Genomic DNA, 72,089 nt, shown 5'->3' with positions numbered 1-72,089 from the left:
GACTTGAAGATTGCATCACTAGCTACATCAGCTTCTATGCGGACATTGCAATACCATCAACAACTGTTCACTGCTTCCCTAACACCAAACTATGTGTCACCAATGATCTAACAACTCTTCTCAACCACAAAAAGAGAGCCTTTAGGTCAGGAAACAGAGAAATTGAATGATGTGTAGAGGGAGCTAAAGGAGAAGATCAAGGTGGCTATAGAGGAACAGAGGGGAGAGCTGAAGAACAAGCTTAGACAGAGTAGCATATAGGAGGTGTGGAGAGGCATGAAGAACATTGCTGGTTTTATTCAGCCTAGCTGTAGAGCCTCGAAGTGCAGCCGTGAATGGGCTAACAAGTTAAACCAATTCTTCAATAGGTTTGACAATTGCCCTCCTGTTCACAAACACAACAGTCCAGGTGCTGAGCCAGCCAATGCTCCCTCAGCACCAATGCCTCCCCTCCTCCCCCCTCCAGTTCAACACGTGGATGAACAACATAGGCTATTGCTATCTACATCCCCTCCTTGCTCTCCACCTACCATCCACCCCTCCACATCCCAACTGCTATCGTCCCAATCTTCATCTCCCCTAGTCCCCACCTTCCACCAACTCCCCAGTCATCATGGACTCACCTTCACTACTGAGCAGGTGAGAAGGGCTCTGGGGGAACTCAGACACGGCAAAGCATTGGGACCGGAAGGTGTGAACCCCAAGATCCTGAAAGAGTGTGCTGAGCAGCTGTGTGGAGTTCTCCAGCGCATTTTCAATACGAGTCTCAGCCTGGAAAGGGTCCTGACTGTATGGAATACATCATGTGTGGTCCCAGTACCCAAGAAGGGCCAACTGAAAGTCTTGAATGAATACCATCCAGTGACCCTGACTGCACACATCATGAAGACCCCAGGGAGGCTGGTATTGCCTCACCTCTGACCCCTGATTACATCAGCCCTCGATCCCCTGCAGTTTGCCTACCAGGAGCACATTGATGCTGTCATCTACCTGCTGAATGGAGCCTACTCCCATTTGGATAAGCAGGGCAGCACTGTGAGGATCATGTTTTTTGATTTCTCAAGTGCCTTCAATACCAGACAGCCCTCATTGCTGGGGTAAAATCTCCATTTGATGCAGGTTGGCATGCTTCAGAGCTGTGTGTCAGACGTAGCTATAAGCAGCACTGGGCCCCACAGGGACTGCACTGGTTCTCTTCCTGTTTACCCTGTATACCTCAGACTTTAGATACAACACTGAGTCATGTCATCTGCAGAAATTCTCTGATGACTCAGCAATAGTTGGGTGTATAAAGGGAGGACAGGAGGATGAATACAGGCCCTGGTGAGGACTTGGTCAAATGGTGCAAGCTGAATCATCTGCAGCTCAACATCAGTAAGACAAAGGAGATGGTGATGGACTTTAGGAAGACCAAGCCTGCACGGCTCCCTGTTACTATTGATGGTGAGGACGTGGATGTGGTGAGGACCGACAAGTACCTGGGGGTGAAACTGAATGATAGATCTGAATGGAGCACCAACCCAGTGGCTGTGTACATGAAGGACCAGAGTCACTTCTACTTCCTGAGGAGACTGAGGTACTTTGGAGTATGCAGGACTCTCCAACAGGTTCAATAAATTGATTAGAAAGGCTGGCTCTGTTATAGGAATCAAACTGGCCACACTGATGGCTCTGGTGGAACAAAGGACCCTCTAGAAAATCCTGGCAATTCTGGACAATGTTTCTCACCCTCTGCATGCCTCCTTAGTTGAACAGAGGAGCACTTTTAGTATTAGACTAAGGCAATTGTGCTGCTCCAAAGAGCACTATATGAGGCCATTCTTACCCTTGGCCATTAAGCTCTATAATGAATCAATCTATAGCTGGGGAAGTGATAACCCCTCCTGTTAGACTGTTGAAGGAAACTTATTATTTTATTCTTTCTACCTCTCTTCTAATATTTATATCTGTGCACGTGTAATGCTATTGTGACACCGTCATTTCCTTTGGGATCAATAAAGTATCTATCTGTCTATAATATGACTGAATTCAAAAGTCCAATGTACTATTGCAACAAACATTGGAACTACTTTCCTCTCTCTCTAATTGTTCTTTCTTATCAGTCTTAAATGCTTGCAATGCCATTCATTACAATATAATGAAGGTATAGAGCTGCCATATCAAGTAAGTTTTTGTATGGTTTCTACACAAGATCTGCTTAGTGACGTCTGTAAAAATGGAACCTATTCACAACCTGAGCATGATCTGTACTGGTTGAATTAAATTTATAAAACCCATCTGCCATGCTTAGTTGGAGAGCACTGATCTGAAATACAGAGAGGAGTTGAGGTTTGCAGTGAGATTTGTAGGAGAATTGGGCAAAGTAGAAAGGTCACCCCATTCACCTCCACATGTCACAAATTCAAGCGCTACCTATATTACTTTCAAACAGGCTTTAATTAAAACCTCACCTAAAATAAGAGTAACAAGGATACTGTCAGGAAAATCTTTCTTGAAGTGTTGTTCCATAGGGTCCCCCATGTGGGAGAATGGTGAGGGGGAGGGTCACCCTCCTGGTGCAGAGTTTTGTCCCAAAACATCAACAATCACTTTCACTCAGAGACACAGCAAGGTTAACACCTGTAAATGAACAAAATGTCTTGCTAAGTCACCTGTAGCCCAAACAGGAGAAGGAGGACTTAATTCCTTCTTTGAACGTCATTATAGAATTAGTTAGCAGAGGACAGGTATAATGATGAGATTTAAAAGACAAGCACAGGTACATGGATAAAGAAGTTTTAAAGCATTCCAGTATGTGCCAAACATGAGCAAATTGGACTAGTATAGATGGACATCTTGGCCAGTATGGGAAGATTGGGCCAAAGGGCCTGTTTCTGGGCAGTGTAACTCCATGATTCCATGACTTTAAGATGAGTTAATCTCCTGGTCACCATTACTGATAGTGGAAAATTTAAATAACTCCAGTTTTCATTCCACATCGCTGCATTCATCCTATGTAATGGTGTTGCTGATGCAGAATTCAGAACCATTATTGGGTCCATTGTCCAGGACCCTGGTTACTTCCCCAGTAACTGCATCACAAGGGTGCAGTAAATGCAAACAGCAGCAGAACTCCAGGCTGATTTTTTTTTTGTCTGGCAAAATCTATGACAGAAATTAATTCCTCCTCTATAATGCATGGCCTGCAAACCAGCAAGCTGTATAGCCAGCTTCAGTAAGGAAACAGACCCTTCGGCCCACCTAGTCTGTACTACAGCCCCAATCCTATTTCTTCTTCCCACATCAACAAGCCCAGATTCTATTGTTTACTTGCCCACTAGGAGCAATTTATAGAGGCAAAATACATTTACCAAACGACGTGCCTCGGGACATGGGAAGAAACTGAAGCATTTGAACGTAGCCCACACAGTCACAGATCAAGCAAACCACACACACAGACAGCACCCAGGCTTGGGATTGAACCCAAATCACTAGCAGGAGCTCTACTAGCTACCCCTCTGTGCCTCCCAAAGACTAGTGGAGTTCCTGCCACACTTAGCCAGGCCCTCGCCCACTGGCACGCTCCTCTCCCAGGGTCTGAGCTTTATTTCTGTGCCAGCTTTCCTGGTGGGATGCTCAACTCACATTCGAAGGGAATGAATCTCAACTGGACTGCTACAAAGCTGCCTTCATTTCATCAAACATACAAGATCCAACAGTACTTAAATAATTTAGCAGCAGCTGTCTTGCTCCTATAGGGTTTGAAAAGCTCAAGGGAGAAAGAGAGGTCAATTAAACAACTCTTTCTTCACCTCTAACAGTAGGGGGTTGCAATCATAGTTATTGGATTCCTTCACCAATCTAGGGATGTAACCGGCAGCTGTTTCATTATGATATCCAGTCAGGCAAAATTAGCTCTGTAGCCATCTCAGCATCAAGCTTCAAAGCAAGTTATTCTTTATTCATCTGCTGTTTTCTTTTGGCTACCCCAGCTTGAATTTTCAAAAAATTTTTATTGCCTAATTAATTTGAGTCCTTTATAAGACTTCTTATAAAGTGGCTGTTCTTTGATGCCAGGTCCTTTTCAGTTTGCTGGCTCTCCATTACATCTTGCATCATTTTGGTAGATTATTTCTCCGTTGCACTTGCCACCTGCTCAGCAGAACCTGGTTCAATATGAAGTGTGGTCTGTCCCTTAAGAGTTTCTCCACAGGCAGCCCCAGTTAAGGATAAGTGGTTGAATTCCTCCAACCCTTGTTTCCCTTTAATTTCACCCTGGCAGCCAACATGGATCAGTCTGCTCTAACAGGGAAAATGGGATGGGAGGGAGACTGAAATTTAGAACGACAAACAAAACTGTGGCCTCCGTCGGTCATGGTCGACAATGGGTACTGCGCCTCTGGTAGTCACTGGGAGTGGCTTCTCCAGGGCGCAAGCCAGGGCAGAGTTGATATGGAGATCCATGCAGTGGATCTCCATGCTGATGACAGGTCCAAAGGAACGACAAAAGTTAATACGGTTTGGTGCCAGCAGCATCTCAGGAGTTGCTGTGCCGGTGCTGGGTACAGCAGTCAGCCGCCTTCGGGCGTCTGACTCCAGATTTTTCCTCGGGGTTTACTCCCAAAGCCTTGCCCATGAGCGGGTATAGCTGCAAGGTAGCGGAGGTTCGAAATCGGTTTTCCCTCTCCTAGATGAGCTACTATCCATGGTTAATGAGCCCCATCTGCCCGGCGCAACTGGTTTTAAGGCGCCGGTGGCCTGCCTTTGCCCCTTCTCCTGTTGGTGAGAACAGCTCTGCCAGGTATAAGAACTGTGCCACACGTGAATGCCAGGAGTTGGACTTGGTTGTCAGAGGCTGTTTGAGATGCACACCATGAAGAGCATTTGTTTAGCAGTGGGAGCTCAACCCCACTACCACCCTTTGGCTATGACTACTTTTGGAGCCTACGACGAACAAACTACTAGAGGAACTCAGCAGGTCAGGAAGCATTGGTGGAGGGAAATGGATGGTCAACGTTATCTGAGAATAAGGGATTGGTGAGGACTTTCTGAAGGACAAGTATCATGTTTAAAGGATTCAGAGTACATTTATTGTCACAGTATGCTTGTAGTATTCAACCCTGAGATTTGTCTTCTCACAGACAGGCACGAAACAAAGAAAACCATAGAACTTGTTCAAAGAAAAAAAACACATCAAACACCCCCCCCCCCATTGCCAAAAGAAAACAAATCAGGCGAACAGTAACAAGAGCGTCAACTCCCCTGTTGTGGCATGAACAAAGTCACTGAAGCTAGTGGACACAGAAGTGTTTTATTCAACAAGAACAAGCAACAAGCACCATATTGAGACACTTCCGGAAGAAGTGGCTTCCCGACTCAATATTAAATAACATCTTTATATACTGAAGATCAAAGGTAACTGCAGGACAATTCTATACTTACAATGTATCTACAGTGCTTCCTATTAATTACATTTAGCTTTCATACAGCTCGTTTTTCGCACCCACACTCCAGACACCCATAATGAATATTAATCGGCATTATCTGATTTGCAATCAACTCCAGTGCACAGCTCCAGGAAAACTATTGTTCTGAGTTGCATTTTGAATTCAATCTACAATCCATGTTCATGGCTGAAGATTGGTTGCTGGTGAAGTTATTATTTGCTATATACCCTAACACGCCCTAACACCCCCTTTGCAAAAAAACAAATCTCGCAAATGGCAACAAGAACATCAACCCCCACCCCAAGCAAAAAACAAACAAATTGTGCAAATGGCAATAAAAACATTAAACCCCACGCAAAAAACAAATCAAGCAAATGGCAACAAGAAAGAATGTGCGAAAGCACAGACAATAAAACACTAAATCAAAGAGACCATATTCAATTTGGCTCAAACTTCATTATCTGCAGGCTGTTATCTGTTAGACTGCTAGCAGAGGAAATGGCAAATGTAATCTGCTGCTTTCCATCCACCCTATTAGGGTGTTCAATCAGCTACAGAAAAATTGCATAATGTGCGGTGAATCCAGCTTCTGTCCCAACAGATTCAGATTTATTAGCACTAACATCTGATGAGAAACTTGTTGTTTTGGGGTAGCAGTACAGTGCAAAGAAATAAAACTCTATAAATTAAAATAATAAATAAATAGGAATAATGGGGTGGTGTTCGCGGTTTCAAGGACCATTCAGAAACCTGCAGAAATCTGATGGCAAAGGGGCCCTCCCTAAATCATTGAGAGTGGGTCTTTGGGTTCCAGTACCTCCTCCCCATTGGTAGTAATAAGAAGAGGGCATATCCCGGAGGGTAAGGATCCTTAGATGGATCTTATTGAGGCGCCATCTCTTAAAGATGTCCTTGATGGTGGGGAAGATGGTACTTGTGATAAAGCTGCCTGAATTTACAATCCTCTGCAGCCTTTTGTGATATTGTGCTTTGCAGCCTCAATAACAGGCTGTGAGGCAGCCGTACACCTGTAGAAATTTATAAGTCTTTGGTGTCGTATCAAATCTCAAACACCTAACAATATTTGTTCATATGCCTCCTTTGTGATCGCATTAATGTGTTGGCCTAGGTTAGATCTTCTGAGATGTTGACACCCAGGAACCTGAAGGTGCTAACGATACCTTGAAGGGTAGCAGCATGTTAGAGCCATTTTTGGATTTAGGACCTATCGCAAATAACTTTAGCCACCAATCTTCAAATCTGAATATAGATTGATTACATTTAAAACACAGCTCTGAACAATAGGTTCCTAAAAGCCTTGAATCACAAACCAGACAATGCTGATTAAAATTAATTTAGATGTCTGTGGTGTGAATGCATATCAGGAGGTGTGAAGTTTGTATATAGTTTCAAAAAAAGCATTGTGGATGCATTGTAACTATGGAATTGTCTTTTGATGTTTAACACATAAAATGTCAGGTAGAGTAGAGCCACCCAGACTTTTTTCCCCCAACCAAAAGGACCTCTATATGATGTCTGCTGTATCGAATAAAGAGGCTGCTTCACAACTACCAATACTTTTCTCCAGTGACTCCATTCAGACAACAACACAGCCCCTCTCTGACTGAGTGGGTTCATTGCTGAATCAATCGTGCTGCTGTCACAATTCACACTGCTCTTTTTAAAGCCACAGTCAGGTTGTTAAACATTCTGGCCCCATTCCAAACCTGCTATTGACTAGCTCTCAGTTTTTAATACAGTGTCCCAAAATGGAGCCAATGCTATACTTAAATATACTGATACAGGACAAATCAAAGTTAGACATAATTGGTGATTATACAAACCCAAAAATTATTCTAAAAGCTTGAAAGTAGAATTTGGGGTAGAAGAAATTATTTGTACAGAGTGTTTTTTATTCCTGTCTCAATTTCCTTTGCCATCCAACCCTGGCTCACCCCACATTCATTTTCTCATTGACCTAAAAAGTTAACCCAGATTCTTTCTTCATAGATGCTGTCCGTTCTACTGAGTTATTTCCAAAACTTTCTGCTTTTATTTTAAATATCTGCAGAATTTTGCTCTTTTATTTAATCTGTCTAATTTGCATAGATGATCCTATTAAAAAGAAATGATTTAATTATAGAACACACATATTAAAATCATATCTAACAGAAAAGTCAGAAGCCCAATTAGTTTGTTGTTCTGCAGTTCCTAAATTAATCCTTTGAAGATTCTTGCATATTGTGACTTTCACTTTTCATGTAAAATTGAATTCTCAAGGGAAAATTCCATGTCCAAATATTAAAACATGTTCCACTTTATGTTCTTGTGAATGTGTGAATGATAATTAACTCTCGTCTCTTCTCTTAAATTCAATGGAAAATCTTTTTAAAAAAATTTTTCCCTGCCTGGAATTATTCATGTTACACTTAAACATATTTAAAAACAGTCAACTTACAAGATGACTTAACTGCCTTACTTAAGAAAAGGGTCATAAAACGTTGAGCCAGAATGGCAATGGTTAGGGTGATGCATCTTGGATCATAATGTCCAAATCCTACTTATTGTCACATGTACAACTGCATGCATGCATAGGTTGTAACAAAAAAACACTCCCTGCGGTAGCATCACAGATGCATAACATTAGAGACAAAACATTCACAAGGAAAATATAAATTAACCATAAATTATACTGAGTTTTTAACAAGAAAGAACACAATTTAAGCAGTTAAAACATTTTGTAAAGTGGCTTCTTTGGTACAAGAAGATGGCATGGCTCAGTTGGTGGGGAGCTTTGACAACAGTGCCTCATTTATGTACTACCAATAGTGGGAAGGATGTGTCCATGATATATTGGGCTGAGTCTACTTTTCTCCACACCTTCTTATGAAATGATCATGATATAACCAGTCAGGATACAGTCCACGGTATATCAGTAAAAGTTTGTTGGAGTGTTCAGTGACTTGCCAAACTTCCTCAACTTTTTAAAAAATTAAAGATGGTGTCACTCCTTCCTTGTGATCACATCTTATCGAAATATATTTTCCACCAATGTTTTTTATGCCCAAAATCTCTAAATCAACAACTAAATTGCAAGATGGCGGCGTGACACAGTTTGCAATGGCCTCTCTGGAGCTGATTATCTGTTATTTGTGAAGTGGGGTGCCATGCACAATCATAATCGGTTGAAAAACGAATGTGGGAGCATAGAGGAACATCTGGAAATCTCCAGGAACACCTTCTTCATTGCTGCTGCTGCTGTGAGGTCCGGGACTCTGCTGGGAAGAACAGGCCCCCAGTCCTCGGGGTCACGTTGCCGATGGCCATTGGCCATCTTAATATGGTCAGCAGAGGATGGTGCTCTGAGAAGCTGTGCCGGAGGGGATGGTCGGAGGCTCGGAGGTTCGATGGGCTCGGAGTCCGTTGTGATCAGGTCGCTTTCACTGTGTGCTGTGTCCGCGAGGCTGGGTTCGACGGAGCTTTCATTGTGTGCTGCGTCTGCGAGGCTGAGTCCAGCGCCGTGTATTCCCTTCTGCCACCTGCGTGGGATGGCGAGTCAATCGGGACCCTGAGGACTTGTGGAAACTGCATGGTGGTTTCTTTTAAAGTTATGGTCTTTTAACATCTTTGGACTATTTCTACTGTGCCCATGGTCTGTTTTTTTTTATCAATTATGCTATTGTTTGCACTGTTGTAACTAAATGTTGTAACTATGTGGTTTTGTGCAGGTCTTGTAGCTTTAGTTTTTGGTCTTGTTTTGTCTGGTGGAATTGGAGTTCCTTTCCGGGGAACGCGCTAAGACGGTAGCGTGATATTAATACGCAGCAGCCTCTCCGGGCTTTGAATTGGGGATTGCCAAACGTTCTGTGGATTTTCTGATGTAGTCCGTTATTGTCATGAGCTTTGTTGATATCATTCTGGAGGAACGTTGTCTAATTTTTTAACTGCATTGCATTTGTGGTTTTTAAATGACAATAAACTGAATCTGAATCTGAAATCTTAAACAAACTTTTACCTACAAAACTAGGGGGGCCATAAATGTTGAGGTGACATGCAATATGTTTTGGCATATAACAACTGATAATTAAAAAACTTCCCACCTCCTTAGATGCGTTCTGTATGAGGTGTGAGGAAGGAAGATAAATAAACGTAAAGACCATCAGACCATAAGACAGAGGAGCAGAATTAGGCCATTTAGCCCATCAAATCTGCTCTGCCATTTCATTATAGCTGATCCATTTTCTCCTCTCAGCCCAATCTCCTGCTTACTCCATGTATCCCCTTATACCCCAACCAATTAAGAATCTATCGAACTCTGCCTTAAATATACCCAATTGGCCTCCACAGCCATCTGTGGCAACAAATTCCACAGATTCACCACTCTCTGGCGAAAGAAATCCTCCTCACTTCTGTTCTAAAAGAATGCCCCTCTATTCTGTGTGCTTAGCCCACTGCTCTACTCTCTCTATACCCATGACTGTGTGGCTAGGCACAGCTCAAATGCCACCTATAAATTTGCTGATGATACAGCCATTATTGGCAGAATTTCAGATGGTGACAAAAGGATGTACAGGAGCAAGATATACCAGTTAGTTGAGTGCTGTCGTGGCAACAACCTTGCACTAACGAGACTAAGACCAAAGAGCTGATTGGGGACTTCAGAAAAGGTAAGGAGAGGGAACATAAACCAATCCTCATAGAGGGATCAGCAGTGGAGAGAGTGAACAATTTCTCTGAACAAGGCAAGACAGCGGCTATATTTCATTAAGAACTTGAAGAGGTTTGGTTTGGCTGCATCACAGTCTGGTATTGGGGTGGTGGGGGGGGGGGCACAAGATCACAGGAAGTTGCAGAAACTTGTACCATTAGTCAGCTCCGTCGTGGGCACTAGCCTCCATTGTATCCAAGACATCTTCAAGGAGCAGTGCCTTAGGAAGGCAGCGTCCATTACTAAGTTCCCCCATAACCCAGCATGTGCCCTCTTCTCATTGTTACCTCGGGAAGGAGGTACAGAAGTCTGAAGGCACGCTCTCAGTGATTCAGGAACAGCTTCTTCCCCTCTGCCGTAAAATTCCTAAATGGACATTGAACCAAGACGAGATAACAGAAGGGTATGAAATATATCCAACAACTTGATTCGGAGCAAGAAGGCTGTGACTGAATGGATGATTTTTCAGAGCGAAGGGAGTTTTTTGCTACTCAGGGTAAAAGAGAGGCGAGACTGCGCAGGCACGTGACATCAGCCAGTAGCGCGCGAAAGTTTTAAAAAGAAGACCACCGTATCAGCGGGGAGCATCGGAGTGGGCAGTGGAGTGAGAGACAGCAGAGAGTTAGGGCTTTGGCTCAAAGGGCTTAGGCGGTAACGGGATGAGGTGAGGTAGGTTTAACTGTGTTACTTGCGGAAAGGAGGTAGTATGTGTGTGAGGCCAGTTTTCTGTGCTCGGTGTCAGATGTTGGGGGGCTTGGAGTCTCTCAGCCTCCTGGACGGCCATACCTGCACCAGGTGCATCGAGCTGCAGCTCCTGATGGACTGAGTTAAGGAACTGGAGATGCAGCTGGATGACCTTTGCCTGGTCAGAGAGAGCGAGGAGGTGATAGAGAGGAGTTATAGGCAGGTGGTCACACTGGGGCCACGGGAGACGGACAAGTGAGTCACAGTCAGAAGGGGGAGGGGGAAGAGTCAGGTACTGGAGGGTACCCCTGTGGCTGTACCCCTTGACAATAAGTACTCTTGTTTGAGTACTGTTGGGGGGGAACAGCCTACCTGGGGGAAGCGACAGTGGCCGTGCCTCTGGCACAGAGTCTGGCCCTGTGGCTCAGAAAGGTAGGGAAGGGAAGAGGAAGGCTGCAGTGATAGGGGACTCTATAGTTAGGGGTCAGACAGGTGATTCTGTGGATGCAGGAAAGAAACTCGGATGATAGTTTGCCTCCCAGGTGCCAGGGTCTGGGATGTTTCAGATTGTGTCCACGATATCCTACGGTGGGAGGGAGAACAGCCAGAGGTACACATTGGTACCAATGACATAGGTAGGAAAAGGGAAGAGGTCCTGAAAAAAGACTACAGGGAGTTAGGAAGGAAGTTGAGAAGAAGGACCACAAAGGTAGTCATTTCAGGATTACTGCCTGTGCCACGTGACAGTGAGTATAGGAATAGGATGAGGTGGAGGATAAATGCGTGGCTGAGGGATTGGAGCAGGGGGCAGTGATTCAGATTTCTGGATCATTGGGACCTCTTTTGGGGCAGGTGTGACCTGTACAAAAAGGATGGGTTACATTTGAATTTGAGGGGGACCAATATCCTGGCGGGGAGGTTTGCTAAGGCTATTGGGGAGAATTTAAACTAGAACTGTTGGGGGTGGGAACCGAACTGAAGGGATGGGGGAAGAGGCAGTTGGCTCACAAAAAGCTTGTAGACAGTGCAAGAGGGAGGATAGGCAGGTGATAGAGAAGGGATGCACTCAGACCGACGGTTTGAGATGTGTCTATTTTAACGCAAGGAGTGTTGTGAACAAAGCGGATGAGCTTAGAGCGTGGATCAGTACTTGGAGATACGATGTGCTGGCCATTACAGAGACTTGGATGGCTCAGGGACAGGAATGGTTACTTCAAGTGCCGGGGTTTAGATGTTTCAGAAAGGACAGGGAGGGAGGCAAAAGAAGTGGGAGCATGATTCTGTTGATCAGAGACAGTGTCACAGCTGCAGAAAAGGTGGACATCATGGAGGGAATTGTCTATGGAGTGTCTGTGGGTGGAGGTTAGGAACAGGAAGGGGTCAATAACTTTACTAGGTGTTTTTTATAGGCCGCCCAATAGTAACAGGGATATCAAGGAGCACACAGATCCTGGAAAGGTGTAATAATAACAGAGTTGTTGTAATGGGAGATTTTAATTTCCCAAATATCGACGGGCCTCTCCCTAGAGCAAGGGGTTTAGAGTTTGTTAGGTTTCTTGACACAATATGTAGATAAGCCTACAAGAGGAGAGGCTGTACTTCATCTGGTACTTTAATAGGAATTGAAACTGGTCAGGTATCAGATCTCTCAGTGGGAGAGCATTTTGGAGATAGTGATCATAATTCTGTCTCCTTTACAACAGCATTGGAGAGAGATAGGAACAGACAAGTTATGGAAATGTTTAATTGGAGTAAGGGGAATTATAAGGCTATCAGGTAGGAAATTGGAGGCTTAAATTGGAAACGGATATTCTCTGGGAAAAGTACAGAAGAAATGTGGCAAATATTCAGGGGATATTTGTGTGGAGTTCTGTATAGGTACGTTCCAATGAGACAGGGAAGTTATGGTAGGGTACAGAAACTGTGGCGTACAAAGGTTGTAGTAAATTTAGTCAAGAAGAAAAGCTTAGAAAAGGTTCAGAGAGCTAGGTAATGTTAGAGATCTAGAAGATTATAAGGCTAATAGGAAGGAGCTTAAGAAGGAAATTAGGAGAGCCAGAAGGGACCGTGAGAAGGCCTTGATGGGCAGAATTAAGGAAAACCCCAAGGCATTCTACAAGTATGTGAAGAGCAAGAGGATAAGACATGAAAGAATAGGACCTACCAAGTGTGACAGTGGGAAAGTGTGTTTGGAACTGGAGGAAATAGCAGAAGTACTTAATAAATACTTCACTTCAGTATTCACTATGGAAAAGGATCTTGGTGATTGTAGTGATGACTTGCTGCGGACTGAAAAGCTTGAGCATGTAGATATTAAGGAACAGGATGTGCTGGAGCTTTTGGAAAGCATCAAGTTGGATAAGTCACCGGGACCAGATGCAATGTACCCCAGGCTACTGTGGGAGGCAAGGGAGGAGATTGCTGAGCCTCTGGTGATGATCTCTGCATCATCAATGGGGACGAGAGAGATTCTGGAGGATTGGAGAGCCGTGGGTGTTGTTCCTTTATTCAAGAAAGGGAATAGAGATAGCCCAGGAAATTATAGACCAGTGAGTCTTACCTCAGTGGTTGGTAAGTTGATGGAGAAGATCCTGAGAGGCAGGATTTATGAACATTTGGAGAGGTTTAATATGATTAGGAGTAGTCAGCATGACTTTGTCAAGGCCAGGTCATGCCTTGCGAGTCTGATTGAATTTTTTGAGGATGTGATGAAGGTAAAGCTGAAGATGTAGTGTATATGGATTTCAGCAAGGCATTTGATAAGGTACCCCATGCAAGGCTTATTGAGAAAGTAAAAAGGCATGGGATCCAAGGGGACATTGCTTTGTGGATCCAGAACTGGCTTGCCCACAGAAGGCAAAGACTGACTGTAGACGGGTCATATTCTGTATGGAGGTCCGTGACCAGTGGTGTGCCTCAGGGATCTGTTCTGGGACCCTTACTCTACGTGACTTTTATAAATGACCTGCATCAGGAATTGGGAAGATGGGTTAGTAAGTTTGCTGATGACTCAAACATTATAAGGTTGTGAATATGTGGAGGGTTGTCAGAGGTTACAGGGGGACATTGATAGGATGCAAAACTGGGTGGAGAAGTGGCAGATGGAGTTCAATCCAGATAAGTGTGAAGTGGTTCATTTTGGTAGGTCAAATATGATGGCAGAATATAGTATTAACGGTAAGACTCTTGGGAGTGGAGGATCAGAGAGATCTTGGGGTCCACGTCCATAGAACGCTCAAAGCAGCTGTGCAGGTTGACTCTGTGGTTAAGAAGGCGTATAGCGTATGATGTATTGGTCTTCATTAATCGTGGAATTGAATTTAGGAGCCGAGAGGTAATGTTACAACTATATAGGACCCTGGTCAGACCCCACTTGGAGTACTGTGCTCAGTTCTGGTTGCCTCACTACAGGAAGGATGATGAAGCCATAGAAAGGGTGCGGAGGAGATTTACAAAGATGTTGCCAGGATTGGGGAGCATGCCTTATGAGAATAGGTTAAGTGAACTCGGCCTTTTCTCCTTGGAGCTACAGAGGATGAGATGTGACCTGATAGAGGTGTATAAGATGATGAGAGGCATTGATCCTGTGGATAGTCAGAGACTTTTTCCCAGGGCTGAAATGGTTGCCACAAGAGGACACAGGTTTACAGTGCTGGGGAGTAGCTACAGAGGAGATGTCAGGGGTAAGTTTTTTACTCAGAGAGTGGTGAGTGCGTGGAATGGGCTGCAGGCAACGGTGGTGGAGGCGGATACGATATGGTCTTTTAAGAGACTTTTAGATAGGTACACGGAGCTTAGTAAAATAGAGGGCTATAGGTAAGCCTAGTAATTTCTAAGGCAGGGACATGTTCGGCACGTTTGTGGGCCAAAGGGCCTGTATTGTGCTGTAGGTTTTCTATGCTTCTAGCTAAAGGCTGATTTATACTTGTGCATACAGCCTACGCCACAACCCTGATTTTTACTTCTGCGTTGCTCTACGCCATAGCAAGCATGCGTTGGTGTGCGCCAAAACACTAGTTGGCGGTGGGGTTTCTATGCCACTGCGTTGAGGTTCTTGGTGAGAGATATGGACAAGGAAATGCATTTCAAACATTTTCGCATGTCAGCAGATAGATTTGACAATTTGGTGCATCTATTTCGCATTGGTGTACGCACTGCCTCCAGATATGGCGGAGAAGAAGCAACCGGAAATGCCATGCTACCAAGCAGATCAATCACAGTTGTTGTGGTCTGCATTGCCACGACGCGTGAGTAACTTTTCTGGAGAGGTGCACGTCACCCTACAGCATAGGGTACGGCATAGGTATGGCGTACGGTACACATTACACATGGCATCGATGCGACACACAAGTATAAATCAGTCCTCAGGCTCCATTGTCTTTACTAACTTCAAAATATCTTCAGCTGCCTGCTTGAAGTTTCGATTGTCTTTAGCACCTCTTTTGTGAATGTCGATTGACTTTGCAAGTGAAGATTTCAAACGTATACAATTGAGAAGTATTAATGGCCGTAATTCATAAGCCAATTCTGTTTAAAAATAGCAGTTTTCTATTCAGACTTCAGGACAGGGTCCATGCGGTTCTTCTTGTACACAAGTAAGAGAAAAAGAATGCTTGAGTCGTAAGAGTGTGCATGTGTTCTGGGCCTGGTTATTTCAGTTATCTTATTTTATTACCAGCAATGATTGTTACTTCGACACCTTAGAATAAGTGTTGGTCAAGTTAAGGAGAATAGAGAACATAAAGCATAGAACAGTACTCCACAGGAGCAGAGATTTCTGCCCACAATGTGTTCCAAACCAGCTAAAAAGCAAATCAAAAACATGCAAACACAAATTCCTCCTACCTACACCATACCTGTATTCCTCCATCTTTCTTGCATCCATGTACCTATCCAAACATCTCTTAAAAGCCTCCAATGTATTTGACTCTACCACCATACCAGGCAGTGCATTCCAGGCATTCATGATTGAGTAAAAAAACTTCACATCCCCCTTGAATCTACCCCCTCTCATCTTCAATGCATGCCCTCTGGTATTAGACATTTCAACCCCGGGAAAAGGATACTCTCTGTTCACTATCAATGTCTATCAACGCCTCTCATAATCTTGTGAACCTCTATCAGATCTCTCCTTTGTCTCCGATGCTCGAGAAAGCACCCAAATTTATCCAACCTCTCTTGATAGCACATACCCTCTAAAACAGAGAGCGTCCTAGTGATCCTCTTCTGCACTCTCTCCAAACCCTTAATATCCTTCCTTTCATGGGGCAACTACACTTGTACGCAATACTCCAGATGTGGCCTAACCAGAGTTTTATAAAGTTGCAACATAATCTCCCGACTTTTGAACTCAATGCCTTGATTAATACAAACAAGCATTCTATAAGCCTTCTTAACCAAATAATTGACTTGGGTAGTTACTTTCAAGGAGCCATGAACTTGGATCCTACGATCTCTCTGTTCAGCAACACTGTTAAGGACCTTATCCTTGACAGTGCACTGTCTCCTTGAATTTGCCCTACAGAGATGCAACACCTCACATTTATCTGGGTTAAACTCCATCTGCCATTTCTCAGCCCGTATGTACAACTGCTCGATATCATGCTGTATTCTTTGCCAGTCTTCTGCACCATCCACAACTCCACCAATCTTGGTATCATCTGCAGACTTACTAACCCACCCATCTACATTTTCATCCAGGTCACTTATATACATTACAAACAGCAGCAGTCCCAGCACAGATTCCTGCCACTAATTACAGACCTCCAGCTCGAATGTCCCTTCAACCACTACCCTCTGTCTTCCATGCGCATTGCTCATTTTAAAACTTTACAATTCTTCACCTCAGTGAGCTGTCAATGCTCATTGACGTTTTTAGACACAGAGAGAATTAGATATGAAGACCGCACAGAATAATCGAGCTGAGATGATCCCATTACATTTCAGAGCTGGCATGAGGTAACGGAACACTGCTGCCTCCATCTCTGACATTCTAACCATGATATAAATAAATAAACTCATTGTTATGAAATATGCATTTCCTGTTCAACCGGTTTCTGAACTGCATATTAGCAATCTGGAGGGGTCGACTGTGATTGGGAGAATATCTGAATTCAGTCTAATGACTTACAACATGGAACAAGAATGTAAACCTGTGCAGCAGAGAAACTGACCATAATGTCTCTGCAGGCCATGACGCCAGGTTAAACTAAACCTCTCTGCCCTACATGATCCATATCCCTCTATTCCATCAGGTGCCTCTTAAACACCCCTATTGGGAACCCCCTATTGGTGTTTCAAAGGGAAACACAGCAATGCAGCCAATATCGCTGCTCTCTCACAGACGAGTTAAATCGCTTTTATGCTTGTTTCAAAGTCATTAACACCGAACCCCCGAAGCGACCTATAACCTGGTCATTTCCAAGGCTAAGATACGTAGGTCATCAATAGCCACAAGGGATTGGGGCCAGACGGCATCCCAGGGCAAGTACTCCAAGTCTGCGTGGTACAGCTGGCTGGTGTGTTCACAGCCATTTTTAATCTTTCCCTCTCCCAGTGTGTAGTGCCCTCCTGCTTCAAAACATCCATCATTGTCCCTGTACCACAATAAACCAAGCTAGCATGTCAGAATGACTGGCGTCTTGTCACGCTCACCTCAAACATAAGCAAATGCTTTGAGAGGCTGGTCAGTGACTACATCTGCAGCTTGCTACCACCCACACGGGACCCCCTACAATTCACCTACCGACACAACCGATGGACAGATGAAGCCACAGCCACAGCTCTTCACACCATCCTCACCCACCTGGAGAAGAGGGATGCATATGTTAGAGTGCTGTTCTTGGACTACGGTTCAGCATTCAATGCTATAATTCCCCTCAGGCTCGACAAGAAGCTCAAACAGCTCAGCCTGCACCCTGCCTTGTGCAGCTGGATCCTGGACTTCCTGTCAGTTCGCCGGCAGGTGATGAGGATGGACACCCTCTGACCCTCAACACAGAAGCCCCCCTGGGCTGTGTCCTGAGCCCCCTCTTCTACTCCCTACACACCCACGACTGCGTTGCCACATACAGCTCCAATCTGCTGATCAAATTTGCAGATGACATGACATTGATAGGCCTTATTTCCAAGAATGATGAGACAGCCTACTGAAGAGGCCAACACCCTGACACAGTGGTGCCGATAAAACAACCTCTCCTTCGATGTTGAATAAACAAAGGAGTTGATCATGGATTACAGGAGGAACAGAGACAGCCTATTCCAGATTGACACCAACGGGACTGTACTTGAGAGGGTGAGCAATTTCCTGTATGTACATCACCAAAGATCTCACCAGGACTGTACATACCGGCTGTGTGATAAACAAAGCATAGCCACTCTCATACCAAACTCCCCAAGCCGTCTGAGGTGAATGAGGCACTGTTGTGCTTTAGTTACCACACAGCCGGTATGTACAGTCCAGCTGAGCTCTTTCTACAGGGGCACCATCGAGAGCATCCTGAATGGCTGTGTCACCACCTAGCATGGGAACTGTACTACCCTTAATAGCAGGGCACTGCAGAGAGTGGTGCAAACAGCCCAGCATATCTGTGGCCGCGAACTGTCCTTTATTCAGGACATTTACAGTGACAGATGCATAAAGGGGACTCAGCAGATCATCAGGCACTCCAGCCGCCCCAACCACAAACTGCTTCTGTCTGTCAAACAGTATCGCAGCATTATGGCCAGGACCAGCAGGCTCGGGGACTGCTTCCTTCACCAGGCCATCAGATTGATTAATACACATTGATCTGATTGAATATCGGATTGGACTGTACATACACGGATACAAAACAATTATGTATACAATCTTCGTGTTTGGGCAATATCCTCCCACATTTCCCTTCCTTATTGCTTCTACATAGCAACGGAGCTGCAACAGAAAGATTATTACTCCATCATGTTGTGAGATAGATGTAAGAAATAAAATCCTACATCTATATCTAAGTTGTAACTGCTTCCACTGCCAGCTCTGGCAGAATGTTCCAGACACCTATCGTTCTCCATATCAAATATTTTATCCCACACATCCACTTTAAACTTCATACTTCTCAACTGAAAGCTCATCAAGGGTTGCAGCAACACCCTCCAGTGTTCCAAAAGAAGTAAAACGACAAGGAATCGAGGAAGAATTGTTCAAAATGGTCCCTCAAACTAACTATTTTATTTATTTTAAACATCACCTCTCCTCTTACCCTCTATTGCCCCACATTTGTCAATCCCCATCTCCAAGAGTGCTGGTACCATCAGGGGTTAGGTAAAGTGTGGCCTGAGATTTATATTCAAGGTGCTTTGCAGAATAAATCACCACCAGAAATATTCACTCCATCCTCCAGCAGAAATAACCACTCCATCCACCAAAAATATCCAACCCATCCTCCAGAGATATCCACTCTATCCTCCAGAGATATCCACTCTATCCTCTAGAGATATCCACTCCATCCTCCAGAGATATCCACTCTATCCTCCAGAGATATCCACTCCGTCCTCCACCAGAAATATCAACTCCGTCCTCCACCAGAAATATTCACTCCGTCCTCCAGAAATATCCACTCCATCCACCAAAAATATCCACCCCATCCTCCAGAGATATCCACTCTATCCTCCAGAGATATCCACTCTATCCTCCAGAGATATCCACTCTATCCTCCAGAGATATCCACTCCATCCTCCAGAGATATCCACTCCATTCTCCACCAGAAATATCCACTCCATCCTCCAGAAATATCCACTCCATCCTCCAGAAATATCCACCCCATCCTTCAGAAATATCCACTCCACCCTCCAGAAATATCCACTCCACCCTCCAGAAATATACTCCATCCTCCACTAGAAATATCCACTCCATCCTCCAGAAATATCCACTCCATCCTTCAGAAATATCCACTCCATCTTCCAGAGATATCCACTCTATCCTCCAGAGATATCCACTCCATCCTCCACCAGAAATATTCACTCCGTCCTCCAGAAATATCCACTCCATCCTCCACCAGAAATATCCACTCCATCCTCCAGAAATATCCACTCCATCCTCCAGAAATATCCACCCCATCCTTCAGAAATATCCACTCCACCCTCCAGAAATATCCACTCCACCCTCCAGAAATATACTCCATCCTCCACCAGAAATATCCACTGCATCCTCCACCAGAAATATCCACTGCATCCTCCACCAGAAATATCCACTGCATCCTCCAGAAATATCCACTCCATCCTTCAGAAATATCCACTCCATCTTCCAGAAATATCCACTCCATCTTCCAGAAATATCCACTCCATCCTCCAGAAATATCCTCCATTCACCACTAGAAATATCCACTCCATCCTCCAGAAATATCCACTCCATCCTCCAGAAATATCCACTCCAGAAATATCCACTCCATCTTCCAGAAATATCCACTCCATCCTCCAGAAATATCCACTCCATCCTCCACCAGAAATATCCACTCCATCCTCCACCAGAAATATCTACTCCAACCTCCACCAGAAATATCCACTCCATCCTCCAGAAATATCCACTCCATCCTCCAGAAATATCCACTCCATCCTTCAGAAATATCCACTCCATCCTCCAGAAATATCCACTCCATCCTCCACCAGAAATATCCACTCCATCCTCCAGAAATATCTACTCCATCCTCCACCAGAAATATCTACTCCATCCTCCACCAGAAATATCTACTCCATCCTCCATCAGAAATATCTACTCCATCCTCCACCAGAAATATCCACGGCATCCTCAACCAGAAATATCCACTGCATCCTCCAGAAATATCCACTCCAACCACCACCAGAAATATCCACTCCATCTTCCAGAAATATCTACCCACCCATCAGAAATATCCACTCCATCCTCCACCAGAAATATCCACTCCATCCTCCACCAGAAATATCCACTCCATCCTCCACCAGAAATATCCACCATCCTCCACCAGAAATATCCACTCCATCCTCCAGATATATCCACTCCAACCACCACCAGAAATATCCACTCCATCTTCCAGAAATATCTACCCACCCATCAGAAATATCTACTCCATCCTCCACCAGAAATATCCACGGCATCCTCAACCAGAAATATCCACTGCATCCTCCACCAGAAATATCCACTGCATCCTCCAGAAATATCCACTCCAACCACCACCAGAAATATCCACTCCATCTTCCAGAAATATCTACCCACCCATCAGAAATATCCACTCCATCCTCCACCAGAAATATCCACTCCATCTTCCTGAAATATCCACTCTATCCTTCAGAAATATCCACTCCATCTTCCAGAAATATCCACTCCATCCTCCACCAGAAATATCCACTCCATCTTCCTGAAATATCCACTCTATCCTTCAGAAATATCCACTCCATCTTCCAGAAATATCCACTCCATCCTTCAAAAATATCCACTCCATCCTCCACCAGAAATATCCACTCCATCTTCCAGAAATATCTACCCACCCATCAGAAATATCCACTCCATCCTCCATCAGAAATATCTACTCCATCCTCCACCAGAAATATCCACGGCATCCTCAACCAGAAATATCCACTGCATCCTCCAGAAATATCCACTCTATCCACCAGAAATATCCACTCCATCTTCCTGAAATATCCACTCCATCTTCCTGAAATATCCACTCTATCCTTCAGAAATATCCACTCCATCTTCCAGAAATATCCACTCCATCCTTCAAAATATTCACTCCATCCTCCAGAAATATCCACTCCATCCTCCACCAGTAATATCCACTCCATCCTCCACCAGTAATATCCACTCTATCCTCCACCAGAAATATCCACTCTATCCTCCACCAGAAATATCCACTCTATCCTCCACCAGAAAAATCCACTGCATCCTCCACCAGAAATATCGACTGCATCCTCCAGAAATATCCACTCCATCTTCCAGAAATATCTACCCACACATCAGAAAAATCTACCCACCCATCAGAAATACCCACTCCATCTTCCAGAAATATCCACTCCATCCTTCAGAAATATACACTCCATCCTTCAGAAATATACACTCCGTCCTCCACCAGAAATATCCACTCCGTCCTCCACCAGAAATATCCACTGCATCCTCCACCAGAAATATCCACTGCATCCTCCAGAAATATCCACTCCATCCTTCAGAAATATCCACTCCATCTTCCAGAAATATCCAGTCCATCTTCCAGAAATATCCAGTCCATCTTCCAGAAATATCCACTCCATCCTCCAGAAATATCCTCCATTCTCCACTAGAAATATCCACTCCATCCTCCAGAAATATCCACTCCATCCTCCAGAAATATCCACTCCATCCTTCAGAAATATCCACTCCATCTTCCAGAAATATCCACTCCACCCTCCAGAAATATCCACTCCATCTTCCAGAAATATCCACTCCACCCTCCAGAAATATCCACTCCATCCTCCATCAGAAATATCCACTCCATCCTCCACCAGAAATATCCACTCCATCCTCCACCAGAAATATCTACTCCATCCTCCACCAGAAATATCGACTGCATCCTCCAGAAATATCCACTCCAACCACCACCAGAAGTATCCACTCCATCTTCCAGAAGTATCCACTCCGTCCTTCACCAGAAATATCCACTCCATCCTCCAGAAATATCCACTCTGTCCTCCAGAAATATCTACCCACCCATCAGAAATATCCACTCCATCCTCCAGAAATATCCACTCCAGCCACCACCAAAAATATCCACTCCATCTTCCTGAAATATCCACTCTATCCTTCAGAAATATCCACTCCGTCCTCCACCAGAAATATCCACTCCATCCTCCAGATATATCCCTTTGTACTCCCACAATATACTTATGTTTGGACTCTAAATGTCGAGATGAAAGTGGTAGACCGGTTTTCTTGATTTAGAAAGACAGCGCAAATCAGCCCTTCCCTCCCCCTGAGCCAGTAACCCCTGATTTAAGCCTAGCCTAATCGTGCGACAATTTACAGTGACCAACGAACCGACTAACCCATAGGTCTGTGGACTGGGAGGAGGAGAGAGCACTGGGAGGGAACCACACATTGCACGTGAGGATGTGCAAACGGAGAATGCCGGCATTGAGCTCCGATTACGCCCGAGCTGTAACACTACACTACCATGCCACAGGTTATCGAGATAGTGAGGTACTTTGTTTTGCATGCCATCCGCCGATCATTTCATTACAACAGTATATTGAGGAAGTACACGGGAAAACAATTACAGAATAATGTGTTACAATTACGGGGAAAGTGCAGTACAGGCAACAATAAGGTGCAGGGACATCACCAGGTCAAGAGTAGATCTTATTATAAGCTTAAGTACACGTGTACACAGTGACATAAAAACTGAACAATTAAAGTTTTCACATATTTTAGTTCAGTAAATATAAATCTGAATCTGTCTTGCAGAATCACAGATTTACTTTAGAGAAGTAGCGTTCACAAGAAAAATCATGAATGAAGTATACACATTTTACAGGGAAGAACACAATTAGAGCAAAAATTACAAGGTCCGTTTCGGTACAGAATGATCAGTGTTCGGATGCTTTAGTGTTTTCCGGAACCTCAGTGCATGTGACAATGATAAGCCGATTAGCACGCACCGCCGACACTTCTGTGTGCATTCAGTTTAGTTGACCGCGGAAAATCCTCATTGGAATGAGCGGCTTCTTGTCCACATTGCACTGTTTCGTGCTTTAAACTGATGGAGTTTCCCACGGTTCCAGCGCACAGGACCGAAGCCTCTCCGTTTAACCCCGCTCAGCCCGCACGTCACGTCCGGTTCTTGGCTCCATTTGACCTTCCACCCCGAGCGGCTTCCTCCTTCCTTTTCCGGTGACGCCGGCTGCAGGTATGGTTCTGGTGAAGCGGCGCCCTGCCTGCGAATGTTCTTGCGACAATCCGGTGCCATCGGCGGCCGCGGTCCGATGGATCGATGGAGCCTCTGCCGAGTGGTGTTACCCCGAGCGGGAGAGTTCCTCCGGGATGTATATTGTCAACGTCTCCGTCTCTGATGCCCGCCGGCCGGAGCGAAAGCCCAGCGCCGGGGAAGTCAGCACTAACCACCCTCTCGGCTTTGGGCCTGGGCGTAATAGTTAGCTGGTTGTGGGATTGGGGGCCGGACTGTGGCGTATCCGTCTGGGCTAGGGCTGTCGGTACTTAGGGACGGTGGTTTAATTGGTTCATTAATTAAGTTTTATGAATTATTTACAAACGTTGAGTTGTAGCACAGCAGGATCCGAAGAGGAAGGACTAATCTGACCAGTGATTCAATTTCCTTATTGATAATCTTGGTACACCCTCATAGGCGATGGGTTCCCAGTCAGATACCATCTAAAAAGTTTTTCCACGCTCCCACATTATTGTTATATTACCCTTTTTTTTATGCCTGAGCCTTTAACCTGGGCTCCGAATGCTTTTATTATCACACATGAGCAACCTTGTTTTGCATGGTTGCAGTACAGATAACTTTACAATTGAAGTAGTGCAAGGGAAATGTAATGACTGTGCAGAATATCATGCAGCTGTTACTGAGAAAGCAGTCAAGCAGAGGGGTTGCATGTACCTTTACATTGTGAAGTTAAGTCATCTATAAATAAAGAACTCTTCAAATGTATAATGTCAGGGTAGAAGCTGTGCTTTAGTGGTGCATGTTGTCAAGCTTCTGTAAAGTATAATGGAAAGGAAGAGGAGAGAATGTCGGGGTGAGGGGGATTTTCATTGTGTTGGCTGTTTTGAGATATAGCGCAGAATAGGCCCTTCGAGTCAAACCCTGACTATCCTAATTTAACCCTAACTTATTCATGGGACAAATTACAATGACCAATTAGCCAACCTGATACATCTTTAGAGAAAATCCACGCATTCTGTGAGGAGGGTGTACAGAGTCCTTACAGGGGACACTGGGATTGACCTTTGAACTCCACCCCAAGCTATAATAGCATTGTGCTAAGCACTACACGACTGCAACGCCCTTGTGTGGCAGGGCAATGTAGAAAAGTCCACGGAAGGAAGGCTGGCTTTCATGATGGACTGAGCTGTGTCTACAACTCTGGGCAATCACCATATCAAGTTGTGAAGCATCCAAGTAGATGTACAGATGGTGTTGGGAGAGGAGACAGGACGATGGGGTACTTGAAAATCAAGAAAACCAGCAGATACATCAAAATAAAGAAGATGCTACGTGAACTCAGTGTCATCTGTAGAGGGAAATGGACAGTTTGTAGCGGTGTGCTACACGCAGCGCTAAAATTATGACACGGAGTCGGTAACTGCAGTCGAAGGAAAAAACTTTATTCGAAAACTTCAGCCTCACTTTTAAGCCTCCCTCAACCGGCCCCCCATGGCGCAGAGGCTCCAAAGCTCTGTGCTCGCAAACCCCCGTAGGCTATCTAATTGTGAGTCGGTTCGGATGCGCCAGGAAATGGATCGCCACAAGTTGACATTTCTAATCAACACCTTTCATCTGGTTCAGAGGAAGGGTCTTTACCCAAAAATTCCATTTTGCTCTGCAAGTTCTCCTAGCCCTCCCACTGAGTTCTTCCTGCTCCTTTTTTGTTGCTCCAGAGTCCAGCATCTGCGGTCTCTTATGTCACAATAGAGTGAAAGATTTCTGGAAACACGGAGGGGTTAGGCATTATCCGTGGAGAGGTGGTTAAATGTCTAAGTTATTTCTCTTTCCACAGATACAGTCTGATCTGTCGAGTTTCCAGCATTTTCTGTTTTTTTTTCCCCTGTACTATTGAATACTTGTTTGTTAGAACAGCTGTTGTTTTTCAATCGAGAATCATCTTGGGCAAAAAGTGTGGCGTGAAACTGTTGGTTTTACCTTAGTTTAGACCTGAAGTTCAAGTTTAATTGTCATTCAACTATACATAAATATCCACAAACACGACCAAATGAAACAGCATTATTCCAAGGCCAAGGTGCAAAATACAGTACCAACAGTCATACACAACCCAAAGCACGAAGAGCACATCCAAGATAGTCACACTAAAGAAAATGGTTCCTGAGTGTTGCAGCCGTCTGCCGTTTACAACTGCTTGCTGCTGACAGTCTGAAGTCCTGGTATACTGTCACAGTGTTTGAGTGGAAAATGGGCAGATTCTCCAGTTTGTAGGAACAGGTTTTCTTATCACAATTTTCATTCTGTGTTTTACAATGTTCCCTGATTGGCCTTACTCTTGCCTTATTCTGCAAGCTCAAAGGGTCTTTGTATGTTCCTGTTCTTCCATGTTTTCAGCAACTGAGACTAAAGCCGTAGGCTTTGCAATCTTATTCTAATTTCTTGTGTTCTTCAAGGTGCTCCTTAAATGCTATTTGATAATATTTCTTTATTTAAGCTCATGTCAAATTACATTGGTCCTGCTGAGAAGAATCTTGAATAGTTTTGACACATTCAGGTGCTATATGAATGAGTATTTCCTTAAAATCTAATAGATTACTGGGAAATTTGAGCTAGGTTATTTTCCTCCAGCATAGAAATTAAATTTAGTTTATGAAGGTAGTTCACAAATCAAGCTATAAGTGCTGGGATTCCAAGGGCTGAATCTGATATTCATCGATATCTAGTCTTATACATCAGCTCGTTATCTCCACAGATTTAAACATTCTATTGACAAATCTGAATCTGCATCTTCAAGACTGTCTATTAGATATACTTTTTTATTCTTTTTACAGATTTAAAAAATGGTTCAGCGTCTGACATACCGCCGTAGGTTGTCCTACAACACCACCTCCAACAAGAAAAGACTGTAAGTACGGCAGATAAGAGGAAGGATATGCTATTCAGCACATCTATTCCTTTCAGATAAATGATAATGGACCTGTACTATCCTGGTTCTATTTCTCTAATCTAAATTGCTTTCTATTCTGAGCCTCTCATTTAACCTCTCTCTGGTGTTCTGTGGGAGAAAGGTCCCAATATCCTTTGCCAGTTGTGTGAAGAACTGTTTCCTGACATCACCTCTGCTGGGTTGACTTCTGAGCTGCTCCAGCAAAAATGGGTGTCTTTCATTAAACTCATTCCTGCAACCCTTAATCTGATCATCCTGTAGTATATTGGAAGTACAAAATTAGAAGATATAAATTTAAAATGTAAGGGGCACACGCAGCTGCTGGAGTAGATAAAGTTGAAGACTTCTGCACAGGCACTATTGTAGTTGTCAGTGTAACAGTTGTGGAGTAGTTATATCAGATATGGGGACTGTTCACAGAAAGACGAGCATGCAGGTGCCCATGAATACACCTTTGATTTGTCAGAAGTGAGAAGAATCAGTTGAAGTTGCTTGGTGTAAGTGATGCAAGCGGTGAGTTCCATACAGATTAAAAGGGATCTGATGGGCTGGGCAACTTTTTCACAATGGGTGTTGACTTTGTGGAATGGATGGGTACAGTTAAAAGGCATTTGGACAGTCACAGGAATAGGAATCATTCAGGGGGATATCAGGCAGACACAGGTAAATGACACCAGTTCAGTTAGGACCTAGGTTGACATGGACAAGTTTGGTCAAAGAGCCAGTTTCTGTGCTGCATTGTCTATGATTACAATTGAAAGCGCATCCCCCCCCCAAAAAAAACACTTACAATTAATTTTCTGAAAAACTATATATTTTTTAATTTGTGAAGCTCCCGGACACCTGGAAACCGCATTGTGTTCCTGTACACGAAGAAAGTCGGCAAGGCACCGAAGTCCGCATGTGGAATCTGTCCTGGAAGACTGCGTGGTGTAAGTCATTTTAAAATGTACTTGCTGTTTCGTGCCCCTTGTGGCTGTCAGTAGCTGCCTGCTTGCTGGATAGGCCTCAGCAACCACTGTGTTGTGCAGTCCGAGCTGTTCGTCAAAGAAAAGATCAGCAAACATGGATTTATTTCATGGTTTTCTGATCTTACGGTCTTTCTGACTTTAGTGAAGGCAAGAGACTTCATGCATCATGGCTATTCTGTAGAACTGGAGAAGATATTTAGTAGATTTTTTAAATTATGTAGCCTTTAAATGTATAGGGAAATTTTATATATATATTCCTGTTTCAAAGGAACATTTAATGTTAGAAATGTATACAATATACATCCTGAAATGCTTTTTTTTGCAACTGTCCACGGAAAACAGGAGTGCCCCCAAAGAATGAATGACAGTTAAATGTTAGAATATCAAAGTCACCGCCCCCAGCTCCCCTCCCTCCCGTGCATAAGCAGCAGCAAGCAACGATCCCACCTGCCAAAACGAATCGGCTGTGCCACTGAACTCACTCATAAACTACATAAGCGTGAGCAAAGCAACAACAAAGACACCGACTTGCGATATTGCGAAAACTACTTGTTCACCCAGTAGTCAGCATACCACAGGCGTGCGCGCACTCCCTCTCTCTCTCTCCCTCCCTCCCTCTCCCTAATAAGGGAGAAAGTGTAATCTCCATTTCTCAGCGAGAGGGGAGACATAACAAACAACTCACTGGTTTATGATGTTAAAAATCAGTTGCGTCGCTTTTGCTGAGCTCTGTGTCCAAAGAGTTTGGATCTCTGGGCACACAGCCTCAGATCTTCCATTTCCCACAACACACTGATCTCTTGCCTGGACACTGACCTTTGATCTGCCCGCCTCCAGGGCCATGAGATCTAGGCCCTCTGAAGGTGGGCCGAGCCCTTGGTGTGATGAATAAAGGCCAATCGTGAAACCCCGAGAGCGGGTCCCATTCCCGCAGAGAACCAAAGTCAGCATGTAACTCCAGATCAGGGTCTTCAAAAGAATGCTGAAAGGGAAAATAGAGATATTAAAGATGGAAATAGAGCTGCTTCCGAAGATGCAAGCAAAGGAGTCGCCATTAAATCTCCTAAGCTCCTCCACCTCCTGTGCTTGGTTTGTTAGTGATGATAATTTATAAGCCCTTTTGAAGTTGTAGACGTAAAGCTTCAGTCTTGCCTGGACGGTTTGCCATAATGTGCATTTTACTGCTGACCACATTGTATTGTGGATTACTGAAACTTCAAATTCAACAGAGTGACATTTTCAGTCCTAATGATATAGGGTGCACATTGCAAATTAGATGGAATTGAGGTGTAAATCTGAAGCATGTCTCACTGCTGGAGTTGGCATAATTCAACGAGTGTTCAGGCTTGTTTATGTGAATTGCATTGGTCTGACCTCAATTATCAGGTTCATTTGCGGAGTAGGAGAAAGTTTTATTCTTGTTGAAAGATAGCTGTTAGTAATTGTCACATGTACCAAGGTACAGTGCAAACCTTTGTTTTGCATGCCATCCATACAGATCAATTAATTGCAGCAATATATTGAAGTAATGCAGGGAAAAGCAGAAACAGAGTGGACAATGTAGTGTTAGTTACTGAGAAAGTGCAGGATAATAAGGTGCAAGTCCAAAACGAGGTAGATGGAGATCGAGTCTATCTTGTTGTAGAAGAGGTGCATTCAATAGACATATCACGGTGGGATAGCAGCTGTCCTTAAGTCTGATGGTACATTCAGGCTTTTCTGCATTTGGAAGAAGAGAGAATCTCTGAGGGGGTTTTTGTGTTAGCTGCTTTACTGAGGCACCGAGAAGTGTGGAGAGGCTGGCTTTCACGGCATACTATGTCCACAATCCTGCAGTTGCATGTCGTCTTGGGAAGAACAGTTGCCATACCAAGATATGTAGGAGTTGGTGGGAGTCAACAGGGGCATGCCAAGGTTCCTTGGCTTCCTGAGGAATTAGAGGCACTGCTGTGCTTTCTAGGTTATGGTGTCTATGTAATGGGATCGGGACCGAGGATCTTGGAGCTCTCAAGCATCTCCAGGTCAGCACCATTGATGAGGCCATGGGCTGTTGGCTCCACCCTGCTCATTTTATTTTATTCAGAGATAGAGTGCAGAATAAGACCTCTGACCTTCTGAGCGGCACTGCCCAGCAACGCCTGACAACCCGAATTTAACCCTAACCTAATCACTGGACAATTTACAATGAACACTTAACCTTTCTGGTACTTCTTTGGACTGTGGGAGGGAAAAGGGCGTACGGAGGATGCCAGCATTGAACCCCGATGCCATGAGCTGTAATAACCGTTGCTTCCTGAAGTCATGACCAGCTCTTTGGTTCTGTTGATATTGAGGGAAATGTTATGATACCATGGTGCTAGACTTTGTCTCCTTCCTGTGCTGTGGCTTGTTTGAGAGTTGGGCCATTCTGGTGGTGTCCTCTATAAACTGACAAATGGAGTTGGAGCAGAATCTGGCCACAGAATTGATAATGCATAAGGAGTAAAGTTAGGGAGCCTTTTTGGGTACCGGTATTGAGGTGTTGCTGCCTATCCCTACTGATTGTACTCATGTTGGTATGGTTGCAACTTAATGTTCTTGTGAGAGCAATCCCTCAATTTCTGTATTCCCTTCAATTCCCTTGTATGTCCACCTATGGACTGAGATTAATGGTGTACATTAAAAAGCGTGTAAAAATCAAGTGCTGATAATTGCCATTAAAAATGCCCATACATGATCCATTCTCTGCATGTTCACATGTCTAAATACCTCTTGAACACCATTGTGTCTGCTGTTAGAATGAAAATGAAATGTTGTGGCGATGTGCTACACACAGCACTGAAATAACGACACACAGTTGGTAAATCGTTTCGAGACTAGTTTATTCAAACTTAGCAGCGCTGGCATTTAATCCCTAGTGCCCGCCCTCTCCGGGCGGAAATGACGTCAGAGGTGCATTACCAAAGTCCCCCCCCCCCCCCCCACGTGCTGGCTACTTGTGAGCCGGTTCGCCTGTGCAGAAAGTGGGTCGCCACAATATATAACCACTAGGGATTTGTTACAAACAAAGCCCTGAAGTAACATTTAAAAGATGAAAACGAATGGGAAGCTGTCTTTTATAGATCCCATGTCTGGTTTAGAATATTTACCACCTGTCATTTGGGACTTCCTTTTAATTGCAGTAAAAGTCTGCAGAATGCAATTTTGTTTGTGCATCCAGCTTAACTCTGGCAAATATACATTTCCTCAACTTGCTCAAATGCTGTAAAAATATTGAGGAAAAACTGGTCAGTACTTCAATTCCAAAATACTGATAATATCTTTGGCATTCAGCACAGGCACAGCAAATCCTATATCTATATTTGGAGGGTTTGTTTTTGTCTTGTTTGTGAAGTGCAGTCACACTATATGAAGGAGTACTTTAATTTTCCACTTTACATACTCCTGGGACAACTGTGGGCCATTTCCAGGTACCAAACTGTTCCATTTTTAGGCATTCTAATTTTAGCATTTTTTAGTCAATTTGTAAATCAGAAATACACAAAACTCAACTGATAAGCTAACTATACCTCCACAATATTGTGATGAATGGCACCACATGCACTTAAGACTGAGAAGAATAAAAAATCACTAAATGTGAAATGAGAGAAGAAACTAGTTCTGCTATTTGGATGTATGTACATATGTCAGAATTATAAATTTAATATTGAGAGCTTATTTGTATCTGAGAATATCCATGAGATGGTGTTCATAGCCCAGGAATAATCTGTAGCTCGCTGAGAGTCTAACTAATGTAGTTTGACTGCCATGAACTTGGAAACATGCTCATCAGGCATAACTACTGTCATCAGAATGGGTAATATTTCCCAGTGAGGATTGTTTTTATTTGCTACATAATCTGTTCTAAATAAAAGATAGATTTGGACCAACAAAACACATTTTACACATCTTTTGTATGGAACAAAAAATACACCAGAATGGTTAGCAAATTTGTTGGCATTTTGGGAGTTAACGTTTCAGGTTAGTTATCTTGGAGCAGAGCTGAAAACAAGATTGGATGAAATGCAAATTGCAGAGGAGGAAGTTGAGTGAGAGAGAATGACGCAAGGGACAATAGTGCAGATTAAAATGGGGTGTTGGATTAGTGACATTACTAAAACTGGTTCGGAAGCGATGTGAAAAGAAACAGAATAATTAACTGTAATTATCTGCTTTGTAATCAAAATATGCAAGTCAAAAAGGCTATCCAAAGTGGTTGAACTTTGGAAGACCTGGAAAGCTGTAAAGTGGAAGTTGTTCCTTGAGTTTGTATTAAACTCTGCTGCAACAGTGAGGACCCATGCAGCCTTTGGTTTTTTTAGGTTTAACTTAGAACCTAGCTGTAAGGCATTAGATCACCTATTCCTAGTTTCATTTCAGTGATTCTTCCATAGATGATTTTTTTTAAAAAGATTAGCCTTGCCATGCCACATATACATCAAAACATGAAATGTGTCATTAGCATCAGCAAGATTCAGCTGGGTAGCTCACTTCCGGTCCCAGCGTAGTTTGCCCACAATTCACTAACCCAAACTGCATCTTTGGAATATGGGAGGAACCCAGACAGTCACGGAAGAAGGTACAAACTCCTTACAGGCAGCAGCAGTGATTGAATACCATTCAGATTGCTGGGGCTGTAAAGCGATGTGCGAACTACTGCATTTCTATGCCGCCTAGTTTAAATCTTTTGATAAATGGTTTATATCCTACTTAGTATAAATTGATTTTAAACCTAGTGATTATTCTCTGTTCAGAATGTTGGCAGAAAGCACACATTAACTGCTTCCTCTTAAATTTTTATAGATTCGGGCTGTTCGACCCAAGGTCCTAATGAGATTATCGAAGACCAAGAAACACGTCAGTAGAGCCTATGGTGGTTCGATGTGTGCCAAGTGTGTGCGTGACAGGTAAACTCCAAAGTGACTTGTTTCTTGTCCACTGCTTTATTGAGCATCCCTGTCAGGTGTGAAACTATGTAGGGGGTGGTAAAAGTATGGTTTTCCCATCAGTAACTCACTGAGGCATTGGTGTAGTGTAGTCGGGTGCTCTAACTTGTGGAGTTCATGATTACCCAGTAGTAAAAAAACTATAGGGTCGCTGTCAGTTTACAGTGGAGGTGCCTCAGGTAGTTTACTAGATGACTAATTGGTATATTAAGCTATTGGTGATCATGAGTTTTAAACCCAAATGGTCGTATGTTCATGGTAAAGTCACTTGCCCCAGAAGCGTGCAGTTAATTGGTTCCAGGGTTACTTGTTTTGATCAATGTGTTGTCTGTGGATTGACTCCACTGCAAAAGGAAAAGAAAGTGGCAGCCAACCTTGTGTGTTGACCCAAAACCTGACGCAGTGCCAAAGCTTGTGTCCCATCACAGCCTGAGAGTGGGATGTGTGATTGGTGTCTGAGTTTTTAAGCCTTTGGCTATAAAACTTAATCTAATGTGCATTTTTTTTAAATTTCAGAATTAAGCGTGCATTCCTTATTGAGGAACAGAAGATAGTGGTGAAGGTGCTGAAGGCACAAGCACAGAGCCAGAAGTCAAAGTGAATCATGTCATTTTGTATGCGTATGAAAGTAAAAAATTAATTGGAACTCACTTGTTTGAGAATTTTATTCTTCCTCCAAAATGTAGATGGTTGTGACCACAAAGTCAATTCCACAAATGCTTTAGGGGGTATAAAGCTTGCCCTGTAATTAATATTTATTTGGCCCTTTGACTTTGATCCTTCCTGATCCTAGTATTCTGATCCACCAGCTTTATGTTGAAATTTGCTTATTGCCTTGGCGAGGAAGGATCTTTTCTACAGTTTGGAATGGACATAAATGATTATCAGTACTTGCAAGTAGAATTGTAACCTGATCCTTGAGATTTCACTCAAGAGATGTTTTCTTAATCTGATTTGTAGTTTATCCTTTCAAAATGCAGGAACTGTGTGGCACCTGCTCAATGTGCCTACTATGAGCTTTATACTGAAAAATACAGAATTTGCAGTTTTTACTTTAATATTTATGTCCAATAATAGTTACCTTAAATAGTCGCAGGCACTCTTTTTGACTGAAAGTTTACACAAATTTTTAATGACGTCATTCAATCCAGAAAGCTTGTTTTTCACACTTGTCCTAACCTGTATGGTCTACAGAGTGTGACAACTTATATTTCCTGCTATGTCTTTAAAGGTGTGTGGGTCAGTGGATGGATTAGCCACAAAACTACTCCCTAGTATGCAGGTAATGGAAATCTAATAGATTACAAGGTAAATTAATGGGGGAAACAGGACCCCCAGCCATCTGATATATGCTGACCAAGGTTCTCAATCTAAGGTAGCCTGTTTGGCTGATGTCCCTAAACTTTTCCTATCCATGTACCTATAAAACAACCTTTTTAACTGTTTAAGTATCAGTCATAAACACTTTTTCCGGTAGCTCATTCCATATCCTCACTGCCCCTCAGGTTCCCATTAAATCCCTCGCCTCTCACCCTAATCCTTAGAAGACCATGCCCATCACCCTCATCTTTTTATATATCAGACCTTAGTGAAAGTCTGAACTTGTTCAACAATGTCCAAGTCCAGCAACGTTCTCATCAATCTCTGCAATTTTTCCCAGCCTAACAGCATCTTTCTTACAGCAGGGTAACCAAAACCGAACACAATATTCCAAATGTGGCTTCAAATCTTTATACAAGTGCAATATCCCAACTTCCATACTCCTAACTGCTGAAGGGCAGTGTGCCAAAAAGCCACCTTCACCACCCTGTTAAGCTACCATGACGACTGGTCCTTTTGTTGTCCATTCTCTGGGGTCCTGCCATTCACTGAAATTTCTGCAGATGTTGGAAATCCGAGCAATACACAAAATGCTGTAGGAACTCAGCATTCAGGGCCCTAAACAGCCCTTCCAGGTGAGTATGAATACTTCACCTGAGAGTCTGTTGGGGTCATTTACTATGTTTGGTGCTCCTGGTGTGGCCTCCTGTACATCGGTGAGACCTGATCTCCCAGTCTCCATCCATAGCCACCTCCACTGTTGTGATGAGGCCACACTCAGGTTGGAAGAACAACACCTTGTATTCCAATTGGGTAGCCTCCAACCTAATGTTATGAACATCAATTTTTCAAACTTCATTAATGCCTTAGCTTATTGCTCACCCATCACCTCCCTTTGGTGCTCCTTCCCCCCTTTTTTCTTTCTTCCACTGTCTTCTGTCTCCTTCACCAATCAACTTCCCAGCTCTTTACTTCATACCCCTCCAGGGTCCACCTTAAACCTGTTATTTCTCTCTCCCCTCCACCTTTTAAATCTACTCAGCTTTTTATCCCCCAGTCCTGCCAAGGGGTTTCAGCCTGAAACATTGATTATTTTTACCCATTGATGCTGCCTGGCCTGCTGAGTCCCTCCAGCTTTTTGTTGTGTATTGCACTTCAATTTTTGCCCTCATTTGTCCTCCCAAAATGTGAATTAACTCCATTTGCCAGCATTCCTTAGCCCACTTACCCAGTTAAGATCAGAATCAGTTTTAATAGCACTGGATACGACGTGAAGTTTGTTTTGCAGCAGCGCTGTGAGAGGGAAAATCGAGGCTGAGTGAATTTGCAACATCTGCAGCTTTTTCTGATCCTGTGCCAGACAATGCGACTAGTTAAATGTTTTGTGTAGTGCATTTGTAGGAAGTTTCTTTGATAACCTTTCTCCTCAAATTCTTGATGAAATACAGCCACTGATGTGCTTTCTTTGTAATTGTTGGGCTCAGGCATTTGAAACTGCACACCCTTTCCACTTCTGATCCCTTGATGAGGACTGGTATTCAAAGTTTCAAATGTATTTACTCTTTGAGCATCCAAAGTTAACATGAACAGCTCACACTTATTAAAAAAAAAATTGAGGCCAAGCTCAAACAAATGTTCCAAGTGTAAAACTCAACCACTTTCAATGTGTTAGATGGGGTGAAAGAGGACTGTTTGCTTTGTCAGTAATAATGTTCACATGAACAGTTATTAGAAACAGGAAATCCAGAATCAACAGCTTAAGAATGGAGGCAGAGATTGTAACTAGCACTGCATCTTCTACAAATGCTGCAATTTACACAATTTTAATATAATTTGAATCCCCACCTCAACTGGGAGGTTTAGAAATTCAAAATATTTATTAAATTATGTATAGAGTATGCAACCCTGCAGTAAGCTTCCCTACAGGCAGCCAAACACCGTAGAACCCATTTAAAATAAAGATCATCAAAAAACCAAAATGCAAAAAAAATAATCACATAAATAACACACAGAACATTAAATATCAAACCGCTGATATATCCACCCTTATGAGCCACCACAATGCAGGTATGATGATGAAAGCAATAATACACTGGAAGAAAAACTCAGTTTACATACACTGTGGGAGGAATGAAATTTGCATTTCACGTTGAAACCCTGAAACAAACTTAAATCCCACAGATGCTGTATGACCCACCGAGTTCCTCCAGCATATTGTTTAGCCATAGCGACTCAAACTACCACATCTGGGAGGAAGGCTGTTGTGCCTAGCTCCACAGTCATGCTGCTGACTTATTTGGCCTCTGAAAGTTGCACAGAGTCTGTTCAAGACAAGTCTTTAATTGGTAATAAATACCAGCCTTGGTTTACAGAATGTAGTCAAGGATAAAAAGTGACCCAAAATAGATCAGCCTTTTCCAGGTGAGAGACTCTCTGAACTACGGAACAATTCTAGCAATGTTTAAATAGTTCCTTTCTCAATTTCATTCTAGAATATTTTTAGGTAAACTTGTTATAACCCTGCTATTGCATAGAGAGATAGCAGAACCACACCCAAGGAATTATTTATCCTTAAAAGCTTTTCATTCTTTTACTAAAACTTGTCTGCTGTACTCATATGGTAAGGCTTATTGCCATTTTGCTAGCAATGCAAAAACACTCAACTACCTTCAGTCTTTTTGCATATTTATAACCTTGTCTATTCATCTACAACAGTTCCTATGTCAGCTCTGGAAATCCAATATGCCATCCCTCTGCATGAAGAGAAATCAATTATGCCAATTCTGAACCCAAGAATCTTCTATTCTAATTGACTAGTCTCAATACTGCTGTATCAGGCAGACTGCAAGATAGAACAGACCAAGAGCCCTCAAGCTTGTTTGCTACCTCTGAACCCAAGCCCATATCCCCACAATTCCCTGCATTTCAAATTGCCTTAAGAATATTTAAAATTAACTGAACAAGCATCAAAGTGATAATTTACCTTCAAAAGTACTCACCATACACAACCCTGAGACCCCTTCCAGGTAAATCCAAGCATAATGGAATCAATGAAAGGCCACACCCAACTGGATGGATAAATAACCAACGGAATACGAAAAAAGGGGGGGGGGGGAGAAGAAAGAACATTAAGAAATAAAATGGAGAACATGAGGAGCAGAGTCCTTGAAAGCGAGTCCATAGGTTGTGGGACTCACTGCTGGTGTGAGACTGAGACTCCCGTACCTTCTTGGTGATGGCAAGGAGAGCATCACCCCCACAATGATGGATGCTGCCTTCCTATAGATGTGCTCAGTGGTAGGGAGGGCTTTCCCATTATGGACTGGGCTTTTTGTACTACTATTTGTAAGATTGTCCATTCAACGGCATTGATATTTCCATACCAGGCTGAGATGCAGCCAGTCAATATACTTTAACACCACACATCTATTGAAGCTTGTCAGCTTTTAGATTTCATGCCAAATCTTCATAAACTTCAAAGTAGATGCTCTGCCGTACTTTCTTCATAATTGCATTTGCGTATTGGGCCCAGGGCAGATCCTCTGAAATGGGGACACTGAAGTTGCTGACCCTCTCGGTCTCCGATCCCTGATGAGGATTGGCTCATGGACCTCCAGTTTCAAGTGCCTTTTGCTAAAAACTATTTGTACTACCTTAACCACAGAAGTGTTTTCTGGCTTTTAAAATCTTGTACCATTATTCTGCAATAACTATCTGAAAGCTTTTGCACCTCATATCCATCAATTCTTAGTAGTGTACTATTTAGCCCCAATTTCAGGGAATAGAATCTTAGTTGGTGTATTATTTCATGGAAATACTGAGGTAATCAATGTATGCAAGGCTCATTACACAAAAATCTCAACCAGTCAATGCATTTAGTATTGTGGAATTAACTTTAATGAAAAGGTGCAAGAATCTTAAGCATTCATACGGTCGATAAATTCAGTCAATATTTACACAATGGTGGCCACCAGCAATAGCATTGCTTCAACACAAGACAGCTAGAAAGTTAGCCACTAATTTGTCAATTCAAGTTGATAACACAAACCAAACTCTGCTTCAAGCTACAGATACTTTAATAAGGACCCTACATTGCATTTGGGGCTACGACTGCTAGAAGTTAAAGCTAAATTGATGATTATCAAATCTGTAAAGTGAAAGAACACTCTTGAATAATGACCAAAAAAGTGTTGCATTTGAAGGAGGCTTCCAACCTTGCACTTCAATTATTTTAAGTTTGCAATGTAAAATCTGTATATCAGACACATCAACTCAAAGGGACCCCAACTCCACACCATTATCTTTTTTGTTAAAATCTTATGTTTCTGAAGGCTTCAAGTTTAATTGATATGACATTTATTCTTCATTGGTCACATGCAGATTCTGAATTGCATTCAGAATTACAATTCTTCCATTCTTTGCAATAAAAGAATTGACAATGCTATTTTGGAATTCTTCAGCTATATAGAACTGTGCAAAAATTTTAGGCATATATATTGCTTGGATGCCCAAGACTTTCTCACAGTATTGTAAAACCTTGTGAATTGCACTATACTGCTGCAGCAAAAAAAAAGCATTTCATGACAAATGTGAGTGATGATAAGCCCTATTTTGATTGGGTCTCTATTGTCGACTGAGACTGGAAAGAAGGCAGGGAGAGTGGAATCATGGCTGGGAAAAGGGAAAGGGTGAGTGGAGGGAGCAAGAAGCACCAGACATTCTGCAATGATCAAAAAACCAATTGTTTGGAATCAAATCACCTAGTCTGTATCTCAAGGCTGGGTAGGTCTGCATTCACACCACCCTTCACCCTTGGCACTCCTCTGCATCCCTCCCATGACACTCCACCTTTGCCATTCCCAACATCCTTTGGTCCCACCAGATTTACAAATTTTATCTCTGCTCCATGTTGACAAATACAGTACCGTGCAAGTCCCAGGCACCCTATCAATATACATATGCCCAATATTTTTGCACATGCTGTACGTAAATAATAATGTGAACATTCCTCAAGATATTAATCAATCCAGGTTCATCTGTTGATAATATCACTAAATCTAGTATGACCATTTTCTTTGTTTGCTGTGACACCTCTTCCTGAAAAAATATTCTGCACGTTCATAGCTGTTATCACTGCGCTGTTACTCCCATATTCGCCAAAGCGTTTTCCCTGGGAGAAAAGAGCAATACCAGAGCCATATGGGCAACAAGCCATTTTAAGCACTCCACTCCTTTCAAACGTAAACTACAAGTTATTTAATGAGGTTTCTTCCTGAAAACAAAAGAAACAAAGCAACTGTACTCCATAGCACACAAGAACAAGCCAGTTTGACACTAATATTCAGAAATTCAAAGAGTGAAGCAGTACAATATCCCTGATTTCTGGAGTTTTGTTGGCCAAAAATGCTCACAGATCACAGTAAGAACTTTACATCCCATTAATTCTTTCAACACATCTTTAAACCAGTTCTACCACACTTTTCTATTTCTCTGCCAACTGTGGGTTACGTAGAAAGTCTGGAAAAGAATGGAACCTAAATCATCTTTGATACAAATGGAATATATCAAGAGATCACTGGTGTGACATCAATCTTGAGGATGCACTTCATGCACTGTGATTAACATGGGCTAAAATCCATAACCAGCAACCATAAATCGATTCAAAAATCATTTGGGGATTTTTTTTTGTAAAAGGTAGCCATGAAAAGAGTCATTGAAAGAGTAAATTTTAAATACAAATTAACATAGTAATTGCTGTCATGCTGCCAGTTTTATACAACTTACATTCCACAGATCAATGAGGTCAGAGTGGAGTAATAAATAGTCACTGTGCTACTCACTAATAGGTTTCATGGAGCACACTGCAAGCTCAAATTATTACTAGTTACAAATATTACGGAAGGTTATCATCACTATATTTAGAGGAATCACAGGCTGCTAATGATATAATACATGGTGCAAGCAAAGCTTTTCCATTGAGTTGCACAATTCCTACTGGGTCACTTCTCTTCACACCACTGATTCTCTTTCCGTACCTGAAAAAGAGAAGCACAATTAGGTCATCCTTCATCCTTCCATCACTTCTGAAGAACATGTACATAGAGAGAAATGTGTCATTTAGATTACCACCGTCCGAGGATGAACCGACAGCAGCTAATGTCATCAGGCTTCTGATACCAACATGACATACCCACAGCTTATTAATCCTAACCCATGTTGTTACAAAGAGAACGTACAAACACCTTACAGACAGGAGCAGGAATTGGAAACCGGGCCATTGGCGCTGTAAAATGTTACACTAGCCACTGTTCTACCATGCCACCTTACAAGCCCATCTCCCATACCTTTCTCCATACTATGGCAGAGAAGTTCCAATGCACAGGATCACAAGCAGCAGCAGAGGATTACAGGCTCAGTCAGCTCCTTCATAGGCACAACCCTCCCCACCATCAAAGATAGCAAGAGGCAGGCTCTGATGAATGGTCTTGGCTGAAACATTGACTGTTTGTTGCTTTCTCTGGGATGCTGACCTGCTGAGTTTCTTCAGCATTATGTGAGATACTCTGCATTTCCAGCATCCATCATCAAGGACTCTGATCACTCAGAACATTCCATCTTGTTAGGGAGGAGCAAGACGAGAACGAAGACTCATCCAATACTTCAGAAATAGCTTCTAACCCTTTACATTCAGATTTCTGAGTGGTCCACAAATACCATGTCTATTTTTGTATCATTTTTGGGATTTATTAATAATTTTGTACAGCTGATAGCAAAAAAATTCACATACTATTAAGAGATATCTGATTCTGATTTGGTTCACCTGTTTATTACAATTTTGCATATTAGTGAGCATTTTTAAAGACAGGTGTACATACAGGAGTAGAAACTTATTAAAAAACTGAAAGGTCTAGAAAATGGCAAATATTAATTGCTAGTTAATTGAAATAAAATGCAGTGCAGTCATAAGATGAACATCTTGCTCTACACAATGTCAAAAAAAACCTACAAATAAAAGTTGCCCCAGAATATCTAAATAATTTGTAGGAGCTAGTTACACCAAGTCTCATATGCTCTCTAATACTATTACAGAGAAAACCACCCCATCAGTGGCTTGAAATAAGTTATTTAATCAGCTTTGCTCCATGGACTCCACTCTACCAGCAGAACTGGGATACTTGAGTTACAAGGAGATACAGGATAGGCTGGGGCAGTTGACCCTGGATCACAAAGCTGAGGGACAACCTTGGAGGAATATAAAGTTTGAGGGGCATATGTAGCATGAATAACTATTCTTCCCCACACCACCACCCCAACAGATAGGGAAGTCTAAAACTGAAGGCACAGGTTTAAGTAAGTGAGGAGTCCAAAGGGTAGTGGGTAACAAGCTGGCTGAAGAAGTGATAAGCAATTACAATATTTAAATAGTTATTTTGATATGAGCCAAAGATGAGGAGATGGGACTAGCTCAGGTACGTAACTTGGTTGTTAGGGAAGTATCAAGTCATCAGCAGGCTCCTGTGCTGTATAACTCACAACTTTATGTTGCTTTGGACTTGTACAGCCTGGATTCAAACCATAGCCAGGAGTTGCTCAGTATGGCCACATAGCCCCTAGTATGCACTTCAGACAATGCTTAGAGAGGAGGAGAAAGGGATACTTCCTTCAAGCCACCCCAAACCAGCCACGACAAAAAAAAAAGTTCAAGAGCAATCCTTCAAGCTGAGCTGACAATACCTGTGCTTCCTCTTCCTCAGTAAAATCATTCTTGATATTGAAAGTTTTGCGAATTTCTTCAGGTGTTTTTCCTTTTATCATGTTGGCCACAGTTTTGCAAGTTACATCTAGTAGTCCCTTGATATCAAGGTAGTTTGCTGCCTATTGAAACAAAAAATGTTGTTTAAAACAAGTTTTTCAACAGTGTGACAAAAAAAAATTCTAACCAAGCACTTCACAAAGGGTCATTCCCCAGATTTGCAGGGGATAGCAGTGATTGTTTCACTGGACTAAATGCAGAAAAGACAACAAACTGTTGAATTCACATATTCAATTCCTAAAAAAACCCAACTCCTCACAAAGTGAAACAGACTGCAGCTGCAAGCAAAATCCAGGCAGCAAAGACAAGAAGGTCTAACAACCAAAGCTCGAGGGTTAATGTCATTAGCAAGGCCATGTCCCTGACCATTAATGTCTTGGTGGTCACAATTCATCAGAAACTCAATGGCACCTGAAGAAGAGCTGAGACAAATAGCATACAGTTGCAAGAAAAAGTTTGAGACCCTTTGCAATTACCTGGCTTTCTGCATTACTCATAAAACGTGGTCTGATCTTCATCTAAGATACAATAATAGACAAACACAACGTGCCTAAACCAATAACACAAAAAAAACATACTTCTCGTCAATACTGAGTACACATTTAAACAATCAGAGCCTAGGTTCAAAAAAGTACGTGAGCCTTCTCAAAAGCTATTTGAAGTCAGTCTTGTCTTCCAATCAATGAGATGTCTGGTGGCGTGAGTTGTAGAGGTGTCCTGCGCTTTAAAAAAGACAGGTCACTGACAGAGCCTGCTCTTTTCAAGAAACATCTACTTGTGCCTCAATCAAAACAACTTTCAGAGGACCTTAAAAGAATTGTAGAGATGCATGAAGCTGGAAAGACTACAAAAGCATTTCTAAAAACCTAGTGTTCATCAATCTACAGTACTAGAAATTATCTACAAATGGAGAAAACTCAGTACTGTTCCTACTGTCCCTAGGAGTGGGCATCCTGCAAAGATAGCGCCAACATGCAATGCTGAAGGAGGTGAAAAAGGGTGGAAGGGTAACAGCAAAAGACCTGCAGAAATCTCCAGAACTTCCTAAAGTCTCTTCATGTGTCCACTACAAGAAAAACACTGAATAAGAATGGTGTTCCTGGAAGGACACCATGGAGGAAACCACTACTCTCCAAAAAAAAACATTGCTGCACATCTCAAGTTTGCAAAAGACCACCACACTTCCACAACACTTCTGGGATGATGTTCTGTGGCCAGATGTTCAAAAGTTCAACTTTCTGGCAGAAACGCACACTGCTATATTTGGAGATAAAAGGGTACTGCACACCAACACCAAAGCTTCATCCCAACTGTGAAACATGGTGGAAGGAGCATCATGGTTTAGGCTGCTTTGTGCCTCAGGGCCTGGACAGCTAGCAATCATTGAGGGAACAATTAATTCAAAATTGTAACAAGACATTTTACAGGAGAATGTCGGGGTAATGGTCTGTCACTAAAGCTTGTTAGAAGTTGGATGAACAACAAGACAATGATCTGAAAGACAAGAGTAAATCAAAAGTATCATTTAAAAAGAAAATTCATGTTTAGGAATGGAGAAGTCTGTGCTCTGACCTTAACCCAATTGAGATGCTGCGGCATGACCTGAAGAGGGCTGTTCATGCAAGGTCTCCCAGAAATACTGATGAACTGAAACTGTTTTGTATGAAGGAATGGTCTAAAATTCCTCCTCACTACTGTGCAAGTCTGAGCAGCAGCTACAGGAAGTGTTTGGTAGAGGTTCTATCAGTTACTAAATACAAGGGTTAACACTCTTTTTCCAGCCTGGACTGTGAATGATTAAACAATACGTTCAATAGAAACATGAAAGAACGATTGAGTGTTATTAGTTTAGGCAGATAGTGTTCATCTATTATTGTGACTTGGATGAAGATCAGACCACATGAGTCTTTGTAGGTCAAGTTAGAAACAGGAAGGAGTCAATACTGGGTGTTTTTTTCTTAAATAGACCGCTCAACAGTAACAGGGACATCGAGGAACAGATAGGGAGACAGATTCTGGAAAGGTGTAATAATAACAGGGTTGTCGAGATGGGGGATTTTAATTTCCCCAATATTAACTGACATCTCCCTAGAGCGTGGGATTTAGATGGGATGGAGTTTGTTAGGTGTGTTCTGGAAGGTTTCCTGACAACATGTAGTTAAACCTATAAGAGGAGAGGCTGTACTTGATATGGTATTGGGAAATGAACCTGATCAGGTGTCAGGTCTCTCAGTGGGAGAGCATTTTGGAGATAGTGATCACAATTCTATTTCCTTTACCATAGCATTGGAGAGGGATAGGAGCAGACAAGTTAGGAATGCGTTTAATTGGAGTAAGGGGAAATATGAAGCCATCAGGCAGGAACTTGGAAGCATAAATTGGGGACAGATGTTCTCAGGGAAATGTACAGCAGAAATGTGGCAAATGTTCAGGGGATATTTGCGTGGCATTCTGCACAGGTACATTCCAATGAGACAGGGAAAGGATGGTAGGGTACAGGAACCGTGGTGTACAAAGGCTATTGAAAATCTAGTCAAGAAGAAAAGCTTATGAAAGGTTCAAAAAGAACTAGGTAATGATATAGAGATCTAGAAAATTATAAAGCCAGCAGGAAGGAGCTTAAGAATGAAATTAGAGCCAGAAGGGGCCATGAGAAGGCCTTGGTGGACAGGATTAAGGAAAACCCCAAGGGATTCTACAAGTATGGGAAGATCAAGAGGATAAGATGTGAGAGAATAGGACCAATCAAGTGTGACAGTGGAAGACCGTATGGAATCGGAGGTGGTAGAGGGAGTACTTAATGAATACTTTGATTCAGTATTCAACACGGAAAAGGACCTTGAGCATAGAGTCATTAAGAAAGAGAATGTTCTGGAGCTTTTGGAAAACATCCAGTTAGGTAAGTCACCGGGACTGGACGAGATATACCTCAGGCTACTGTGGGAAGCGAGGGAGGAGATCACCGAACCTCTAAAATGACCTTTGCATCATCAATGGGGACAGAGCTGTTCCAGAGGATTGGAGGGTTGTTCAATGTTCTTGAATGTTCTTCCCTTATTCAAGAAAGGGAGAAGAGATAGCCCAGGAAATTATAGACTAGTGAGTTTTACTCAGTGGTTGGTAAGCTGATGGAGAAGATCCTGACAGGCAGGATTTATGAACACTTGGAGAGGCATAATATGATTAGGAAAAGTTAGCATGGCTTTGTCAAAGGCAGGTTGTGCTTTACAAGGCTGACTGAATTTTTTGAGGATGTGACTAAACACACTGATGAAGGTAGAGCAGTAGATGTAGTGTATATGGATTTCAGCAAGGCATTTAATAATGTACCCCATGCAAGGCTTATTGAGAAAGTAAGGAGGCATGAGATCCAAGGGGACCTTGCTTTGTGGATCCAGAACTGGCTTTCCCACAAGTCAAAGAGTGGTTGTAGACGGGTCATATTCTGCATGGAGGTTGGTGGCCAGTGGTGTGCCTCGGGGATCTGTTCTGGGATCCCTTCTCTTGTTTTTTTATAAATGACCTGGATGAGGAAGTGGAGGGTTGGGTTAGTAAATTTGCTGATGACACAAAGGTTGGAGGTTTTGTGGATAGTGTGGAGGGTTGTCAGAGGTTACAGCGGGACATTGATAGGATGCAAAACTATAGGCTGAGATGTGGCAGATGGAGATCAACCAAGATAAGCATAAGGTGGTTCATTTTGGTAGGTCAAATATAACGACAAAATATAGTATTAATGGTAAGATTCTTGGCAGTGTGGAGGATCAGAGGGATCTTGGGGTCCGAGGCAACAGGACACTCAAAGCTGCTGCGCAGGTTGACTCTGTGGTTAAGAAGGCATACAGTGTATTGGCCTTCATCAATCATGGGATTGAGTTCAAGAGCATATTGGAGTATAAAAGTTGCATTGTTTGCATATAAACCAAAACTATGTAGTCAGCTTTGTGTTTGCTATTTGTTATGTATGTATCCAATTTAGTAGGAGAATGAAATATCTGTATTGTCTCTGAACTATTGAACACATCAGTGACTTAAGAATGTAGCCAAATAAGAAGATAATGGTGTGTTAATAAGAGGTAGCTAAGAAATGTAGATTAGAACATGATTAAGTTAATGGCTAGAAACAATACTGGCTGATGTACTAGTGATACGCAACTGTAGACCGATTGGATATGCTAATGCAACTAAACCAGGAGATTGCTATAAAAAATGCTATGTACAAGGATCGGTGGGCAATCAGCGACTAGCTCAATAACTGTCTCAGCTTTGATTTGCAAATTAAAGTTTAACACTTCTTGAAGAATCTTCTGCGTCTCCTGGTCGTTTGTGGGGCACGAGAAACCACGACAGGCAGAGAGGTAATGTTACAGCTATATAGGACCCTGGTCAGACCCCACTCAGAGTACTATGCTCAGTTCTGGTATCCTCACTACAGGAAGGATGTGTAAACTATAAAAAGGGTGCAGAGGAGATTTACAAGGATGTTGCCTTGATTGGCGAGCATGCCTTATGAGAATAGGTTGAGTGAACTTGGCCTTTTCTCCTTGGTGTGACAGAGGATGAGAGGTGACCTGAGAGGCATTGATTGTATGAATAGTCAAAGGCTTTTTCCCAGGGCTGAAATGACTAACATGAGAGGACACAGTCTTAAAGTGCTTGGAACTAGGTACAGAGAAGTCAGCGGTAAATTTTAAAACAAAACGCAGAGAGTGGTGAGTGCGTGGAATGGGCTGCCAGCAAGTGGCTGATACAATAGGGACTTTTAAGAGACTCCTGGATAGGTACGTGAAACTTAGAAAAATAGAGGGCTATGGGTAACCCGAGGTAATTTCTAACGCAAGTACATGTTTGGCAGAGTTTTGTGGGCCGAAGGGCCTGTATTATGCTGTAGGTTTTCTATGTTTCTAAAACTTGGTAATAGTAGAGGGTTCACAAACTCTTTCCTGCAACTGTACCTCCTGACACTAATGCCTTTCCATCAACTACAAGGAATAACTGACAGAATGATCAATATTTGTGTGGATGAAGTGCAGCTCTAAAATACTCAAGCAGCACGAAAACAATGTCTGGTAGACTGATCTGACAACCACCACATTTCAGGCACTGGTGCAGGGAACAGTGTCCCAAATCTACAACTTAAACAAACTAGAACAAGGGTTTCAGGTATGACCATCCCACATGCAAGTTGCCCAAATCTCACCAAATCACTTTGGAAATTTCAATTCCTTCATCAATGGATGAAAATCCTGCAACTCCCTCCCCTACACAGTGGGAGTACCCTCATCTGAAAGACTATGGGGTACAACACAGCAGTTCACTACTACTCTCTGAAGGAGAATAAGGACTAGAAATAATGCTGGCCAAGAATGGAAAATAAAACCTACAGACCTCTCCTTAGAATCTAATCAACCACCTTTGGAGTCTGCCATTTTTATCTGGTTGGGTCCATTCACAACTCTTAACTGACCTCTGAAATAGCACCAAGCAGAGGCAACCAAAGCAATTGTTACATTCTGTGTTGGACTAATATACCAGCTTAGATGAATAACAGGAGCAAGTGACTGCTTTACAAATCTCATGCACGTGAGGTCTCCAACCAGCCATTTATTCCACAAATAATATCCAACTTCCTACAAAACAACACTTCTAAACATTGTTTCTAGCCTACCCCGTATCTGATCACATTCAATGTGGAAGATCAAATTGCTCAAATATGCATCTAACAAAACTGTTCTATCAGCAGGCAACTGCAGAGAATACAAATTGCCACATTTACAATCAATCAGCTATGATGGGACAAGGAAAACTACCCCAGTTTTAAGAGCAATTTAAATAGTAAAGAGCTGATTACAACACAACTCAAAAGCTATTTGACCCATTTGGTTTGTGGTCAAAACTTCACTGAACTAGCCACACATAGGCTGACTACAAGAAATAAGCACTGACAAGTTACCCAACTCTCAAACCTTCCCTGACCTGAAAAAGAAACAGGATTGTGATGAAATAATGCTCAAGGGCAATTATAATGACTTGCAAATAATTTAATACCACCCAAAAACAAAGATTAGCACCATACCCACCATTCACTTCCTTTGGTGTGACTCAACATGAAATGTAAGACATTATGTACAACTTCGCCATTAATAACATCCTGTTGAAATGATGGCCATATGGGCATGGAAACAGCACCATGTCCAAATTACTTAGAGGCCTACATATCAAACATCAACAAAAGCAAAACAATAAATATTTAGACATTCAGTTATGACACATTACAGTCAAACAGCAGTTGTTTAAAACCACAAAGAAACAATATATACTAACCAGAATTAATTCAAAGAGAGTACCCTGGTCAACTTTCAGAAACTCTTGATCCCACACGGGTATGTCATCAGTTCTCTTCTCTTTGTTTTCATCATCTTCTGGTGGTGGAGGATCATCCCGGTGATGTGTACACCACTGGATCACCTGGGTGTATAAACAACTAGTCATTTGCATCTTCATCAGTGCACGTCCACCACAGGCCAACACTGCGGATCACAACCCACAGAACAAAGTAGCCAACTGGATAATTATTTTTTTCAAGATCCTTAGAAAATAAGGACAATTTTTAAACCCTGTTTTAACCATTCAAAATTCAATAAAATTTAAAAAAAATTTACAAAAGAATATTTTGCATTTTTCCAGCTATTTTAACCATCTTAGAAAGTCATTATAGTTAATTACTTTTTGAAATTTAGTCACTATTCTAACGAAGGGAACCTACTGCACACAGCTGGGTAGTGGATACACTGATATAACAGATATCACTGATCTAGGAGCTATTTAAAATAGATACAAGGAATAACTCCTTTGGGGGACAAGAGTGCCCTGAGCTTTCTGTTTACCTGTTGTGCATCTCACAAAATTACAGTCTGAAGAAACAGCCTAAATTGAGTATTAAAATCTCTGGAGTGGGGTCTGAATGTACCATCGAGCTGAGACTGACACAAACCTATTCGATTTTGAGTGGTTTGATGAAGTAAAGCAGGAACTCTACAACAGAGTCATTGCCCCCAAGACAGATAACCACTGAATATATTTTGGCATCTTACCTTTTTCAGAATTGCAGCATTCACATTTGGTAGAGGAACTGGATCATCATCACCTTCATCATCCATTCCCAGATCTGAGATTTGGAGTAAAGCAAATGTTAAACTCACGAATATAGTTCTAACCAGGCAGAATTTCATAATGAAAGGAAAAAATCATTATCACCAGAATGAAAAGATTTTGTGATTCAGGCAACAGGTCTTTCACTAGAATGGCTCTGATGCCATTAGACCTACTCAATAATATCAGTGTCCACTTTTATGCCTTTCCAAATTTTTACAAACTGTGAATTGTCCACATTAAAATCTTTCTTCGGGTTAGATTTTCTATCAATTTTCTCAAGAGTTCAAAAAAAAGGTAGTTTTATGATAGCAACCAGTCCCTACTATTAAAAAAAACTTAAAGATGCCTATTATAGTCAAGTTGATGGCCAGCTGATTTACTGCACAGTCATGTTAGCATCACTGGATCACTGCCATGTCTATCAATAGCATCCCGCATTGGCATTGCAGCCAGTTTATCCCCTGCTGCATTCACCATTGTTTCAGAGCAGCAGCAAGCACATTCTGTCAATTATGCTGAAAGTTTAGCATTGGGCAACACGAAAAATAGTGCAAACAGAAATAAATTCAACCAGTTAAACCTGTGCCTTTAGGTATAGATGTTTAAAATCAGAATTATTAAAACACTAGCTGTTTGCAGATTAAACCAGAAAATAAACTAAATTCAACACTTTGTGGTACTCTGTTTATGAATAAAGTCCGGGAAAACTATTTACCATTGATCTGATGAGGTGTGCATGTGTAGGAAAAGCACCCAAAGATGGAGAGTGGATTGATTTCAGACATAAAGCTAGGCTGTGCGAGATTTGCTGACTCATATGCATCCCAAAGTTATTGGGAAGGTCTCTAAAAGAATCTGTTATTCCAATGTTCATTTGCAACCCTGAACGTTTCCATTAATGAAAGGACAAACATTGATACAAATTCCAGATTAAAATGAGAAAAAAGGTGAATTATGCAATCACCTCTCAATATGTACTGCAGGAAAGGAGTAATGTTTAAACAGCCAAGAGTTCAACCAAATTTTGCCATGACAATACATTAACTGTCTGCAGAGGATTTTAAAATATCAGTTATCTCAGAGCGCTTGGTCAGACATACCTTCCAACATAGTCTTTATAGTGATGGATTGCTTTGCTATTTCTACATCAACCTCAAATATCTCTCCATCTGAACTCTGCAGCTTAATAGCCGGCATTGTCTAAAAGAAAGAGAAGGAAAGTAGTAACAACTGAAACTTCACAAAGTTCCAAGCACTATATTCTTATCACCTTGGTAGCAGAAATATTATCCATTACCATTTATCTTTGCTGTCCCGAGCTTCAATTAGCATTTCATTTCAAACCCCTGATCAGCCAATTGTCAGACTTCAGATCATTATGCAATAGCTTCAGGATCCAATCTCATCAGCTCTCAGATACTTATTTTATCTCTACACCACTCCCGACAGTTTCTCTTTTCTTCAAGTATTCTTACATCTTCAAATGATTCTATAGGATTTACACAGATGTTTACAAAGGAGGCAAAGAGTAAATAAGTATCCAGACAGAAATGAAGAAATGCACACCTTTACACCTGAAACAAATGGATCATACATAACATCAGCTTCAAATTCCTTGGTGGCAACATCTCCGAAGATGTATCGTGGGCCCAGTATAGTGATATAATTATAAAGAGAGCACCCCAGCAGGTATAGTTCTTAGGAGTGAGGAGATAGGTATGCTAGCAAATTTCTACAGGGGTACCATGGAGAGCATTTTGACTGATTGCATCATCTAATATGGAGGGGCCACTGCACAGCATTAGAAAAGCTGAAAGGATTGAAAACTCAGTCAGCTCCATCACGGGCACCAGCCTCCCCACTATGAAGAGCATTTTCAATATTCATCATTCAGGACATGCCCTCTTCTCATCGCTACCATCAACACAAAGATACTTGAGCCCGAGGACACCCACACGACGTTTTAGGAACAGCTTCTTCCCCTCCCCCCTCAGATTCTTGAACGGATCATGAACACTACCTCACTTTTTACACTATTTATATATTTTTATTGTAGCTTAAAGTAATTTTCATGCACTGCCGCCTCAAAACAACAAATTCCATGACGTTAGTGATGATAAACCTGATTCTGATCCTATACCTAATTTTCAAATAAAGTGATACCCCCCAATCCTCATCAGTTAAACTCTCAATGAGCTATGCCTGGAGGCAAAAATAAAACTACCCAGAGTAAATTACAGCTGAAAAAGAATGTAGCTCTTCCCTCAATCCCATCCACCACCGCCTGACGAAAACAAACATAAGCAGGTAAAGGGGGAGCAGACGCCGCTGGGTGAATTTCGTATGTGGCATGTGACAGAGCCAGAAGCTGCAACAAAGGGAGGGCATCAAGGAGCGGCAGCTGTAACCGTCGTAAAGCAGCCGGCGGACGGATTAGCAACAGCGGGAGGCGGGGAGGGCAGGATGGCGGTGCTGCGAGGGTATCGCCAGCCCACTCGCGGCACTGCCTCCGGGGAGGGCACCCTTTCCTCCAGGGACTGAGTAACAAGCGAGCATGCACCTGTCGCAGGGAGTTACCGCCCGGTGTCCTCGCCGTCCGTCCGCCCGTCCGCCCGGAGCCACCACGCACAGCCCCGCCGCTAATCTGACCCCCACTCGGCTCCGCGCTCTTTATAGGGGGCACCTGCCGCCGTGATGTCACAGCCCTCGCTACGCAACGCTAGGACCTCAGCTAGGCCTCCGCTACAGTGCCTGTCTGTCAAAAAAAGTTTGATTTAAAACCAGGCACAGCGAATTCCTGGCCTTCCTATGCAACTATAACCGAATGTTGTCTGAGAACAGACCCAGGGTGGAGGGACGTCTGCATCGGGGGAAAAAAATTGCCTATCACACCGCAGATACGCACACCGATCCTATTTATAAATCGTCAGACAGTTGTTACCTATAGATGAAGGGCTGGTGTGAAGCTTTCCTCAGAAAAGGTTGTAGCCACGGGCAGATTTCCAGTACCTTCGCAGGCGGTACAGTTTTGCCGACGGGGGTGAAAGAAGATGCGGCAATGTCGCGTCACGTGGCCGGTCGCGTTGACTTTAGGGAATTGTAGTTCGAGCTGAGCTGAAAATCCTACAACACCCATGATTCATCGCTCCCCAGACTCCGGTGAAGTTTTCCCGTTTTGGGGCTCTGCGGTCCTGGAAAGTAAACACCCAACTGGGCTTCTCTGCAATCCATTCCATGATGTTAGAATATCCTCAAGTACACTACAACTTGTGGATGAGTCTTGAAAATAAGCCAGTGTTAAGTAGAAACAATTGTAAAACTAGGCATGTGAAGATCTGACACGTCGCGACATGCTAACAGCTGGATAATGATTTTATTGATGGATTTGTACAAAGGATATTTTTATTCTCGCTTCTCCCCTCAGGAAAAAATACAAAAACCTGAAAGCACATAACACAGCTTCAAAGACAACTTCTATCACAGTTACAAAACTACTGAATAGACGTTTTGTACAATAAAATGGGCTGTCGAGTTCACAATCTGCCTTGCACCTTATTGTCTGCTTTCTCTGCAACTGGAATACTATATTCTGCATTATCTTACTTTGTACTCTCTTGCTATACTGATGTGGTGAAATTATCTACACTCCAGTGACTAAATCCTAGTCTGTACAACACCTGGCAACATCCTCATAAGCCTTTCTTTTGCACTCTTTCTAGCTTAAGATTTTTCTCTAACATCCCGTACTGTATGAATATTTTTACTTGAATACTAATTACTAAAAATACCAAAGACTTTGTTTTCAGTCCATTTCTTAATCTCTCCTCGCTAGCCATTGAGTCCATCTGTTCCTCTATTCGAAATCACTTATCACTCTTATCAAAAAGGCTCAGCAGAGGTTGTATTTCCTACGTCAACTCAGGAAGTACAAACTGCCTCAGGAGCTGCTGATTCAATTCTATTCAGGAATAATCCAGTCTGTTCTCTGTTCGTCCATCACTGTCTGGTTTGGATCAGCTACCAAACAAGACAAGAATAGACTCCAAAGAATCATTAGGGCTGCGGAAAGGATTATTGGTGTGAAGCTGCCCTCGATCCAGGACTTATATGCATCTGGAATCAGGAAGTGAGCAAGCAGCATTATTGTAGACCCATCACGCCCTGGAAATCACCTGTTCCAACTCCTTCCTTCTGGTAGGCGCTTTAGATCACTGTATGCCAGGACAAATAGGTACAAGAACAGTTTCTTCCCGTATGCCATCAGTCATATGAACATTTGAATTTTAGTCTATTATAAATCAAGTGCACCTGTACATTCAATGAGGTGGACCTCATTGTATATAGTTCATAATTATTTGCACTATTGCTTTCTTAGCTTTTAATTCTGTACAGAGAGAGTTCAGGAAAACCGGCATCAAATTCCCTGTGTGTGTCCTCATACTTGGCGATAATAAAGGATTCTGAAATGAACCCTGACCATTTTCTAAATGGTGTCATATTTAACTTCAAGATGAACCTCAAATCACGTATTTCTGATTCTGTAACTTTGCAGTTCCGCTCCTGCCTTGGCTTACTTGCTTCTCGTGTCTAAAAGTTGGAGGGGGACTCAATCAACAGCCTTCTAATCCAAAAACAAGAGTTCCTCTATCATTTATCAACTAAAGAGATTATTTAGCGCCGGCACAGGAAGAAGAAGTGGTAGTGGACATCATGAAATGTTTTGCCATCAACTTTCCACTAATGCTGGCATTTTTTAGTACTTTAGGGATATTAACTTTATTAAGGTATCTAGGCTTCTCAACAATACTTGGGATAATGACCAGGAAAACAATTTTCAGAGCACAATATTGATAGTGAAGATAACCAGTGGTTTTCATAGACCTTAGGTACGGGATTTAAACTCCAAATGCACAATCACCCAAAAGGGAAAGAGCTTCCATCTATATAGTGCCACCTTCTGGACATCCTGGGGAGCTTCACAACCAATAATTTGTGTGAGCCATTGGCACTAATACATTCCTGAAAGCTCTAAAAATAGCAGTAAGAAACATGACCAGTTAATTTGCATTTGCCAATGTTGATTAAATATTAAGTATTTCCAAGGAAGATGGGAGCTCCAACAAAATAGCACCCTATCTACTTTGCATTAAACTGTCAACAAAATAGCACCCTATCTACTTTGCATTAAACTGTCAGGTAAGATCAGGAGCTCAAATGCAGGCTTGATGTTTGACTCATGATTTCAGCTCATGCTAAAGTTTTTTTCATGAAATGAAATATTCTTGCAATTAGTTTGTGAATCTGTGAATTTTCTCTGACTGCCAAATCACTTTGATAGAAGGAATAAATGCATAGATTATTTTCTAAACAGGGAGCACTTTCAGAAATCACTGCTGCAACGGGCCTTGTGAGTACAGGATTCCCTGAAGGTTAATTTGCAGGTTCATTCGATACCAAGGAAGGCAAATGTAATGTTAACATTCTTTTTGAGAGGACTAGAATATAAACACAAGTATGTAATGCTGAGAATTTATAAGGCATTGGTCAGGCTGTACTTGGGAGTATTGCAAGTAATTTTGTACCCTTATCTAAGAAAAGATATGCTGGCATTGGAAAGTGTCCAGAGAAGGTTTATGAGTGATCCTGGAATGAAACAGTTAACGTCTGAGGAGTATTTGATGGCTCTGGACTAGTACTCATTTGGAATTAAATCTATTGAATATTGCAATATTGTGTGGAGTGGATGTGTTTTCAGGGGTGGGAGAGTTTAGGAACAGAGAGAACAGCCTCAGAATAGAAGGCCATACTTTAGGACAGAAATGAGCAGGAATTTCTTTAGCCAGAGGATGGTGAATCTGTGGAATTCATTGCAACAGACAGCAGCTAAGGCTAAGTTATTGGGTATATTTAAAGTGGAGATTAATGGGTTCTTGATTAGTAAGGATACAAGGAGAAAGGAGGAAGTGGAATAGAAGTGGAAAATAAATTACCCTTGATCAAATGGTGGACCAGACCTGTTGGGCTGTATAGCCTAATTCTACCTTTATGTCTTATGAATTTATGGTCTTATAAGAGAATGTTCATCAAAACAGACCTTTGCATTCCATTTCTTCTGAAAGGTCCTTGGCTTGAAGTATTAACTCTGTTCTCAGCTTAGAAATGCTGCTTGACCTGCTGAGTGTTTCCACCATTTTCTATTTTTATTTCAGATAGCTAGCCACTGCAGATGTTTGATTTTTTTGTTGACTTTAGATTGGAAATCCAAGATGGCAAATTCTATCCAAATACAATACCAAGCAACAGGCATCACATATTTTCTAATGATTTTTAATGTTCTCTTTTATTTGAAAGAAAGTGCATATAATTTATGTTTAATTTACTTTTTTCTTTTGAACATTACTTATCAGATGCTACGCGCCAGTGATATTGGGCATAGTTGCACTTGTGCATATGACTATAAACTCAACTTTGACTTTCATTAACAAATACTTCCAGTTTAATATTAGGCCCAGAATTGCTCAGAAACACAGACTGATGTAGTATGAGGAGTCACAGGAAGGCCCAGGCAAAATCTACGGTAAAGCAGAAGAGTGCTTAGTTAAATTCAGCGTTGATGCATGCATTGAGTATCATTGAATCAGAGAGCCATTGGGTTTGTAGGTCCAATGGGAGTCCAATGAAATTCCTTCCACAAAGGCTGTCATTGAAGAGCTCTTTCATTTCACCAGATGTTAAAACTTCATCTCATTTGTGATGGTTCTATGGTTGCTGATTGGAGGGTTCTAAACTCAGATGACCTTAAACCCATTCAGATTTAATTACTCTCACAAAAGGGGGATTATACTGTAACTACCTAATCTTCAAAGACAAGTTTGCTTCCCTGTTTATTCCCCAAGGTGAGGTTAGCTGCCAATACCCACTATTCGAGCGGTTGGTCCCCCTACCTATCCAGAAGAAAATACTCGCACAACATGCTGGAGGAACTCAGTATCCATGGAAACGAGCTGTCAATGTTTCGGGCCGAGTCCCTTCATCAGGACTGAAGAGGGAGGGGGCAGGGGCCCTATACAGAAGATGGGGGTAGGTTGGGAAGGAGAAGGCTGGTAGTGCCAGCTGAAAAACCAGTAAGAGGAAAGATCAAGGGGTGGGGTAGATGAAGCAGGGAGGGGATAGGCAGGAAAGGTGAAGAAGGAATGTAAGGGGAAAGCACTGTGCAGTAGAAGAAGGCAGAATCACAAGAGAGGTGATAGGCAGCTGGAGGAAGAGGCAGAGAGAAACTGGGATGGGGGAAGGGAAGGGGAGGGAATTACCGGGAGTTGGAAAATTAAAGGAGAAGATACTTCCAGCTAACAAAGTAGTTTAAAACACAGTCCATTTATTTTCAGTGATACACATTTAAATTTAAACAACATTCTTAAGATATATTTAAAATTCACAGATTTCCATCTTAAACATTTCCAAATTACAGACTATTTCTAAAACACAAAGCATTCCTAAAATCAAAGGATTTCCAAACACAGATACAATTTCTATAAACTAAAAAGACAAATCAACGATGCAAATGAACGAATCATCCATTGCAGAAATCAAAGCCAGAAGAATGGATTCTAGTTCTTTCTCGTGTTTCTTTCAAATTTCTTAATGTTCTTTACCTCATTCCTAACAAGCCTGAACTGCTCTCTACATTTAGACTCTTTTCTTTGTCACTTGGGTGAATATATGATTATTTCATCAGATACCCTTTTTACACAAAAAAAAATAAAAGCTTTTTGGAGACACAGATCTCAGTTACCTACCATTAGTGCTGTGAAGCTAACTTCCTTGAATACATAAAACTTCCAACATCAATAGATCATGTATTGATATGCTAAATGATTGTATCCATCTGGTCTGCAATCTTCCTTGAACTTAGTTCGTGTTGTCTGTTTTGAAACAAGCCAGATTAACTAACCCATTGTCTTATACTGCACCTCTTGAGAAGTTAGCCTCATGGTATGAGCCAGCACAGCTGCTCTACAGGTAGTGCTTTTTTAACTTCAGACTGATTACTACTTGCCATTTACATTTTATGAACTGAAGAATGGTTCCTGCTAATGCTAGTTGGAAGTTTACTTTCATCTCTTTGAACTCACAAGTGGGAGCCATTGTGCTTAGAAAGCCAAGCTTTGCAAAACATGAGGACTCCCGGCCCAGGAAGCAAATATCTATCCATCACAGCATTGTCTTCACTCACCTTGTTAAACCCAGCACTGTGCTCTGGAGCAACAGCAGTCTAGTCCATCTCTGTCTGCTTCAGAATTCCAGTAAGATCTCCTTAAGCACCAACTACTTTGCTTAGCTCTGTGAAATCTTTCAACAGACAAAGATTTGTCAATCTAATTTCCAAAACTCTCAATTGTCCTTATGTCTACAGAATTTGGGACAAAAATATCATGGAGCCATTCCCATCTGTCCCACAATATTTGCACAGTTAACCCCAGGAAATTCCAGAGCTTGAAGGATGTATCAATTAGAGAAGCAAAGGGCAAGTTTCTGATCCTCATTTTGCAACAAGCCAGATTAATTTTTTCGGAGCAAATCCTTCCAAATTATTCGCATTCCAAATCTCATAGCATATATAAACATGACCTCCTGTCCACCTGCCTTCAGCCTATATTTATACAAATCCCTTACCACAGTGTCACATTTAGCTGACTCTGAGCACAGAAATCCTTTCAACACTGCTGTTTGAGTTATTGATTACATAATTACATTCTCATAATCATGTTAGATTCATGCAATAAAGAAGGGAGTTAAACCTGTTTCAATGACAGATGAGAAACATAAGGGAATGTAGTACACTGTTATACTTTAGGAAATATGCAACTGATCTGAAGCCCCAAGATTCTGCATTATACACAAAATCTTTGGAAACATTATTTATTTTGGAGAGACAGGCCTGCATTATTATGATATTTTAACTGGGTTTTATTCATATGATCTTGGCAGTCATTTGAATGAGATACCAATTGGAAAAGCTGCCAGATATTTTAGGTATCAGAGGTTAAATCTCTCTCCTGCCAGATTCTATGATCTTCAGCCCTTTTGTTACCCCCACTTAGCACTTCTCAGCCTCTATCACCAATTCCACTCATCCCTCCTCACCTCAATCCACCTCTCACTCACTAACTCTTGCTCCACCTCTTCCCCTCCCCTCTTTATAGTGGCTATCACCCTCTGTCCAGGTTGAGGACCTCAACCCAAAATATCAACTGTCTATTTCCACCACAGATTTTCCTCCAGCATCATTTTTATTTCCTTTTCTTCTAGAGATATCTGGCATCAGAAGGGAATTCAGGGCTTCCAGTTTGAGCAAACTCTTCCCTATTTCTTCATTCCCTGTTTGGCATTAAAGTTCAAAGAAAATGTTACAATCAACGTACATATATGACACCGTATACAACTCTGAGATTAACTTTCACCTGCAAGACAAGCATTTATTGCTTGCCACTAATTGCCTTTGTTCTTTGAGGTGGGAGGGTAGGACCCCTCCAGAGAGATGATAAGATCAGAATGCGGCTCTGGAGAGGCCAGACTGACTAAGGACAGCAGATACGACAGACATGAAGAAACTGACAGAATGGAACAGATAGCATCGGGGTGGGAGAAGGTGTGAATAAAGGAATGCAATAGATATTGGTTGCTAAGTGATTCCCTGAGGTGGAGATAGAGGTTGAGGGAGGGATGAAAAGAGTCAGAGATGGACCATGTAAGAGTGAGAGTGAGATAGAATGCCAGCGGTGTTGACAGTACTTTCAAACTGTGTATAAAAGCAGAGAGCAAGAATAAAGCAGTCATCATTCGTATTACCTGCTCATTATCACACCGCTAACTGTGAGAGTTTGCTGTGCCCAGATTGACATTTCCTACATTGTACTTGTTTGACTACTTATAAATGTAAGTAGTCCTTTCATTCACACTGCAAACTCTTTCCCTCATCTCCATTAGATATTAGAACCAGCAAGTGGACATGTTTAAAGAACATAAGGATGCATGTAATTATTTTTAAAGCTTCTTTGATGTTTCTCTTGCCCTGCTGTCCAGGAGATTAATTATCAATTCCTGGAGACTCCAGCTAGCGTTCAAAATTCGCAGGTCAGAGTGGGATGGACTCCAAACAACACAACTAATTCTGAAACTGTAGCCAGTATTTATTTGGCTCAGCTGCAGATAGATTTGCTGTTAAAATCTTTGCCCTGTGTACACGTCTCATTTAATCAGAGGACTTGTGACTTCTTACTCAAAGACTCGCTTTTCTCTGAAAATGTTAAAAGTCAGTCTTTATCCTTGCATGACTGTTTTCACTCTAAGCTAACTAGCATGAATGTACTTTTGGCATTTTCTAGTCTAGGGTCAGGCGATTGATTTGGAAAAGGAGGCTTTCGGAGCTGGGCTGGTGTTGGAGTCTGCGTTCCAGTCTACAAGCGCCGGCTGAATACAAGGTAGGTGAATCTCAACTGGTTTCTGGCACATAAAAACAAAATTTACTCATATTAAAAAGAGCGTTGAGAAGAAATGGGTAACACAGGCTGCTTGAAGTACTGCTGGAGGAAGCATTTGGAAAAATAAATGTGTTCCCTGTTAGGAGTGTCACAGAGAAGATGGCCGTAAACAGCAAAGAGTGAGGTGGATTGTATTACCCGGAGAATGTCTGGAGAACAGTCAGCCCCTCTGGTGCTTACAGCCATTCATCTCTGTGACATCTCTACTCAAAGAAACACATTTAGTTTAGGATTAACGTAAACGGGTAGTTGCTAAAGGGTCTGTTTCTGTGCTGTATCTCTCTATGAACTTTGAGCTACATCCTCCTGGGACTGGACTCTTCTATCATTTTTGTGACAGGTGCCTCTTTCTGTTAGGTTTTCACAGACAGCCATTTTTATGTGGGAAGACGATAAACAATTGAAAAAGTAGCTCAAACCCAGTTTGACCAACTCATTACTTAGGACCCACAGTTTTACCTGGTACCTGCCCATTTCACCTACAAAAAACATCCCCACCTTTTGTAAGACAAAGAATGGAACTGATTAGTACAGAACAACGTTATGGGCCTGTAGGTATAGTTCTGCTCATAGTTTTATAAGGGAGGCTGGAAGGGCTCTTGTGTAGTGAACATTTGGTTTAAGTCAACATGACAAGGAGTGAATGGGCCTGATACTGGCAATGGGCCGGATTTATTGCGCAGTTGATGGTGGTGTTAAGTTACTACCCTGTGGCATGTAGATTAATTTCTTGACCAGCAAAAATACCAGGGAAATCTCTCAAGGTACTTGATTAGAACTGCTTGTTTTATAAACAAGGTTAACTGAAGGTCAACTGAGAAAGAGAAAAAATTAATTCTGGACAGTAGCACAACCAGATGTGACTGTGTTGGAGCAGTCTTTCATCCATTCTATCATGGATTTATTTAGTTTGCCTGCAAGAAAATGAATCTCAGGTTTGCATATGGTGACGTATATGTATTGTGATAATAAATTTACTTTGAACGTTGAAGTTTTGAACTTGTTTTAAACTACTACCCTTGTTTACAGTGAAGTCTCTGTAATGGCCACAATGTTTAGTTCCATGTATTGATCCATGCTCTAAATTCATCACCATTGCTTCCGATACTTGTCTATTAAAGTAGGCACTCATTCAACTGACTGCATTTATGCCCTATCCACTTCGCCATGGTATCTCTATACATTTCATTTACCTTTACACCAAGTGCTCCACCTGCTGACCTTTCCCTTTGGTTTCCATTCCCCTGCAAACTAGATTACAACAGCTCTAGAAAATCTGCCCACAAGTACTTTGTTCCCCTTCAAGCTCGAGAAGAACTCATTCCATTAGATAATTTAAAATTTGAAACTTTGAATAATGCCATAACTAAGGAGGAAGCAGGCTGCATATACTTTACATGAGAAGCCTCAGGGAGGGGAGCAAAGATGCCCTATATTAATGTGGCCCCACCAGAGATATCAGGACGGAAGATTACCTGTGATGTTAATGGCAGGTGTTAGGTTTCAGTGCCAGAAAGAGCACAATCATTTTACACAATGATCAAGGTCCTTTGATCAATCAAATGATATTTCCCATCAACCATTCCACTATCCAATGCACTGCATTCCTTTGCTCACCTATCAACTCGCCCCATCAGAATGACAATCTAACAAACTTATGAACTTTGTCTCTCTTTTATGTTGCCAGCTATTCAGCCATGTCACATTAACCAAACACCATGTACGTCGGTTACAGATACACTGCCTTCTCTCTTGCAGGACGAGCGAGACGGAGCAACATCAAACCGGGGGGGAAGTGTGAACACCTGCATCTCCTCGCTGCTGTGGAGAAGAGGCTGTGCATCATGTACGAGTCCACGGTCAGATGAAGCATTAGAATCGTCATAGCTGTTGTCCCACCTCTCACAATCTGTATTGATTTACAAGCTGCAGCTGGTGCGAGGCTGCTCCTCACAATTGTTCCATCCTTCAAGCTCCACAGCTGACCAAGCAACACTAGGAGAGCGAGAGCAGAGTGGAAACAGGTCACAGTCGTCCCTCCCCAGCCACTGCCTGGGGGATCGACACCCACTGAGCCACCTGGTGCTTATGGAAAGCAGAGAAAAGCGGTGCCAGTGTCAGATTCATGGATAACCAGGTTAGACACAGGTTTTGTGCAGAGGTCTCAGATGTTGAGGAGTATGCACAACACTTGATACACGCCAGGCCAACCAGCAAGCATGCAAGCAATGTCAAGGGGTAGAAGAATATGGAAGTTCATTCTCAGGGACAGTATTCATGACCCCCTATCTTTACCAACACATCCAAACTGTTGTTGCTCAGGCTGAGCTTCAGCAGTTTTAAATCCTGCAATCCCAGTCCAGAGCTGAATGAGTTTGTTCTCCCTGCTGAACTGTGGAAAGTCACAAAAAAAGCGAACAGCTTTTCACTGAGTATGTTCCAACCACTGATCAGCACTCCAATGGGAAAGTGTTGAACAATGAAAGGCAGGTGCTAAGGGAAGGCACAACATTGATTAGTTGCCATTTATATGTAACCTGCTAAACACTGACTCATCCTAGTCCACATGAAAGGTCTCAAGCGAAACATCAAACATCAACCTTCCATAGATGCTATTGACACATAACGGTCATCCAGCGTTATATATATGGCTCCAGATTCCAGCATCTACAGTCCTGTGTCTTCACTGATTCATAAATTTAGTTTGAAGATCAGTTTTAATTATAACATTAGGTCAGAGGAGTAATGCATTGGAATTGATGATATATAGGGAATTGCAGTTTTTTATTTGTAGCGTGGTAGAATTTGACGCTGACATCCTGGCCAGGCAAAGTCAAAGTACATTTATTATCAAAGAATGTACAAATTATATAACCCTAAGATTTGTTTGCTGACAGGTAGCCACAAAGCAAGAAACTTAAAGAACCCAATTAAAGGAAAAAATAAAAGACCAATACCAGATGCGCAAGAGAAATAAACACAAATCGTGCAAACAGTTAAAGTGAACAACAATATTCTGAAACCAGTCCTGGTGAAGTGTTTTGGCCCAAAACATCAACTGTACTCTTCTCCATAGATGCTGTCCGGCTTGCTGAGTTCCTCCAGCATTTTGTGTATGTTGCTTTTATTCCAAACCAAAACCAAGTCCTCATATCTGAACTCCGGAGCAGCTGGAGTAGACCCAAAGCCTTGCTTATCAGTTCATCATATTAGCGGACGTGGAGCACAACAACCAGGGGACAGTCTTCATAGAGAGAGAAGTAACCATTGTGGAGAATGAGCAAAATTGTCTCTTGCCCCAGATCCGGATGCCTTGTCTTTAGAGTCTCTCTGGGCCAGTGTTTAAATAGACCAAACAACAGAACACCTCCGGGCCCTGGAGAGAGGAGTAAACATGGCAGAGAGTGAGAGAGATCGGGCCTTGCCTCCAATCTGGCCTGAGTTTAAATTGACCAAACAATGGAACAGTGAAAGGCTCCAGCTCCCTGGAGAGAGGAGCAAACATCGCAGAGGGTGAGTGAAATGAGCTCTCACCTCTGATCTGGGCCTGAGTTTAAATTGTCTAAAGAGCAGATCATACCTCGCACTAGGACACAGCTGCTGCAACGTGCTTGGGGCCTAGACCACACAGCCCAGTGACTTACTCCCGGCCCAGATTTTGGAGCCCAGCCTGAAGCCGCCTTCAAGCTCTTCAAATGAGCTCGGTGCCCACAGCAATCCAATTTTGCACCCAGGCTAGTCGTACAGACATCAAATCACCTCTGCCCGGGCTCCGACTTCTCCTCTCAGCACCCAGAGCAACCCAACCTCGCACCAGGGCCAGTCGTATGGGCATCGGAACTCTATCTGCAATACAGCATCTCGGTTCATCCCCAAATCTCACCTCAGCATCGCTCACCCCTTCACTGTTTGCGCCAATAATTTAACACAATTTACCTCAGAAAAGGGATTTCTAGTGATGTTTTCAGTCATATTTCTTAATTTTTAACTACTAGTGAGCTATCACACACATTCAGTTACGCCATCTTAACCCGAACTCTGCCTAGTTTTCCCTCATCCCCCCCACCCCTTCCTCTACCTCCTACTCCAGAGGCAAGGGCTGAGTACTCCTGATGGTGACGCTGTGGAGCAAAAACAGACCTCCACAATACCAAAGAACCACTTTGCAGAGGGTGATGCACTCCATCTGAAGTGGTCTTTGGAGGAGGCTCCTTGATTGAACATCTGTGGCTTGTTCCTGCTGCTGAATCTGTGTTCACCGGTGGAATGGTGGCTGGAGGGCAAGCTCCAATTCAGCTGGACATTGCCTGCTGATTTGCATTCTCCCAGACACAAAAGCCCAGACAATATGACAGATGGCATCCTGGAACTTGATTAATAAGGGTGTCAAAGGTTGTAGAGAGAAGGCAGGAGAATGGGCTTGAAAGAGGAATATAATTCAGCCATGATTGAATGGTGGAGCAGATTCCATATCTATATCTTATGGTCTTAACGTTGTGCAAAACAACAGCAGCTCCTGAAATAAAGTCAGATCCCAGAACGCCAAGGGATTTCAATGCAACCTTGGGCAAGGAAAATCAAGCAAGAGTGCTTGGCTTCCAAAGGCCATCTCACTGAAGGATCCCCATCCAAAACATCAACCGTCCATTTCCCGCCATAGCCTGATCCGCTGGGTTCCTCTGACCGGGTTGCTCCCCAGGTTTCAGCATCTATGGTCTCCAGAGATGCTCACCCATCTGATCATTCACTGCCCCATTTCTCCTGCTGCACCCAGTAGTTACTGTATTTACTTATTTAGCGATATGGTGTGGAACAGGCCAGTAACCCCTGATTTAACCCTAATTTAATCACGGGACAATTTACAATGACCAATTAACCCACAAGCCAGTATGTCCTTGGATTGTGGGGGCAAGCTGGAGCAGCCAGAGGAAACAGGCATCACACAGGTTGGACATACAAAAACTTTACAGAGGGCACTGGGATTCAACTCCAAATCCGACACCCCAGGCTGTAATAGTGTCGTGCTAACCACTTTGCTACCGTGGGGCGCCCTAAAAGAGAGAACTCGCACGTACAATCTTTAAATCCTCGGAATGTCCGAAGCGCTTGGTGGCTCACGGTGTACCGATAGCCAGTGTATTAATACAGTCACTGTTGTAGTGAGCTGAACTTCTGCCTTCCTAGGGTAAAGAATGGTAGGCCATCCCGCCAATGTGCAGCTCACAAGGAATTTTCAAAAAGTACTAAACACAAGAGATTCTGCAGATGCTGGAATTCCAGAGCAACGCACACAAAACGCTGGAGGAACTCAGCAGGTCAGGCAGCATCTATGGAAAGGAATAAAGAGTCGACATTTCAGGCCAATTTGTCAGAACTGTACTGATGAAGGTTTCGGTATGAAACTTCAACTCTTTATTCTTTTTTATAGATGCAGCCTGACCTACTAAGTTCCTCTGGCATTTGGTGTATATTAGTTTAAAAAGTACTTCCTTTTTCCAGCTGGTGATTTCTTGGAACTAAATATATACTTTTTATCTTAGAAGTTGAACTCCTACGGTTATTTTTTTTGAGGGGGGGGGGTGATAATCAACAGCTGTCTTGAATGCTTTGAACAGATGAGGTCGTTTTAGGATACGGAGACTTTTGTTACAAATTCATGTGAGAGCTGCCAAAACAATTTTCAAAGCGTTTCTGTTACAAACATGAGTGACTGCAACACCCAGCTCCCCACTGACGATGACTCATTAAGATCAGCTCCAGCAGGAGGCTCTATCTGTAACTTGCTGAAGAACTCTTAGTTCAGACAGCACCGCTGTAGGAAAGTGCTGCTGAACAGTAATGTAGACTAAAAAGAATGCCTGAGGAAAGCATTGTCTCTCAATTACTAGTCTTGTGAAATCTGGATCCTATCTGAGAAAGGATATACGTTGAAAATCCCGTTGCTTGTTTGGTAACATCTCCATTACTAAATGATGGGTCATCTCGTCTCTATGGAGAACTTCACTGCTCCAGCGGGACTGAATGGTGATTGAAAATGCTTCTCTCATCTTTGCACCTCTGGCACAAACCTACCTACTTTCTGGATGCCCGTACAAGAGACAGAGCGAGACTAGCAGAATCCTGTCACTTCACACAAAAGGTGGGTAATAATCAATATAGTCTTCTGGGACAAGTTCTGGCTATCCAGAAGGATTGGAGAAAAAATTCCCAGGGCTTTTCCCCTAATTGGCCTTTCAACTTTCTCAGGGGTCCACCTGGTTGTAAATGTGAAAGTAGTTTTTACACTTGATAAGAAGTTTCAGCTACATTGTACAGGCTGGTTAGATGAGCTGCACTTTTCTTATTTGAGCTTTTGTGCATTGGTTGTAAAATTAGAAACTGAATCAGCCATCAATCCTGTTCTGTTGGTCAAAATGTTTGTGGCTAACCCTGTGCTTTTTCCACTTATCCTCTGTATATCTGGGGAACTATGGAGAATGGGTACAGAAGAGCACACCCTTAGTGTTCAAAGATGTATCAGTTCCAGCCTTGAGTACACTCGGTGAATAAACTTCCATAACCAACCCGGTAACAAATACCAAAGATTAACTACAAAGAACATAGAGTGCACCAAAGGAACAGGCCTTTTGACCCACAATGTCTGCACCAAAGAGGCCACCTCTACATATCCCTCTATTCCCCACATATTCACAAGCCTATCTGCAACTTATTTATTTCTTAACATTTTTGCAGAAGGTGGAACAGAAGAATACAAAACTTGAAGATGTTTGAGCTGGCACCAGTGACAATGAGATGAAAAGACGGCTTTGTTGCTGGCCATACTGAATGAATTTTTGGCCAGTTGATGGAGACAAGCAGCAGGTTTGGACCTGGGCCTTTGCTGGCGAGATGCACAACGAATTGCAACAACTGGCCTGCAAAGTCCCAGTTTTAAACTTGTGCGATCTGCCCTTCCCTGGAATTAATCTGGATTTTATTCCAGCACATGATTAAGTATCTCGGAGTGAGTTCTGCAGATTATTGCTTAACATTGAAACAAAACTATTGAGAACCGTTCTGATTCCGTAAATCACAGAGTAGCGCTAAGCACAGCCATTCCAGATCTAGATCAGGGCAGCTTCCTCAGCTGAGAGTCAGAAAAGTCAAGTACCACATCAGAAACCTGAGCACAAAAGCACTTCAGTGCAGGAAATGCTTCACTGCTGCCAGATGTCAACCACAGGGATTTCTGAACCATTGGGCACCAATTTATTAGAGTTTTACCACAATTTATGCTAATAGTACTGACTGATGTTTATAATTTGACCAAGATACATGATCTGAGATTATGTATAGCAGATTGAGGATCATTACCCTGTTTGACTTGGCATCCTTCAGGTGCCCGCAGATAATAGGCTGGAGCCTCTGGGGTGGGCTTTAGTGAACATGGTAGTATTCGGACAAGTGACTTGGAAAGTGTGTATATGATCTACAAAGTCCAGTTCAATGGAAGGTGCATCAGGGTATGAAGTGCATTAACGTAACCCATGGGGCTGAGCACATTCCAGTGATGATAGCTAATGAAATGAGACATTGTACGGAGATTCACACCAATGCATGTTTGTAAACCAGAGAATCCAACTCTTAAACCAAACCAATCTGTTTGGAATGAATCCTCTACTTGCTCTGGGAAGATTAGACAAGAGCCACCAGGACAGACTGGAGCACAGATTCTGGGGTTTGGGACTCAGTGTTCTCTCATTCCCTGCAATGAGTAGCCTCAGCTCCATTTCATAGCCATTCCATCCTGAAAACCCAGGATATCACTATCATGAGGACACAAGAGGCTGCTGATGCTTGAATCTGGAGAGACTAACACACTGCTCAGCAGGTCAAACAGCTTCAATGGAGGGAGAGGGATAGTTAATGACTGCACAGAGCTCTCTGTGCCCAGAATTTTCTCTGTGAAGATGATCTCAGTGGCTGCTGGAGCCACTGAATTTGTCACTATAGAGAAGGTGCAATGAAACCTAGGGGAACCATTGAACCAGAATAGCCATATGTATGGTCTGAGGCAGAGTCTCGCAGCAAGCCTCCAAGTCTGAACCGGCAGCTTTAAGTAAAGCTACAACAGGATGTATTTTATGAGAGCATACCGAATTACAGAACTGCCAGGGCAGTTCATCCAAATGAGAGTGCTGCCATCATTCACTATTGTTCACAGGCCACACATCACCACTTAAGAAGACAGATGACTCCCCTAGGTTTCTCTGCACTTTCGCAATGGTGACAACCTTGGTGGTTTCACAAGCTACTGCGTTTATCATCATCGAGGAACTCTGGGTGCAGGGAGATCTGTGCAACCAAAGAAGGGTTGGCAGGTGGAGACTGGATGGAGGGGGGGGGGGGGAGAGAGGGAGAGGGGGGAGAGAGAGAGGTGGGGGAGAGAGAGAGACCATATTATGATGCAGTCCATCAACACATGGTTAAGGTACTGCCAGTCAAAAGCCCACATTCACCATGCAAGCCAGGATGCAGCCTTGAGCTCCACATCTCAGCAGCCCCACCAGTCACCCTAGCGGTCAGAGGCAGTCTCTCTACATCCAGCTGAGAGTGACTCACCCCTGTAAGGGTGCTAGTGGCCTCACCAGGATCTCAGCACAGCCTGACAGATGTCTTCATCATGAGTTATGGTTAATGAATTATCAGTGTCAGACCTGGTTCACAAATTGTCCATCTGAAGTTTGGTTCATGTGTTGAACTGCAGAATGAAGATCCCTATAACAGATCAGTGATCTGAGACCCAGCACTCCGCAGGTTATCAGCATGTTCATGGAAGATGTTTAGTGTCATCTGCATTGGTAAAGAAGCATCTCTTCACTTGGCAAGTAGCTAATCAGCAAGAAAGATGAGGGTTTTTTGGGGACAGATATGTTCTATTTTCATAATGCCCCTTCAAATCCCTATTTCTCATGCAATGATCAACATTAAGGTTGATAAAAAGAATTTTTTCCCTGCAGGCTACATTAAATATGAACTTGTGATTCTGTGTATTTTTTGTAATCTTATAAAGTCTATTTTCTGTTGTGCAATTACCTCACTTAAATTGATACAGCATGTCGAGCAAAGGTTATGTGGCTGACCAACAGAAAAGGCATCTGAGGAGGAACAAGGATTAACATTGTGTCTTTCTGGGTCAGTCAGAAGACTAGAGTTGCAGATTGATAGTAAGTTTGCCATTTGGCCCAACAGGTCTATACTGATTCTGAGTAGGGACAATCCAATCAGTTGCTGGTTCTGTGTAAGAACAATTCTTCCGTCTCCCTTAACAACTGAAAACCCCTTCTTTTCACATATTACTCAGTTCCCTTAGGAATACCTCAATTGAATTTGTATCCACTTCTACCCTGGAGGTATATTCCAAACTCAAAACACTCACTCTGTAAGGGCTTTAGAATAGATCTGCAGGGGACCTTTTCTACTGGTGACTGCTTGAGAAAGTGGTGGAAACTGACAGGATTTATGAAGCGAAGGGTCGGGACAAGTACTTGACCTGCCTAAGAATTAGATGGTCAAGTGCTGGATGGGATTAATCGGTGAGTGCCTACTGCTCAGTGTAAACTTGATGGGACAAATGGTGTTTTTCCAGTCTTATGACCCCAAGAAGCACATAAGATCTGTGTTGTTTGATCATTAAAGTTCAGAAGAGTAACAGAAATTATTCACACTTCTTCATGAAATTGCCCTACCTTAACAGATCCAAACTTCAGCCTCTCTTCCACAGACCACGGCAACAGATCAACTGGGTCAATGGCAGCCAATGACTAAAGACATTGAGGAGAAGATACAGAATGGAATCCTTCATCATTTTTAGGCTGAAATGAATAATGATTCTGAGGAAGCTAACTGAACCATTGTCCTCCCTAAACCCACTTTGCCTTTTGAGTAGTTTGTGGTGATTTACTTCAGTTCTGGTTATCTGCCTCAATTCAATATTCCTTGAATCCTTCACCCCAGCAAAAGTCTGCAAGACTCTCAATTTGTCCAGTGTACACACTTCCCTGACCTAACAATCCAGAAGCCAGAGTTCTGATCCCTATACGGCAGCAATGAAACTGAGCTGTTGAATGTTGAATGCCAGTTGGAAAGTGGCTTTCCTTCCACTCGCCACCCAAACAGATGTTGCTCGACCTGTTGAGCTCCTGCAGCAGATTGTTGCTCCAGATTCCAGCATCTGCACCTTCTTGTGTCTCTCTGGAAAGTGACAGGCTGCCAATCCCTCAAATTCTGCTGAAAGACCCTGTAATGAGCAGCATTTTAGAAATGGTTTATGAATATTCATTACAAATACACTTAAACACTTAAAGGTGGTTTTTTTTGCAGTATCAGCATTTAAGCTTTCATTACACATGACTCAGGATAATGAACCAAACCAGTGTGATTGATAAAGACAACAGGATAATTCACAGAGAAAGTGGTAAAAAGACAAATAAGCTCCACATATTCATGCCATCCCATGTTTAGCATATGCTGCATCTGGAAATGTCCAGTCCTCTTCCACACTTCTAAAACAAATCCTCACTCTCTCTGTCAATAATCCAATGAAGTTCTAAAATGTATTGGGTTCATTGACAGATTTTAAATAAAGCTATGCACTTAAAAGGTCAGCTGGATAAAATGAAGGAAAATTGAATGAAAGTAAGGACTCCTCTGACCTCACAATCTACCTTATATGATCATACAGTTTATTGTCTAGCTGGAGTGCATTTTTTCTGTAGCTGTTACACTTTGCTCTACATGCTGTTTTCATTTTAGGTTGTTCTACCTCAATGCCAAGTATAATGATTTGATTTGTATGAACAGTATGCAAGATAAGCTTTTCACTGCGTCTTGGTACATGTGACAATGAACCAGGTCAAAGCAATTCCATTCAATTTCAAGCTTATGGGAACAGGGTAGAAAGCAAAAGAATGCGTACAAACGCTTGATACTGTAGGGTAATGGAATTGGTGGAAACATTCAGAATTCACAACCACAGAATTGAGTTGGGGTTCTCTTGCAGAGTTGGGTCTGACATGATTACGTAATTACATAAAGTTACTTTTTACTACACTTTGTGTTCAGTATTCAGTAAAGGGGAAGTGCAACGAGATCTAGGTGTTCTTGTACATCAGTCAATGAAAGCAAGCATGCAGGTACAGCAGGCAGTGAAGAAAGCTAATGGCATGCTGGCTTTTATAACAAGAGGAATTGAGTATAGGAGCAAAGTGGTCCTTCTGCAGTTGTACAGGGCCCTGGTGAGACCCCACCTGGAGTATTGTGTGCAGTTTTGGTCTCCAAATTTGAGGAAGGACATTCTTGCTATTGAGGGAGTGCAGCATAGGTTCACAAGGTTAATTCCCGGAATGGCGGGACTGTCATATGTTGAAAGATTGGAGCGACTGGGCTTGTATACACTGGAATTTAGAAGGATGAGAGGGGATCTGATTGAAACATATAAGATTATAAGGGATTGGACACACTGGAGACAGGAAGCATGTTCCCGCTGATGGGTGAGTCCAGAACTAGAGGCCACAGTTTAAGAATAAGGGGTAGGCCATTTAGAACAGAGATGCGGAAAAACTTTTTCACCCAGAGAGTGGTGGATATGTGGAATGCTCTGCCCCAGAAGGCAGTGGAGGCCAAGTCTCTGGATGCTTTCAAGAGAGAGTTAGATAGAGCTCTTTTAGATAGTGGGGTCAAGGGAAATGGGGAGAGGGCAGGAACGGGGTACTGATTGTGGATGATCAGCCATGATCACAGTGAATGGCGGTGCTGGCTAGAAGGGCCAAATGGCCTACTCCTGCACCTACTGTCTATTGTCTATTTTGGAGTTCAATAAATGAGTTCATATGGTTTTTTCCTCAAACGTAAAGCAGTTTTATTTGCAAAAACCTACAATATTGTTTACACAGTTGGGCCAAATGAACTGTGTGCTTAATAGAAGTTTTATGTGAACGTCTGAAGATTCACCTTTTAGACACCTGCCCAGTGAGAATGGAAAGCACCAATGTCAGGACCGGAGGCAAGAGTTGGGCTGGTTTCGGTCACTGTCCCATGTTCATCCCTCTCTCCTGTGGTTGTTGTCTCTGCGAGTTTTGCAGCAGTTTGACCCCGCTAACGTGATGAAGCCAGATGGCTTGCGCCTACTCCATCTGCTCCGGGGAGTGGGTCTAAGGACTCAATCTGGTTCACAAATCTGTCATCTGCATGATGTGTGGTGTTTTGCCTCTTCTATGGTCTTTTTTAAATTGGGTTTTTTGCTTTGTGGCTGCCTGTAAGCAAGCAAATCTCAGGGTTGTATAATTTATATGTTCTTTGATAATAAATGTACTTGAATCTTGAATTTTGTGAATTAGTGCCTCAATGTTGCAAGTTTAGGTTGTACACAGAAAATGTGACCACTCCCTGGAATTGCTTCAGCTTCTTGTATTTCAAGATTTGGTCTTCGACCAGTGCATGGCTCTGCTTGTACAAGGCATTGGTAAGGCCAAATTTGGAGTATTGTGTACAGTTCTGGTCACCAAATTATAGGAAAGATGTCAACAAAATAGAGAGAGTACAGAGAAGATTTACTAGAATGTTACCTGGGTTTCAGCACCTAAGTTACAGGTAAAGGTTGAACAAGTTAGGTCTTCATTCTTTGGAGCGTAGAAGGTTG

General features: G+C 42.5%; 2 protein-coding genes across 3 annotated transcripts; one reads left to right on the top strand and one right to left on the bottom strand.

Annotated features, from left to right (window-relative positions):
• Positions 1 to 23,629: 23,629 nt before the first annotated feature.
• Positions 23,630 to 33,231, top strand: rpl34 (ribosomal protein L34). The gene is made up of 5 exons (XM_059965373.1): positions 23,630 to 23,702; positions 26,531 to 26,604; positions 27,479 to 27,578; positions 32,439 to 32,542; positions 33,098 to 33,231. Exons 2-5 carry the CDS (start codon positions 26,540 to 26,542, stop codon positions 33,180 to 33,182), a joined length of 354 nt encoding a protein of 117 aa, XP_059821356.1. The 5' UTR covers positions 23,630 to 23,702; positions 26,531 to 26,539; the 3' UTR covers positions 33,183 to 33,231.
• A 4,544-nt stretch (positions 33,232 to 37,775) lies between these two features.
• LOC132391770 (S-phase kinase-associated protein 1-like) lies at positions 37,776 to 51,968 on the bottom strand. Of its 2 annotated transcripts, none has more exons than XM_059965372.1 (6): positions 51,811 to 51,968; positions 49,970 to 50,069; positions 48,809 to 48,882; positions 48,039 to 48,182; positions 41,636 to 41,776; positions 37,776 to 39,936 (listed from the first exon to the last, which is right to left on the bottom strand). In XM_059965372.1, exons 2-6 carry the CDS (start codon positions 50,064 to 50,066, stop codon positions 39,901 to 39,903), a joined length of 492 nt encoding a protein of 163 aa, XP_059821355.1. In that variant the 5' UTR covers positions 50,067 to 50,069; positions 51,811 to 51,968; the 3' UTR covers positions 37,776 to 39,900. The 2 variants fall into 2 exon arrangements, with proteins under 2 accessions (XP_059821355.1, XP_059821353.1); XM_059965370.1 differs by lacking the exon at positions 51,811 to 51,968 and adding an exon at positions 51,430 to 51,587.
• Between the last annotated feature and the right edge of the window lie 20,121 nt (positions 51,969 to 72,089).

Source organism: Hypanus sabinus, chromosome 3 (assembly GCF_030144855.1).
Source record: "Hypanus sabinus isolate sHypSab1 chromosome 3, sHypSab1.hap1, whole genome shotgun sequence".
In the NCBI taxonomy this organism is placed as follows: domain Eukaryota; kingdom Metazoa; phylum Chordata; class Chondrichthyes; order Myliobatiformes; family Dasyatidae; genus Hypanus; species Hypanus sabinus.
Note: the sequence above shows the minus strand (reverse complement) of the source record. Positions and strands in the feature narration are given on the sequence as shown.

Coding starts and splice junctions, on each gene's coding strand:
- rpl34 (XM_059965373.1), top strand. CDS start 26,540: ATGGTTCAGCGTCTGACATACCGCCGTAGGTTGTCCTACAACACCACC. Junction 26,605..27,478: donor ACCTCCAACAAGAAAAGACT/GTAAGTACGGCA, acceptor TAATTTGTGAAG/CTCCCGGACACCTGGAAACC. Junction 32,543..33,097: donor GCCAAGTGTGTGCGTGACAG/GTAAACTCCAAA, acceptor TTTAAATTTCAG/AATTAAGCGTGCATTCCTTA.
- LOC132391770 (XM_059965372.1), bottom strand. CDS start 50,066: ATGCCGGCTATTAAGCTGCAGAGTTCAGATGGAGAGATATTTGAGGTT. Junction 48,183..48,808: donor ATGCTGCAATTCTGAAAAAG/GTAAGATGCCAA, acceptor TTATACACCCAG/GTGATCCAGTGGTGTACACA. Junction 39,937..41,635: donor CTGAGGAAGAGGAAGCACAG/GTATTGTCAGCT, acceptor TCTCTTTTTCAG/GTACGGAAAGAGAATCAGTG.